We start from the raw sequence: 72,089 nt of genomic DNA on the forward strand, positions 1-72,089 counted from the left end.
TTTGACTACATCATTTATTTCTTCTACTTCAACTGAATTATTCAATCATCTGTTTTACAATATGATTGCAAAAATATGCTCTCTACTTTGCTTTGATCCTTTTATCTTATCTTATGCTTTCCTCAAAGGTGGCAGACATTCTCTCTGATTGCTTATAAAAGAGGAAGATATGAGATATTCTCATATGAACCCTTCTTCTTAAATCTACTTTTTAGGTTTAAATAGTCATAATTAATTAGGACTTTATCTTTAGTTTTTAGGTGTTTAATGATTATATCTAGTTAGTCTCATCTACATTAAAATTGTTTACTCCATTCATCCTAAACTATCGTTCACATGTACTCGTATTATTTAAAGAATTGTTTGAAAAATGTTATCATGTGCCTTTTAAAATTGAAATGCGATTCCAATAAAATATAGTCCGTATATATACTACCTTCGTTTTTCTTTTCTTTTTTCAACTTACTTGGGTACGTATATTAAACTAATGTAAAAAAAAATAATGATAAAAAAAAAAAGTTTCTTTTAATGGTGTTCATTGGTCTCGTGTTAGAAGATATGAGAATCTTGTAGGGTATCACTTAGCTAAATTAGTGCTCTTTGGTGTGGAACAGTTTGGGTTAATCACACTCCTAGCAAGATTACCCCTTATGGTAATGGATACCAAGTTTCTTGATTAATAAAGCACTAATTATCTTTCTTTAAAAAATAAAAATAAAAGTCACAAGCACGGGTGATGATAATTAATCCCAAAATGGTGTAATAAAGTGAATACATATTAAAGGTTAATATAAAGAGCATTGCCCAGTTCATTATTCGTTTATCTGAGGGTATAATCGTCTTTTCAAGTGTCATTGCAATGGTACATGCGTCATTTGTGTTGGATGACCAACTAACTACTGTAGGGCAATAATTGCATGAATGGATGAACAACTGTCCAAAATCAGTGAACTAATGGCCACGGTATTTGAACATATTTACGAAAAGTGCCACCAGATTAACGAAAAATCGTTAATATGGCATTTCAACTTGTATTTGCCGTAAAAATAAGAGGGTGAAAATTGATTGGTAAAATGTGAATAAAAAATACTACCTCCGGTTCATTTTACTTGCAACAATTTCCATTTTGGGGTGGTTCATATTGCTTGCAACAAATTTTTTTTTTTCCTTATTTAGTAACTTTTGGGCTGTAAAATGACATATATGCCTTTACTTTTTCTCTTAAACACTCTTATTAAATTACAAATCTGATTTCATTAATTAAACCTCAAGCTTAATTAATTAAACTCTCACCCCTTTAATTTTCTCTCTCCTCCTCCAACCCCCTTTTCATGGTGGCTTCGTAGTGTTAAGAGCGGTGGGGGCTACAAATCGGCGGCGTGGGTTTGGTTTCGTGGGTTGCATATCGGCGGCGTCGTGGGTTTGGTTTTGTGGGTGGGTTTCGTGGTTTCAGATCGTCGGTTTCAGCTCGGCGACGTGTGGGTTTGGTTTTGTGGGTTGGTTTCAGATCGGCGACGTGTGGGTTTCGTGGGTTTGGTTTTTGTGGGTGGGTTTCGTGGTTGCTGGGTGCGTGAGGGGCGGTGGTGGTGGGTTTCGTGGTTGAAGATCGGCGACGTGTGGGTTTCGTGGGTTTGGTTTTGTGGGTGGGTTTCGTGGTTGCTGGGTGCGTGAGGGGCGGTGGTGGTGGGTTCGTGGGGTTGCTGGGTTATTGGGTGCGTGGGGTTGATGAGTTCGGTGGGTGCTGGGTTTGTGGGGGTGGTGGTGGTGGTCGTGGTTCGTCGGCGGTGTTGGGTTCGCTCTAGGTGGTGGTGGATGGTTTCAGTGATGCTGGGTGGTGGTGGTGGATGGTTTTGGGTGATGCTTGGTGGTGTCAGTAGTGGTGGTGGTTTTAATTTAATTAAGGTTTTTTTTTTATTTTTTTTTTATTTTGGGTTGGATTAATAGTTAAGCATATATCCTTATTTTTTCATAATCATGCTTTCAATCTTTTGCCTTGGTTTGCGTAAAGTTGTCCTTTGTTGCGACTAAAATGAACCGGAGGCAGTACACAATATTGAAATGAGACTTTTATAAAGGGACAAACTTTTTGGGTGAAAAAACATTTCAATTTGGGGATAGAGGAAGTATACTCGATCATGTCACTATTTAAATCGATAATGATAAATGAGGAGAAAATAGAAATAGTATCTCTATCAGATTTCCCTTTCATAAGAGATTACAACGAGTTACACCAATACAAAAACTTGTATGAGACGTAGAGATGTCAAAAGCACACCCAACCCGACTTAACCCAAACATATCCAATTCAGATTATGACTTGTGTGGACACAATAAGTTAGCATGACTAAACTTTAAAAATTGACCCGACCAACCCGACATCACCAAACCCGATCTGGACATTCAAATTGACACCTCTAAATTAAGACGGTCTAATAGTAAGACTCAATAATTACAGAAAGACTTGCGTGAACTTGGTCCACAATAATATTATTGCGGATCCGAGAATTATACACGTGCAAGTGACATTATATTGAACATAGTGACCCTTATTTTTAACAAAGTAACCTTTATTTAAACTTGTATAACGTTTAATATTATTGTGAACTTGAATACGACATTATGACCCTAATTTTAACATACATAGTGACCTTTATTATTTATATTGACCAGTATAAAATGTTTCATTAAAAAATTAACCTCTTATAGCCTATATACTATCAAAATGACTTTTATTTCAACGTAGTGACCTTATTTTTATGATAGTGACCTTTTATTTTTTAGTAGTAAAAACATCCATAGTTTCTCTAATATTAATGGTCAACAATAAATTAGTGTGAACCAGGTTCATTTAAGAATTTGTGCAATAATTAATAGTGTTCTGTCAAAAAAAAAAATACGTAGTATAAAAATTAATAGTGGCCATAAACATAAGACTTTATTTAAAGAAGACTTTACTCGTCGGTCAGATTGAAATTACTTTGGACTAAAAGTTGGGATTATATATTAAGTGTAAGTTCATGTCATCACTATCCACTGATATAATGATGTTGAACGCAAAAGCAATTCCATGTCTTGGTGTGGAATTGTGGATAAACCATCATTGCTTATGTTATTATTTATATAAAGCGATTTCTCTCATTAATTATCCTCTTCCTCGTGTGGTTGATTGCATGAGTTGAGTTTTGACCAGATTTTATAAATCATGAGGTTTGAATTAAATTAATGGTTTACAAGATGAAATTATAATCAAGGACCTTGCTTTGGATTTTTTTTTTTTCACTTCGTGCGGGCAAGTTTATTTATTTATTTTTTTTAAAAAAATTAAATAAAGTAAAAGAAATAAAAGAGAGAACATTAGGAGACCCTACTAATGGGTGGAATACAAATACATTCGATACACGAATACGATATAAACCAGAATTATTTCAGTTTATAATATATCACTAACTAAATGGCCAACATTAGCTATCCAGTCAGTGGCTTGATTTGATGTTGTAGATAAACACCACTTTTGAATTTTTTGGTTTTTTATTTTTTGGTTTTTTATTTATTTATTTATTTATTTTTGACAACGGTCCAAAAAGGAGGCTTGCTCTCAACTGACTTAAGACTACAAAGCAAAAATTTAACTCTCTTATAGTGTGTTTGGAAAAATAAAGGGGAAGGAAAAGAAGGAGGGATGAGAAGAGGAGGGGAGGGAACAGGAGGGAAAGGGAGGGAAGGAAAGAATGATGAGTTTTCTTTCCAAATTTCTCCATTGTTAGAGGGATCAATTTCCTACAATTTTATCCTTCCATTTCTCTCCCCTCCAATTCTCTTCCATCCTTATTTGTTATCCAGATGAAAGATACTCCATCTCTCCATTTCTCTTCCCTTCCATTTCTTTCAATCCAAATTAAACACACTGTTAGTCAAGCTAATACAAGAGGTAAAGTGGAAATCGGGGGTACAAACGTTGTGAACTTGTTTGCAATGCAAAGATTGTGGAGTCATTCCAGCCATTAATTATAACCCAAAATAGGCATATAAGGATGGTTAGCATTCTGGTATAGACACCGAGAAAAAAAAAAGTGTCTCTACATTACCTAATGATGAAACTATTGAGTTTTACATTAATCTAATATGAGTGCGAAAACAAACTTATGTCTAGATCTATACGTAATTGAAAGTTTAAATTAAAACATAATCCTACTCTAAAGTATATGTTTGAAGCGTGATTGTTAGTACAGATGGAGCCAAGAATCGCCGCAAGTGCAATCTCTATATCAAAAGTTCATTCGCATGATCAAATCCACCGTGAGTGTATTAACTTAGAATAACGTTCAAATCTCTTAAGGTTGTGTGTTTAGATCTTAAGTTCTTAATCTAATATAGGCTTATATGTGTGTATCAATGACAAGAGAGGTATTTATAATAACTACACCTCCAATAGAAACCTAATGATATTAGGAAAGTCATTTATCAGGAAACGAGTTGCCAGTCAAGTCTAATGCATGGCCAACTAGCATACATGCCCACACTATGGGCCTTGTTTCCATGAGCGCCAAGTAGGCATGAGCCTCACAATTAGTAGCCTACACGTATACTAAAGCCACCTTATTGTAAGGCCTTGTGCGATTGGATGCTACTGCGAGTGAGGCTCAACTATTAGCTAGGCAAACTGCTTGTGTTTAGGGTAAATTTACCCTAAACACGTGGTCCAATCCCATAATGACATGTAGCCCAGTCAGAGGGCGACACATGTCACCATGGTAAGATGACGCGTGTCTTGTGCCCTAAAAGGGCACCTGAAATCAGCAAAGAGAAAGGCCCTTATTACATCAGGGCCCAAATCCCGAGAAATGACCTTGAAAGCCGCAAAACGTCGCTCCCAGGTGACACGTGGCGCTCCCTGATTGCGCAGCTAATCACGTCACGGGATTTTAGGGTACAAACCCTAAAGGGGCATACACTCCCACCCCTATAAATACCCCAATCATTTATGATGGGAGGGGTGGATTGTGACATAACATTAAAAAGAGCATTAAAAGAGCTCCAACTTCTCTCTACTTTCTCTCTCTAGATTTTCCGTTTCTCGATCTCTAACTTGATAAAGGAATATTCGTTGTTTTGCAGGTGTCCGAGTCTCATTGCCTGAAGAACGTGACCAGTGTCCGAGGAGATCACAAAATACCCCAAAACATTTGGCGCCGTCTGTGGAGATACTCGTCCGTTACGGCAATAGATGGTCAGACACCTGATAGCGGCCCTCGTCCAGGGGAGGACGGACATGTAGAGGACATACATACTACCATACATTCCAGCAATCCACTGACTGCCTTATTTCATGAGGCCGAACAACCTCCATTTAGTCCAACTACTCTGCTGGCCGAGCTCAACAAGCTTCGCCAAGAGTTGGACAGCCATCGTGCCTCGGCCTCTAAGCAGCCGAAAGAGGGAGGGGTTGCTTCTAAGAAAACACATATAACAAAACCAACGCGACAGATGCTGGTAATACCCCATTTCGCCGGCCGCATGGAAGATCTCCCCGGGTGCCACGGACCAATCTGTCTAATCTGTTGGCGAAAACCCAGTCGGCTGGGGGGAGGGGCAGACAGCCTAAAAGAGGGGAGCCTAAGCCGTCCCAACGCTTTAAGTACGCAAGGGACTACATTCGGCACAAACAACGGGAGCGGGCCGCATACTCTGAAACGACCTCTACCCCAACTATGCCGGATGAGTTCTCTAACCACACTCTCTCCCAACATACCAACACGGCCATCTCCAGCAGAAGCCAAGCTGTCCGCACTCTAACGCCTATTCTAGTTCAACCGCCTCAATATCAATTCCCCCAAGTTCTCAATGGTTTGATGCAGCCAAGTCCCCAATTCTTCGGACAGTATGGGCCATAAGGTCAGACGTTCGGTCAGGCTCCCAACCTGGCTGGACCGTCCGCGCAGCCTCAGCCGATTGACCGGCAGATGCGCTTGCTGACTCTAGGAGATAAGCTGCCTACGTTTTCGCAAGACATTTTAACGGCTCCTCAACCAGCAAAAGTTAAGAGCGTAATAGTGGGTGCCTATGATGGTACGGGCAACCCAGAGGAGCATATCACCTCGTACAGGAACCTGATGTATTTGCAATGCGTAGATGACGCTACTTGGTGTGGCGCAGGATTGGTTCAACAACCTTCCAAGTTCCGGCCATTCTAAAAGGTGTGGCGCAGGATTGGTTCAACAGCCTTCCGGCCGGGTGCATAAATTGTTTTACTACCCTCAGTTTGTTGTTCGTAGGAAATTTCTCTTACAACATCCCACCTAGAAAGACAAGTTTCAACTGGCAACAATCGTACAAGGAAAAAATGAAGGACTACGTTCGTATGTCCAAAGATTTAACCAAGAAAAGGCCCAGATTCATAATCTTCCGGACGAAATGGCATACTATGAGTTTCTCCGGGGATTAAGGCATAATGGTTTTGAGTTTGATTTGGTAAGAAAAAAGATTCGGTCGTACGCAGACGTTTTGCGGGAAGCCAAAGCCTAAATTGAGGCGGCGGACTTTTGTTCGCTCACCAAATCAGAAGTGCCGGCCACGGGGGCTGAGAAGAAGCAATCTTCTCAGCAAGACTCGTCCGGCCGAAAGAAAGAAGGAAACAAAAGAAAAGAAGTCTGGGTAGCTGATGACAAGCAGCCTAAGTCAAAGAAGGTCAAGACGTACGAGCCCTAGTACGAGTTCAACAAGGATTGTTACTCCATTTTGATGGAGATAAAGGATAAGTTTGAGTTTGAAAAACCTCAGCCCTTAAGAGGCTCGGCCCAGTTTAGGAACAAGAACAAGTACTGTCATTACCACAAAGATGTGGGTCATGACACGAACGATTGCATCAATTTGAAGAGGTTGTTGGACAAGTTGGCCGAGAAGGGCACGTTGAACTCTTATATGTCGAAGTCCAAGTTCACTTACACACGGACGGACAACACGTCTGAGAAGAAGTAGAAGAATGATAAGAAAAATGACAAGGAAGATGATGGAAATAGTACTGATTCGGGCTTTGTGGCTGTGATATTAGGGGGGTTTGCTTCAGGCGGCCCCACCATGAAAGGAATCAAGCAAGACGCTTGGAATTTGGGGAAAGTGATGCAGACGGATGCTGTTAAGGCTGAACCTTTTCTTGAAGTAACCATCAGTGAAGCTGACTGAGGAGAGGTCCAAGCTCTACACAATGAACCCATGGTGTGTTCATCATGAAGATAGCCAACTTGAAGGTTGGACGAATATTGATTGATACGGGTAGCTCGGCCGACATCATTAGCCTTGCCGCCTGAAGAATTTAAGCTATCCGAAAGATGCTCTTCAAGACATTACCCACCCGTTAGTAGGATTTGGGGGGAACGTCATCCATCCAGTGGGACAGATAGATCTGCCTGTCTGCTTTGGGCAGAAGGGGGAAGGCAGAGACATGGTCGCCCGCTTCCTCTTTGTCAAAGAGCTGACTGGTACGTATAATGTTATACTCGGCCGTCCCATGCTAAACGCAGCTAAGGCAGTCATCGTACCTCACTTAATGCTGCTAAAGTTTGAGAGGTCGGCCGGTAAAATTGGAACGATTCAAGGAAGTCAAAAAATGGCTAAGGAATGTGATCAGTTGGCTGTGAAGCCTACTGCGCGCGGACCAAAACTGTCCGAGAAAAAGGAGGAAGGAACCTCACTCCCAGCATACCAGGTCGGCCAGAAGCGTAAGGTGGCCAGGACAGAGCAGACATAGTAGTTAACAACTGCCGGCCAGCCAGAAGAGTTAAGGCCCCAGCCGGCCGGCAGTCACCAAGATATAGTGCTTGATCCCGATCAACTAGGTCGGACGGTCAGTGTAGGCACTATAGCTTTGGGTATGCTTGGGGATGAGTTAGTTCAGCTGTTAAGGGAATTCAAAGATGTGTTTTCATTTGAAGTTGTTGAAATGCCGGGAATATGTTCTGACCTGGCTGTGCATAAGCTGGTTGTGAATCCATTGATGAAGCTTGTCCGCCAGAAGAAGAGAAATTAATGGAAAAGAGAGGAATCAGGCGGCCGCGGCTGAGGTAAAAAAGCTGCTGGATGCTGGTTTCATTCGGCAATGCTATTACCCGAATTGGGTGACAAATGTAGTTCTTGTGAAGAAGCCAAATGGAACTTGGAGAATGTGCGTGGATTATACAGAATTGAACAAGGCATGCCCTAAGGATAGCTTTCCCCTGCCCAAAATCAACCGCCTGGTGGATTCGACGGCCGGGCATGCCCTGATGAGCTTTATGGACGCATACTCCGGATTCCATCAAATTCCCCTTTGGGAACAAGATCAAGAGAAAACAACGTTTGTGACCGAGCAGGGGTTGTACTGTTAAAAAGTTATGCCATTCGGCCTCAAGAACGCCCCTACAACTTTCAGCGACTTGTTAATACAGTCTTTAGAGATCAGCTCGGCTGGAACATGGAGGCGTACATTGATGACATGATTGTCAAATCAAAGGAGTCGGCCGACCATCTGAAGGACCTACGAGAAACTTTTACTGAACTCAGGCGGCATAAGATGATGTTAAACCCGAAGAAGTGCGTCTTTGGTGTTGAGTCCGGTAAATTTCTCGGATTTTTAATTGATCAGCGTGGAATTGAGGCCAACCCTGAAAACATTCAAGCCGTTTTGGACATGAAGTCACCAAGAACAATTAAAGAAGTGCAAAGACTGACCGGCTGTTTAGCAGCACTTGGTAGATTTCTGTCAAGATCAGGGGATAAGTGCCGTTACTTTTTTCAAACCATTAAGAAGAAAGCCCTGTTAGAGTGGACAGAGGAGGCCGAGGAAGCATTCGTACAGTTGAAAAGTCACTTGCATACATTGCCTCGGCTCGTCAGTCCACTCAAAGATGAGAAGTTAGTCATTTATCTTGCCATTCTGTGCCGTCCTACTTGCTGAGAGGGACGACCACCAGATCCCGGTCTATTTTATCAGCCATGTACTTCACAACGCTGAGCTTAAGTATCCCCCTATTGAAAATTTTGGCCTAGCACTGTATACGACATTAAAGAAGTTGCGGCCGTACTTCTTGGCGCACTCAATTGTGGTCTATACAGACCAACCCTTAAAGAAACCATTTACAACTTTAGAAGCTAGTGGCCGCATGCTCAAGTTGGCTTTGGAATTTAGAGGCTTTAACATTACGTTCGAGCCGAGAAAAGAAATCAAGGGGTAAGCCTTTGCGGATTTTTTAGCTGAAATGACTCGGCTTGATCTGCAACCGGCCGGGGACCAGATTTGGAAAGTGTTCGTGGATGGTAGTGCAACAGCTACTGGGTGTGGTGCTGGTATCTTATGTCAGTCTCCTAAGGGAGATAAGTTTGAGTACGCAATGATATTTCAGTTCCAAACATCCAACAATGAAGCTGAGTATGAAGCATTGTTGGCCGGCCTTAGAATGTGCAAGGCGGCCGGGGCAACCAAAGTTGAAGTGTGCTCGGACTCCCGCCTAATAGTCGCAAGTCAATGGTGGCTTTAAAGCTAGGGAGCCGTTCATGATGAAATACATGCAGATGGTTAAAGAAGAGGCTGAGGGCCTAGAATATTTCTCCTTGCGGCAAGTCCCCCATTCAGAAAATCATCAAGCGGACGCGCTCTCCAAGTTAGCTTTCTCGGCATCATGTGATACTCCTAGATCGGTGTTTTGGGAAGTAAAAGAGAAGCGTAGCATTGCTGCCGAGCCTGTTAGATCATAGATAGAAGTTCAACCTGGATGGACAAGATTATTTCTTACTTAAAGGACGGAATTCTCCCGGACGATCCCAAAGAGAGTTGGCTGATCCCAAAGGACGGAATTCTCCCGGACGATCCCAAAGAGAGCAAAATGGGGCATGGACAATTTGGGGCCGTACACTCCAGCGTCTGACCAGAGACGTTATGTGCTGGTAGTCGTGGACTATTTCACAAAGTGGGTCGAAGCCGAGGCCGTCTGGGGCATTAAGTGGACGGATGTGTCAGCCTTCATATGGAAGAATATAATCACTCGTTATGGACTACCTCAGTCAATGGTGTTTGATAATGAACCCCGGTTTGAGACGTGCCAGCTCAAGGAATGTTTGGGAGACCAGGGCATAACTCATTGTTTTGCTTCAGTCGGCCGGCCGCAGGCTAATGGTCAAGTTGAGGCATACAACAAGTTGACCTCAAATGGAATCAAGCGCAAGCTTGAAAAGGCAGGCGGCTTATGGGCTGATGAGTTGGTGAATGTATTATGGTCCATTAGGACTACAGCAAAAAGTTCCACAGGAGAAACTCCATTCTTTTTGGTCTATGGAGCCGAAGCAGTACTCCCAATTGAGATGTATGATCCCACTCTGCGGGTAATGTTATATGATGATTCGGCCAATTGGGAGGCCATGAAGACCACCCTGGACTTTCTTCCAGAGGCCAAGGGTACTGCGGCGCTCAGACATGAAATTTATCGCTTAAGGATGACAAGGTCATATAATAGCCAAGTGTCTAAGTGTCCACTGAAGATGGGGGATCTGGTGCTGAGAAAAATGGAAGATGTTGGCCGAGCCAATGAGGACGACAAATGGAATCCAAACAGGGAAGGGTCGTACCGAATCTAGTAAATTGCGAGAGCCTGTTAATCATGTTATTTGTGCAATGTTAATTATTGATTGTTACGTTTTATCCCGGAATATTAATTATTGGTGAACCTATAACCCTAGGCCTTCTAATTATTGATTTTCTCCTTAAACTTAATCTCCGTAGTTTAATTCCTTTTTACAACAACAAATTGGTTACCTTAATAATTTAGATTATTTTAATTAATAAGGAATAGAAAGACCAGTTTCCATGTGGATTTGACCCTACTTCCCTATCTGCTTTAGTTAGAGGATTTCGGTAATTACTTTTGATTAGGGGATACGACTTTACCCTGTCAAAATTTGGCGCCGATGCCGGGGAAATGGTTTTTTTTTTTTATTTCTAATTGTTTTTGTAGTCTAGATTATTTTTCTTTTGCCTCAAAGGACATTAGTTCTTTGAGGTAGTTCTCATATTTGTCTTTTTAGTTCTCTGTTTATGCCTAGGTGTTCCAGATCAGGTTACATTCCATTCGATCTTGAGATCGAGCGCTCTGTCCATAGACAGAAGAATTTTTATAGACAAATCCTGGCAGGTTCTGGGAGTAACGATATTCCTAACAATCCGTCATCTGATTCTAGTGATTCGGAGATTCCTTCTAATTCAGAATCAGAGATGACTGCACCTAAGAAGCTCAGCGATTATTCGTAACCGTCCCTGACGGATTTCCCACACCTTTCCCCCAGACCAGATCTCGAAGGAGTCCAGTTCGAGATCAAGCCCCAGTTCATAACAATGATAGAAAGAAAGCAATTCAGTGGAGCTAAGGGTGAAGATCCTAATCTTCACATTGCAGATTTCTGTTAATACTGCAATACTATTAGGCAGAATGGGGTAACTCAGGACCAGATCAGGGAGATTCTATTTCCCTTTTCATTATGTGGAAAATTTAAATTTTGGTTTAATGGTTTGAATAGAACTGCACTTGGTATTATTGACTGGGAGACTCTTGCTTTAAATTTTCATAATAAATATTACCCTGCAGAGAAAACAGCTTTACTAAGAAGTGCCATTCAGAACTTTGCCCAGGAGCCAGATGAATCATTATATGAGGCTTGGGAGAGATTCAAGGATCTGCAGAGGGAGTGTCCCCACCATAATTTGGCAAAGTGGCAGCTTATTCAAGCTTTTTACAATGGATTAGGGAATGCATCTAGAACGATTCTAGACTCCGCAGCTAGTGGTAGATTCATGAATCTTAATGTTGATGATGCAGGTCAGGTTATTGAAGATATGGTGATACACAATTCCCAATATGGGAATTCTAGAGGCTATGCAAATAAGGGCAAACACCACGTTGATTCAGTATCCCTGTTGCAGGCTCAGCTTACTTCTATTTGCCAGAAATTAGATAACCTTAGTACTAATACCCCTAATTCTGTTGCTAATGTTTCTGCTGTTGCTAATAATTCTAATGAAGTTTTTTGTGAAAATTGTGGAAGTGTAGGACATTGGGATCAAGATTGCAGGAGCTCGATGGAGCAAGTAAATGCTTTTCAAACTTATAAGCAAAATAACCCATACTCCAACACTTACAATCCTGGGTTCCGAAATCATCCATATCTATACTATCGGAGCACCAATGTTCAAAATCCTCCACCTCCACAACAACCACAACAAGCACCCCCTCCACAACAGAAATATTACCATCCTCACTCTAACCAGAAAGCCCCAACACAAACCCCTACTTCATCTTCAGACCTTGCCTTATCAGAAATTAGAGCGATGCTAACTAGTATGCAAAAGCATATGGAGAGTAAAGACCAACAGATTGACTCAATTATAGCCCATAATAAAGTCATTGACACCCAAATTGCCCAATTGTCATCTACAATACAAGCTTGCCAGCCCCAGCGCAAGGAATTCCGCCTACGGATCATGCAAATGCAATTACCCTGAGTGGTTCACACTACGATGGGCCGCCTATGCCCAAAGAGGATGAACCTGATTTAATTAATATTGCTAATCCTGATTCCGTTATACCTCCAGGGTAAAACTAACATTTCTGATAATGCATTTCAGGGTACAACTTCAGGGAAGGATGCTACTCAAGAGAAGAGAAGGGAAGCACAACAACCAGTTATCAAACTACCATTCCCTAATCGTCACTTGAAAACTAAATTGGATAAGCAGTTTGGTAAGTTTTTGGAGGTTGTGAAAAATTTGCAGGTAACAGTTCCTTTTATAGAGCTTATTACACAGGTTCCTGCATATGCTAAATTTATGAAGGATATTCTGACTAGGAAAAGGGCCTTTAATGAGGTAGAAACTGTAGCTTTTACAGAAGAATGTAGTGCCTTATTGCAGAATAAATCGCCCCCTAAATTAAAGGACCCCAGTAGTTTTTCTATCCCTTGTCGTATTGGAAATGTCTTCATTGATAAATCATTATGTGATTTGGGTGCTTCTGTTAGTGTTATGCCATCGTCTGTATGCTCTAAATTAAATATGGGTGTTAAAAGTTACTAATATAACTTTGCAAATGGCAGATTGTTCTACTAAATACCCCTTAGGTATTTTAGAGGATGTACCTATTAGAGTTAATAAATTTTTTACCCCTATTGATTTTGTTGTTTTAGACATGGCTGAGGATACACAAATACCCATTATATTAGGTAGACCTTTTCTCCACACTGCAGGAGTCATTATTGATGTGAAATATGGTAAACTAACCCTTTGTGTTGGCGATGATAATATCACATTTAACTTAGGGGAAGTTTTAAAAGGTCCTATGCTTGAAGAAAATTGTTATTTGATTGATGTTCTTGATATAATGGATGATATTTGTGAAGAGAGCTTACCACAGGTTCTTGCAAGGGATCCCTTGGAGGAAATTCTTTGTGGAAATTTATCTGCAGGTGACATGACCATTTGGAGCAAGGAAAAGGATGACATAGAGAGAGCTCTTTCCACCAAGGAATTTGACAATGAAGAGTGTATGAAGGTAGTAAATTTGGTTCAGGAATCAAAACCTGCAGAGGTGAAGAAACCTGAACTAAAACCTCTCCCTTTTCATTTAAAGTATATTTTTCTTGATGAGCAAGAACTGTACCCTGTGATCATTAGTACTGCACTTGATGACCCACAAACTTCCCAACTTCTAGAGGTTTTTAGAACCCACAAAAGGGCAATAGGGTATAGTATTGATGACCTCAAGGGTATAAGCCCTGATTTTTGTATGCACAGGAAACACTTAGAGGACAATTACAAGCCATGTATTCAACCCTAGAGGAGGTTGAATCCAAATATGCAGGAAGTAGATAAGAAAGAGGTTATGAAATTACTTGATGCACGTATTATATATCCTATTTCTGACTCTAAATGGGTAAGTCCTGTACAGGTGGTTCCTAAGAATGGTGGGATGATTGTTATTAAAAATGATAAAAATGAATTGATTCCCACTAAAACTGTTACAGGGTGGCGTAAGTGCATTGATTATCGTAGACTGAATTTCGCCACTAAAAAGGACCATTTCCCTCTCCCCTTTATTGATCAAATGCTTGAGAGGTTAGCTAACCATAAGTTCTTTTTCTATTTGGATGGGTATTCGGGATTTTCCAAATTCCGATCCACCCTGAAGATCAGGAAAAGACTTCATTTACACGTCCCTATGGTACTTTTGCAAATCGTAGAATTGTAGGAGTTTATAGGTACTACGCAGTGGAAATAACATGAATCATATTCATAAAGCACCTAAACCAAGGATCATTGCATAACACATAAAGAACACATAATTATACCATTGAAGCGTGATTCCACGTGCGATCGAGCAAGAACAATGGGAGATAAAGAACCTCAAGCGTGATTCCTCTACTTGGTCCACGAGCACATATTAAGACCTCCACTAATGCTAGTTAGTTGCAATTGAAACCTTCAATTGACCTTCTACGGTGAGGAGAGAGCAACGAAGCAACTATGAACCACCTCGAACCACCACACGCGCCACCTAGGGTGGCCGACTGTGAGTCCAAAGGGGGGAGGAGTGAGAGCCGTGAGTTAGAGAGAGGATTAGGGTTTTTGGGATTGGTTGCCTTGATGTCAAAATCTACTGTATGTGGATTATGAATGCTTTTTATTCAACCCTAGGCATAGATCTTATTTATAGATCTTATCTCTAAATAAGAGCCCATCTCAAAAGCCCAAAACCTAATTCCAATCTAACTATGCTAGCCCAATCCAATTCATGATTAGTTAATTGCTCATAAGGCCCATTAATGGGTCTCTTACTTGCTTAACCTAATACCCTTGTGTGTGACCTCATAGAATCCATTCTAGAGGGCTTTGGACTATTTGAGTAGTCCAAAGATCATCTCTCATAGTCTAGCAACAGAGGATGACGCCCCAAGAGAACGAACTTATTATCTCCATAATAGTGATCCTTGATATATCTAGTAATTGCACTTATCAAAGACATAACTCCTTCAATCTCCCACTTGTCTGAGACAAGTGCGCAATATTCAAATTCCTTAAGTCATTTTGTGTCGATTTGATAATATGATTGCATCTTATGTAATCATAAATAATCTACAAATCTTTTCTTTAAAACTGAGTTTGAATTACAAAACAATTGGTTACTATGTAACGCATTTGAGCACGACCATGCATTTTTAGAATTCTCCCTCTTCAAGAGGCCAAAATAACACACATTGCTAATTAAATAGGTAGACTCTATCCAATCTTGTGGCAACCAAAGCTCCCACTCAACTTCTGAAATAACCAGAAAACACCCTTTATAATCTCCAGTTACGGGAAGACGTTTGAATGTACCACAGTTATAACATCCATTGAATTAGAACAATGTCCCACTCATGTCAAAGGAATCCACTAATATATCCGGAAGCTCTATACTTGAATTTCAAAGTAGGTCTATAGTTTGATCATGCATCATTCATGCATATCCATGTGATTGACCGAGCATCACTACGCTCCTATAGCCCATGAAACTGCGCTATCCAATCAATCTTAACATGCAAGTCCAATTTAAGAAATCATTTATGTCCAGTTTAATGATTCCGAACTAGGAACTTAAATAATATATGAATTTAGTTCACCTGTGGGGTTTCATTCAAAAGGTCATTAACCTAGTGAGCCCATCAATTCACAATTATTTTGGACATTTTATTTAATCTTGAAACCACGATTAAATAAGATTGAAACTTTGTTTCAATTAATAAACATAATTATGCAAATAAATGTATTACACATGTAACTTGTTTTTCTCCAAAACACATACAACTTCTAATTACATCATTTGCCTCAATCTTGTTTCATTAGCATGTTTCTCATGCTTTGGAAATGGAAGGGGTTTAGTAAGTAGAGTTCATGAGACATTCTCATAAACATGAATTTTGTAATTTCTAAACTTTATAATAATATTCACCTCCACACACTAAGAATTTTCCTTCGCCCTTTCGCAAGGAATTTAGGAATTTCTAATTTGTATTCCAACGTCACATTGGATTTCGATTGAAATCTATCATCACTTGTTCTTTAAAACACGTGAATCAAATAGGCGAGTATAGTCCATAGCATGCATGCACTACTAGAAAAATGGTCTTTAGTATCAGAAATTAAGCGATACTAAAGGGCTGTTTTCCGATACCAAAGGTCATTAGTATCGGAAATAATTTCCGACACTCAACTGATACTAGTACCTCCGTGGCTAATAGGTTGGTATCAGGTATCCAATCCGATACTAAAAAGGGGTTCCTATAGTATCGGAAAAATCAATAGTATCAGATAAATAGTAACGGAAATTCCGATGCAATTATCATGTCCTGTGGTATCAAAATACTTCTGTTACTATATACATACTATTGTATCAGAAATATTTGATACAAAAGAGTTAGAGCTTTAGTATCAAATTGGTTTCCGATACTAAACTATCCCTATAGTGTCTGAAATTATTGTTACCATAATCATTCCCATGTTTAAAAAATCCCTTTAGTATTGGAATTTTCCGATACTAAAGATATACTTTAAAACAACAAAAGTACTCTGGTATTGGAATGTTCACATACAAGATATAAATGATTCAAAAGAATACTTATACAAAAGAATTTATATTTTATATCTCTCACAATTTCTCATAATGTAGATCTATTACAAAAAAATTGAAGTATAAATGCTAAGTGTATTTTACATCTTCACCACCACCACTATTAAAGATATACAATCGAAGCATAATGTTCTCTTAACAAAAGTCTATAGTAGCTACTTGATTTCCAAAGAACTATACACTTGCATTAACAATCTTCAAACTTGGACATCATCAGAAAGTTTAAGCTGTTACAAGGAAAGAGAAAAATCATCACATATATGAGCCTTCAACAACATAATTGAATTTAGCACATATCTCCATACAATAAGACACTGCAACTGCAATTGTACAATAGAAGATGTAGGAAAATCAAACTTTTAAGTACAGTAAGCTTACCTACCAAAAAAAAATGGGACTTTCAGGGAGCCGCAGGTCATTTGACTTGTTCTTTTGGGATCTTGTATAAGAGCCCCCAGAAGGAATGACTCCAGCCATATAAGACTCTCCATATCACATTTATTTATGATAGAAAGTAACTGAAACAGACATAGTACTACGCTTGCTGACTCTCCATAAAGGAAATGATGCAGACCTATAATTTCTGCTGAGAAAATCATGAGAAAGCATAGCCTGAAGGTTTTCGAGCAACCAATACAATGCAAATCAACCCAACTTCAAGGAATTTGAAAACAACTAACTGATACTACATTGTGATATCTTCATTGTGATTCCTTGAAATCTAACAAGGACAAGGTTCTCATGACATATTTCATATTTAGGATACAAGTGGAAATTTTTAGCTATCTTCATTGTAATATGCAACTTTTTGTTCAGTGTAGCTTATGCATTCAATTAACAAGAAATAGGCCACAAAAACTTGGCATTCGCTTGTATAATAGAGGGAGGCAGGAGGAAAGGGAGAGTGTGAACCTCAAAATTGAACCTCAAAATGCATTAAAATAAGGAAGAAGAAGATAGGGTAGGAGCATCCAAAAATTCTAGCAATTAATACTATAAAGAAATTCTCCCAAAGTAAAGTAATTAAATAAAACATAAGCATAAGAAAAAATTAGCTAGCACACAATATCAACAACCAAAACTAAATCCTAATAAAGAAAGACTGGGAGTGTGAGATTGAGAGAATATATAAGACAACTCAACTCAATTACTTAGCACAACTACAACAAAACATGCATCAATTAAACAATAATCTGGCTACGATAGAATGAAGGCAGCATAACATTAAAATTTGCAGACAGCACAACTCTTTAAACAAAATTCCAAATTGAAAAATTTTTGAGCCTAGATTGGGTATTTTTCTGAGGCTACGGGGCAGCAGCAAATTAACAATAGTAGCAATGGAACAGGCTTTTTCCTTATGCAATAGCAGCAACACTAACTCTATACTCTCAAATACAAGCCACAAATAATCTAAGATGTGAACACTAAACCTCATTTAAACAATCACTTCTAGCTGATCTCAATGACTTAAGCAAGCAGACCTCAAAAGGATGAGAATGCATATATAAACAAATTATAAATCCATTAACAGAAAAACCAATAAACATTAACCGAACAACATTGATTAAAAAAAAAAAATTCAGCTAAACAGTATCAAAAATTGTATATGACAAATATCTTGATTCAATTGCACAGAAAAATTTTCTTTCAAAAAAAAAAAAAATTGCACAGAAAATTTAATTTAGCACAAAAAATAAACACATGAAAATTTACATGTTCATATCAAAACCCAAAAGAATCCCACAGAAATCAACAAATTAATTTAATGACAAATTAGAAAACAGTTAAAACATTCATTAAATCCTAAACCGCAATTAAAAAATTACCTAGATTATAATTTTATAGAAAGTGAGAGCTCTAATGAGGTTGATTGAGACTGTCACCACGCAAAGCATTCTTCCCAGATCTACACTCAACTCGTATACTTGGATTTCTTCAGTGCTATGCTCTGAACAAAAAAAAAAAAAAAACAACAACATCAACAAAGATCTAAAATTTGCAGATATAATTAACATTAAAAGATGGATACTTGAAGAAACTCATACCCAAGAAAAATAAACCAAAACCCAAAAAATCGAAGCAAAAACGAGAGAAGAGGCGACACCAACGAAGCCAAAGAACGGAATAATTTCTTCGCCATTAAGACAGCTGTAAACATGGTAGATTGATCGAATTAACAGGGGAAGGTGATTAGATCTGAGATATAAAGGTATAACAATGGCGATAAACCCTAGAAAATGATTGATAGAGTAAACGGCGGCTAGAGGAGAGAGAACGAAAAGAAAAGGGGAGATAGAATTTGTGAGCGGCGGTGGTTGTGGTTGTGGTTGTGGCTGCGGCAGTGGTTGCCTTCATCTTTGAGGAGATCTTGAGAGGAGAGAGAGAAGAGATGAGAGTGAACAGAGGCTTGAGGAGATGAGAAGGATAGAGAACGATAATTAAATCACAAACATAATGAGGAATAAAAAAAAATTGAACTTCCCTAAAATTTTAATGTACCGCCAAGTTGCCAATTCTAAAATTTTGTTGTACCGCCAAATCTGATATGTGCTAATTAGCTTTAGTATCGGAAAGATTTGTTACAAAAAGTGTCTATTTGTAACAAATTTATTTTCGACAGTAAAAGGACTATTAGTATCGGAATGTTTCTGATACTATTATTTCATTTGTATCGGATAAAAAAATTTCCGACACTATAGTTAAGTCTAATACTTAGTTTGTGTAAATAACTAGAAAGTAGTGTCAGAAAAAAATTATCCGATACTATTGACTTTAATAGCATCAGAAATATTTTCTGATACTAAATTTTCCGATACCAAAACCTCCTTTTCTAGTAGTGATGATGCATCCTTTGCAAATTGCATAAGGATCATCACTCAAAATCTTAATTTCATCAACCTTTCTCAAAGCATTGAATCATTAAGAAATGTGCCATGTTACATGTGATTGAAACTCCTTTCAATATAATGTTGAACCTTATAAGAATCTTATCAATATAAGTTCTTAACCAAACTCAAACATCCTTTGAGACCTATCTATATAGATCTTGAATCCCAAATGTACTCATCTTCTTCTTAAAGGTTTTCATACAAAATGCATTAACCATTACTTGATCCTTCAATAATTGCTCTCTGTACTAGACCAAGAAAACTTCATAGCTCCCACTAAACATCTTGTATACACAAGGCCTTCATTTTACAAGAACATCAAACAATTTGATTAACTCACAAAATTAAGAACATTAACTTCCTGATGCTAACTTCAATCCATTATGGATATTTTATGCATCCTTAGGATTATTGGATCTTCAAACTTTTGATTGTATCATATACAAATCTTCTTTCATGAACAATTTCAAGAAAGTGTTTTGAAATCCATCTACCAAATCTCATAAGGTAGTAATCACTAAAATATCTTTAATACATCTTTGCAACATGACTAATGTAAAGGTTTCATCGTAATCATAGTCATACTATGAATTAGTTGAATCCTTTAACAAGTTTTTGCTTTAGTTAGAATACATTTTTCTTTCCTGTCTGCTTTGCTTACAATGGGTTTCACCCAATTAGGCAAATTAATCAAGTGTCATACACGTTCTTACATACTTAGAATCTATTTCAGATTTCCTTGTTTTAAACCACTTGGAGTCATAACTTGTCAAATCATCTTTATTACTTGCATAATCATCATGTTCCTAAATAAATATTTTAGAAATTTTAGTCAAGGAAATCATAATTCTTTGGCTAAGTTTTACATATGCTAGTCATCATTGTGGGTTCTTATGCAACAATTGAAACTCATACAACAACTTTGTTTAGCATTCAATGAGAAACGACAATTGAGGATGTGCACTTGGAATGTACTACCTTCACATGGTTATTAATCCCATTACATATAATAATACCACGCGTTGTCATTTGTAACATGAGGTGAATCATGCTCATATTGTTGCTTTTATTCCATTACTTCTCGAATTTTTTCAAGATTTTCGAAATCACTTTTCTTGAACTCTTTCAAGGCTCTTGAACTTTTCAAGATTCTTATACTCCCACTTGCCTTTTGAGGAGGCATATTTAGCATAGGGTGAACCAATCATGGTGTGTACCACGTTTGTTTGTTGCTTTTCTCGAACTCTTTCGAGATATATACTACTCCCACTTGATCTTTTGGAACAGTTTCCATAAGGGCACCTACTTGAGCAACAAACATTTTGTGCTAAGTATGGTTTGTGTAGTAGCACCCCTTGTTCTATATAGGAATCGAATGTGTATTAAACGATTTAATACATCTTTCATTCCTTGCTTTGTAGAAAGACTTAATAAGAACTCTTCTTATTCATATCTCATATGAAGCCTTTGCTATGTTCAGATTTGACCTATGTAGTTTTTGTTTAGTTTTGTAGCTTATCTTAAAAGTATATCCCATGGATAATGGTTGGAAGATAGTTAATTTACATCCATTATCAAAATATATCTCATATAGGTTGATAGCTCCCTTCATAAACATTTCACAAGGTTTTCTTTCGGAGTTTGTTGTAAAACGATTTTACAACTCTTGGATGTTTATCAATGTCTTGGCTTAAATTCTCATCATTACGATCATATCGCAATACTTTGAATGTGTTGCCAAGTACATGTCTCGACTTAAATTTTCACAATTACAATCATATTGTAGTGTAATTATTATCTTGTCAAGTTGATACTGAACTTCATACTAAAAATTTTGAACTTTTCAAAATTTCACTCTTATGCTTCAACTAAGAACAAGTAATGATCATATCATAAATGAAGTTTCATTGACTGTCTCTAGCCTTTGAACTTTTGGTTTTCTTACATCACATATATTCGACCTCGAGTTGACATCATCATTTCTCTAAATGGTAACTTAGTCAAAATTTCAAATTAGAATGATAATTACATATATCAATAGATTCATAATCTAATTGATATTGAAAGTCCATCCCTTTGGATCTTTCGCATTCAATGTTCATTTTCATTCGAATTAATTGACATTTTTAGGGATATATATATATATATATATATATATATATATATATATATATATATATATATATATATATATGTATGTATAGAAATAGTTTAATTAAACCTATCATATAGAATTTTAAACCTATTTAGCAATTCAAAACACATTATGACTCAATGAAGCATAGAATAACATTTATTCCACGTTTTTGAATCTTCGATGTTTAGTCATTACTAACATTGAATGGTGTTTTGATAATGGCAAGAATGAATAACATTTATTTAATTCTAGCCATTATTAGTGGTGAAATACTGGTTCTAGTTGTAAAGTTGCAACTTTTACTTCCACACTTAAAGATTCTACTTGTGAAGTAGCTACATTTGTTTCTAAACTTGTAGATTTATTCCTCCTTTAGCTAAATTCTTCCTTTAGTTCAACTAGATTGTGCAATGAGTAATCTAAACAAGACATCAGTGATCTAAACAAGACATCATATGTCCAAGAAGTAGCAATATGCTAAATCAATTTCTATAGTGTACTTCTTATATTGGAACATTTCCATTCTTTTACCTTCCAACTGTTATGAGGTAGTTTCTAATCAATTGGAATTAATCCATTTAATTTGAAACATTTGTTGTTCATAACAGCTTTTAGCAAGTAAGTAGTTCTATGTTTGAGAAGTAGCAGCTTGTTTGCATTTCTTGGCCTATTACATCTTAATGCAATCCTCATATATTCCTAAACCTTTCCCGTTTGAGCCACTTAGAACACTTCTCTTAGGTTCAAAATGATACTTTGCTTAACTTCTTTAAGCACTTTTCATGATTTTGCTAAGTCTATTCTTTCATTATTCATATAAGATTTTAATCATCTATTTAACTCTATATAAAGTGGATGAAGAATAGCGTCATTTGATCAACTTTTGATCATAGAGATTTCCAATCACTTTCTTATATTCAATCATATTAAAGATAAGAGATTTTATTGGACTTTTACACTTGTCTTTTGGAGGGTTTGTACCTCTCATCTCATTAGATCCCTTGAAACACTTTTCAAAATGAAGATGTGTTGGCGTTTTACTCAAACATTTTGAATAAAACCAACCTTAGACATGTGACATGAATTTCTAAAACTTGCCTTTAAGAACAATCTTAGCAAAATTGGAATATAGGTTTATGGATTATCTTTTAAACTTTTGAGAACGTTTCTCAACTTTATTTTCAATCGAGGAGGTTATATATAATAATAAAACTAAAACGACATGTTACTTATAAGTAAACGCAAATTTCAATTATGTTTTTTAAAATTTAAAGTACCATAAGAGAATTAAATTGGTAGCTTTAAAGCATTTATTCAATGTTAATTCGTGCAATAATTGACCGGACTTTGGCCATGCCATCAACCATTACATTTTCAAGGTGAGTAAACTCTTTACTGATCACAACTCTTTGTAATTCTTTTTTTTTTTTGATTTTTATATCAATTTTAATTAACAACTTTTGTAAATAAAATTCATGTGGTCCATGATAAATTAAAACATAATTTTGCTAATTCATCCTGTTAAAATTAAATTCACAATCTAATTTTAAAATCTAGGATTCTTCATGAAAATAATCTCCAATTTAATTTAACTTTAAAATCAAATCATTGATCATGCAAAAATTCATAATTTATACATGAAATTAATCAGATTAAAATCATGAAGCATGAAACAATCGAAATTATTCAAAACCAAAACACAAAATCAAAATTTTTGGGTTTAGGGTTTCGAAAAATTCGAATCTAGGGTTAGGGTTTTCGAAATTTTCGAGCATAATAGGGCAAAAAACGGTCCTCTTCATGGCTATTTTGAGCATTATTAAATCATATTTAATCAATTACAAGTGTTAAATCACATTTAATATAATAATTGACCCATAATTAAATTATTCTCCCTCCTAATTGAATTAAAATTGTGGACTATCAAAGAATTATAGTCAATATGCGTAAATGCAATAGGCTAACTGATACCGCTGTAGGAGTTTATAGGTACTACGCAGCGGAAATAACATGAATCATATTCATAAAGCACTAGAATTACAAATTACAATGGGTCGATTTCATCATGTAAGAATTTATCACTTATTAATACTACCCTAAATTAATTGTTTTTTTCTGTAAGAATTTCATCATCATGTATGGGATTGTTGGATTAATAGAGGAAGAAGTAGGTAGTTGTAAAGCCAAATGTAAAGAACCATACAGGGGGTGATTGGGGCTTTCGAACTCGCGGTCGAGTACCAGCAAAGCCGCCGCCGCCGCGGTAATTCTTAGGACTATGATTGTAGTCCACCAGAGGACCATCGAAAAATCGAGAAGCACGGCGTTGTTGGTGGTGCAAATTGTGATCTCGCCATTTTTATGGTGGAGAGAGAAAATATGAGTTGCAGAAAAAGGGGAGAGAGATGGTGGGTTGTTGAGGAGAGAGAAAGAGAGGAAGAAATGATGGGTTTAATATCTGACCATTATAATCTATTTTCTGATATATTTAACCTATTTTCTGACAATTATAATATAGTATATGATATTTATAATCTAATTTCTGACCATAATAATCTAATTTCTGACCATTATAATCTAAAATCTGATTATTATTATCTAATTTCTGACCATTAAGATTTTTTTTCCTCAATTTTTTTTTTCTGTTTGTATGACCGGACTCACGTGAGTCCGTTCTACACAAAACTTTTACTAAAACAATTCAATAAGAAATTATCATGCAATATCAATAATCAATAATAACAAATTATCCCTTCATATTAATTGTGGATCCCCATAAACCCTAGAATTAAACTACTCAGACATGATTAAAACTAAATTAAGCAAAGCAATTAAACAAGTCATAAGGAATTGAAGGAATAAAAATAATGAAATTAATAAAGTAGAAATCGTACCGAATCGACGGAATTACAAATGGAGTTTAAGAACAAGAGAGTAAAAGTTTAGAGAGAGAAAATCTAAGTAGAGGGAGAAAAATAGTAAGAGTGTGTAAAAAGGTGCTAAACTTGCTTAATAAAATTACATTTATACTAAGCAAGAAATCCTACGCTAAAAGGAACTAAACAAGGGCCTAATTAAGCTCCAAAAACTCGCGCACGGTCGGGCGCCGTACCGCTCGGTCGGGCCCGCCTTTTTACCTCAAAGCTTCCTCTCGCGCCCGGTCGAGCGCGACCATCGGGTGATGTTTGGGTTTCTTCTTTACTCGCCCCGCCCGGCCGGGCGCGCCTTCGGGCGAGGCCTCATGGCCCGGGCGGCTTCACTTGGGCACATGTCATGGACTTCGATTGGGCCTCGAACCTTCGGCCCAATCGGATTTCCTCTTTGGGTCTTTGAAACTTGGTCCAAACGCCTCGGGATTTCCAATACCGAGCCCTTAATCACCGATTTGATTACTCTAACCGGCCTTGGGCTTCGATAAATGGCCGTGCTTCCCCATTGCTCGTAGTCGTTTTCTCGAAAATCCGAAAAAATGCTCCAAAAGTGCTATTTCCTGGAAAATTTCAACCAAAACAACGAAAACACTAGAAAACACCAATTAGTAATAAAAGTGGCTCGAAAGAGCAAAAAACACTACTAATTATGACCAAGGGACGGGGGTAAATCACTATATAAAATAGACATATCAAATTCCCCCAAGCCAAACCTTTGCTTATCCCTAAGCAAAGAGCTCATCAATGAACATATAAAATATGCCTGACCCCATTAATCAAATTAAGCACAAACGATTCAAGGCAAATCTAATGAACATGCTTCAACATCAATCAATCTTATTCATCCAATCACCCTTCCTCCCTAACAATTGTCAAACAGAGTAAACCACATGAGCATATAGAATTCAAGACTAGTGCTCACACACTCAACTCTCATTTATGTGGCGAGTAAAAGATGTACTCGATCACTCTCCCTCCCAACCCCTTTATGTGAACAATGCCCTCCCAAACTCACAACACTCGTGTGTTTAAAAAGACATACACTCAACCTAATTGTCGACTCGGAAAATGTCAAGTCATAACTTGCATTGATAAGCAACACTTTCACATCTACACAACTCTATGCACAAGGTCGGAAGGTCTTTAAAGATTGTAATGTAAGGTTAGGGTAAAGGGTAGGATAAATGTGGGGAAATGTGAGAGAAAAGCTATGCATTAAGGGAGCCAAATCCTAATAAACCCTTGATCAAAAATAAATAATGATCAACCATCTTTAACACAACCAACTCTAACAAAAATCCACCAAATACAACTCTAAACAATATAAACAATCCCAACACTTACAATTTCACTCATAAAAATATGATAATATGGAACTATAGTGAATAAAAACTTTGAACTCATTCTTTTTTTTTTTTTTCAAACTTGAAAAATTTTTCTTTTTTTTTTTTTTTTTTCTTTGAGCAGCCTTCATATGGATACTTTGAACATATAACAATATTTTTCTTTTTGCTCTCTTTTTTTTTTTTTTTTTTTTTTCTTTAGAAGTTCACTTTCTTTTCTTTTTTCAATATATTTCTCACTTTTTTTTTCCTTTGAACTTCTTCTTTTCTTTTTTTCATCACACTTTTATTTTTTCCAAAGATATTCAACTTTTAAACTCATCAAAACAAAAATATGATCAAGAATAAATTATTTCTCAAAACCCACCCAAATTGTGCAAATAATGTGCACACTACAAACTCCCTCACCTCACTCACTAATAGCTCCCCCAAGCCAAGCTTGGGACTAATAACCAATGGGGCTAAATAAGGCTTGTAATGTGGTTTAATAAACAATAAAAGGGCACAAGCAACAACATGGGTAGCAAGAAGGGAACAAATGTATCTAAATAAATCTGAAGGCTACCTAAAAGAATGAACGCCTTCGTCCTCCTCATATGCATAATATTGAGCTATGAAACATTACTCATAGTTCCAAACCAATACTCAAATTCATTGACATACCAGGAACTAACACACATTCCTAACCAAATCAGCTAGTCAAGCACTATATTCACAAGTAGTTGGACAAAATTGACGCATGTTTAGGAATCCAAGCAATTAAACTTCAAATCATGACCTACAAATCCACAATGCTCATTATTAATAACCAAGAATCAAAACAAAATTTTAAAGTATGGGGCACAGGGAAGCATGATTTACAATTCATTGGAACGTATTTTTGGATTTTTATTTTTTAATTTTTTATTTTTCTTTTGTGTTTTTCATATAGGAAAGCAATAAAAGCTATACTAGAAAGCAATAAATTAAAACTAAGAAAACACACCAAAAATAAAAGTAAAAGAGAAGAAGAAATATATACCGAATCCAAAAATCTCCCCCAAGCCAGAATTAGACAATGTCCTCATTGGCCCGGGAGCTAGCCCAGCATGGCTAATCCTCCTCATCCTGGTCCATCCGTGTGGAACCCCCTCCTTCGCTACTACATGCACTATCTGCACCAAAAGAGCTACCACCAAAATAGTTAGCGTGATAACTCCCCCCCGCCGGTCCCCCAAAAGGAATGTCCTGGCCGTACCCATGGAAAGAGGAATAGTCAATGTAAATGCCATGGGCAATGGGATCCCTATCGTATCCTTGGGGTGGAGGCTGGAACTAGTCAGGTAAATAGCATCGTCGGGAATGTTGCCCCGACGAGCATAGTCATCATAAATAGGGTAGAGCCCTCTACCCTGGTTCCTCTCTATGTAACTCAACCTATGGTCAATGGACCCTATCATCCTCCTCATGTCAGTATGGGAGTGCTCAATACGTCCTAGGGCCTGACCTATACTCTGAAGGTCCCAAACTGGGTCAGAGTCGGCATGGGGAACTGAGTGAGACATGCGGAGTGGTGATGGTGGAATCTGTAAAGGCTCAGTCACAGGTGGAGGCTGTGAAGGTGCATCCCCACGGGCATGGGCAACTAAAAGGGCGTAGGTGTAAGAATCCTGCCGGGGGGGAAAGCGGTCAAGTCAGGGTTAGGTAGGGGAAAGATGGGCAATGGGTGCTCGTTCCCTACCTTGATACACCAATGAGTAACCTGGTGACCATCTACCCTCTACCATCCCAGCTCCTCAAGGTACCTAGCGGTCATTTAGGTATCAGGTCCACGGTTAGTCATACGGTGGGGTCTGGTCTCTACCAAGCCCGCTTTCTTGATAGTTATCCTAGTGATAAGACCACCTAGATGGATGGGGGTAGTAACGGTGTTGCTGGCGGTGGCATGTCTACTAAGGTGGCGAATGATATACCTAGCTATGTTCAACTTCCCGAACCCATACACATAATGGCCAATCACAGCAAGTTCGTTGGTCTAACAGTTATGGGGTTCGTTTCTACCTAGGAAACACACACCGGCAAATCTTTGCCACATTTTTTGGACGGGGTGGTGGATCGGTTTGGCACTAGCATGTTGTGCATTCACATTAGGCATTCTAGTTAAAACATGATACACATCTTCCATTTAATAATCGGGCATGTCATTGTCGATCCAATTCATGTTCCAATTCAAACAATTTACAAAATTCCACAAAAGACAAAGTAATATTCCTATAATTTAATCTAAAAATAAATTTTGGTCCACTTTTATGGTTTTGAACAATTAAAGACAACAAAAATTTACAAGTTAATTCACGATACGTGGCATGATGCATTTCAACAAATTTACGCATACCAATATCATTCATAAATCGCCTAACAAAATCAAAAATACCAAGAGATTCAAGAGTGGGGCGGTGTAACCACCGTGAAGGAATTACCTCACGCCCGTAGAGAACCTCAAGCTTTTCCCGTTGCTATTTATTATGCAAGTAAAACTTTGGATGAGGCTCAAGTCAATTATGCCACCACGGAGAAGGAGTTTCTTGCTGTTATTTATGCTTTAGAAAAATTTAGATCATATCTATTTGAATCTAAAGTCATCGTTTTTATTGACCATGCAGCTTTGAAGTACTTAATAGGTAAGGCGAAATCCAAGCCTAAGCTACTTCGATGGGTTCTCTTGCTTCAGGATTTCAACATTGAAATAAAGGATAAAAAGGGTGCAGAGAACGTAGTGGCAGATCACTTGTCACGAATCAGGTATGAAGAGGTTAAGGATTCTCTTCCTATTGATGATTCTTTCCCTAATGACAACTTGTATGCAGTTGTAGAGCAACACCCTTGGTATGCGGACTTTGCTAACTATTTAGTGGGTGGTACTCTACCTCCTGACTTGTCTTACCAGCAAAAAAAGAAATTCATTTATGATGTTAAACATTATTTTTGGGATGATCCTTTTTTGTTTCGTAAGTGTGCAGATGGATTATTTCGCAGGTGTGTTCCTGAATGGGAAGTTCATGGCGTTCTCACCAGTTGTCATACTTCACCTTATGGAGGACATCATGGCCCCACTAAAACGGTGGCCAAGATTAATGAGTCGGGTTTTCATTGGCCCACTATGTTTAAGGATGCTAACAATTTTGTGTAGGCTTGTGACTCTTGCCAGAGGACTGGCGACATTTCACAGAGCCCCCAAACTGGGATTGTTGAAGTAGAAATATTTGATGTTTGGGGTATTGATTATATAGGGCCGTTCCCATCTTCCAATGGGAATTGCAACATACTTGTAGCCGTCGGTTATGTGTCCAAGTGGGTCGAGGCCATAGCTTCACTAACAAATGATGCCAAGGTAGTCATCAAGCTCTTCAAGAAGACCATATTTCCGAGGTTTGGTGTTCCATGGGCTATAATTAGTGATGGAGGTACTCACTTCCATGAAAGACAATTGGATAACCTCCTAAAGAAGTATGGTGTATATCATAAAACCGGGCTTAGTTACCACCCTCAAACTAGTGGTCAAGTTGAGGTCTTTATAGGGAAATCAAGGCGATTCTTGAAAAGGTAGTAGCCAAGTCAAGGAAAGATTGGAGTATGAAGCTTGATGACACACTTTGGGCATACCAAACGGCATTTAAGACACCAATTGGCACTTTGCCTTATAGATTAGTATATGGTAAGGCATGTCATCTTCCCGTGGAGTTGGAGTACAAAGCTTTTTAGGCAATCAAGGAGCTTAATATGGATTCTATGGTAGCGGATAAGAAAAGACTTCTCCAACTCAATAAGTTGGATGAGTTTGGATTGTCGACATATGATAGTGCGCGAATCTACAAGGAGAAGACCAAGAAGTGGCATGACAAGAGGATTCTACCAAGAGAGTTTGCACTGGGTGATAAGGTTCTACGCTTCAATTCTAGATTAAAGATTTTTCCAGGAAAGTTGAAGTCTAGGTGGTCCGGTCCCTTCACTGTCACAAGGGTGAACAAATTTGGTTCGGTAGAGTTGGTCAATGATAAAGGTGAAGAGTTTAAGGTAAATGGCCAATGATTGAAGGTGTATCATGAGGGCGCTACTATTAGAGATGTGGAGGAAACCCTCCTAACCCCACTTCCATCCTGAGCTACATTATGCTGAGAGGGTCGTGCGGGATCTAGATGAACCAGCTCTTTGCGGGAGGCAACCCGTATTTTTCTTGTTTTTGAGTTTTTATGTTCTTCTTTTTCTAATGAAAGGAGAGAGGAGGAATTTAATAAGTTTTATGAGTTTTTGGTATAGATTTGAGGAAAAGAGTTAGCCAAAATTTGAAGAAAAAGGAAACGTCCATATTGCTCTCGGGCCCGACCGGGCGAGTGACCGCCCGACCGGGGGCGAGAGCAGGGGTTGGAAAAGGTTAATTTCCGCCCGACCGGGCGCGAGACTTGACGTGTACGGACTTTATTTCCGCCCGACCGGGCGGTGAGGCGCCCAATCGGGCGCGAGAGTGAAGAAGAATTAATAAAGTTGCATCGCCCGACCGGGCGGTGTGGCGCCCGATCGGGTGTGAGAAGAGGGAGGATGAGAGGGCCAGATCGCCCGGTCGGGCGAAAGGGCGCCCGACTGGGCGCCACATCACGGACCCCCCACCCGTCTTCTTTTCTTCTTCTTTCTTCTTTCTTCTTCCTCCTTCCTTCTTTCTTTCTTTCCTTTCCTCCATAGTTTCTCACTCTAAAATTCTTATTTTCTCTACCTTCTCTCTAAGATCTCTCCTCCATCTCTTAACCAAATCCAAAAAATTTTACATATTTCTTCTCCTCTCCTCATCCTCTACATTCCTATACAAAAATTTTCAAATTCCACTCAAATCAATTTTTAACCCACTATAAAAAATGGCGGCAAAGAGGGCTAGGACGTTGCTAGGAGGTAGTTCGAGCTCTTCTCAGCAGTATGATCCGGCTTTGCAGCTCCCGCAATGGCCAACGATCAAGATCACCACACCGGAGCAACGGGAAAAGCTTGAGGTTCTCTACGGGCGTGAGGTAATTCCTTCACGGTGGTAACACCGCCCCACTCTTGAATCTATTGGTATTTTTTATTTTGTTAGGCGATTTATGAATGATATTGGTATACGTAAATTTAATGAAATGCATTATGCCACATATCGTGAATTAACTTGTGAATTTTTGTCGTCTTTAATTGTTCAAAAACCATAAAAGTGGACCAAAATTGATTTTTAGATTAAATAATAGGAATATTACTTTGTCTTTTGTGGAATTTTGTAAATTGTTTGAATTGGAACATGAATTGGATCGACAACGGCATGCTGATTATAAAATGGAAGATGTGTATCATGTTTTAACTGGAATGCCTAATGTGAATGCACAATATGCTAGTGCCAAACCGATCCATCACCCCGTCCCAAAAATGTGGCAAAGATTTGTCGTGTGTGTTTCCTAGGTAGAAACGAACCCCATAACTGTTAGACCAACGAACTTATTGTGATTGGCCATTATGTGTATGGGTTCGGGAAGTTGAACATAGCTAGGTATATCATTCGCCACCTTAGTAGACATGCCACCGCCAGCAACACCGTTACTACTCCCATCCATCTAGGTGGTCTTATCACTAGGATAGCCATCAAGAAAGCGGGCTTGGTAGAGACCAGACCCCACCGTATGACTAACCGTGGACCTGATACCTAAATGACCGCTAGGTACCTAGAGGAGCTGGGATGGTAGAGGGTAGATGGTCACCAGGTTACACATTGGTGTATCAAGGTAGGGAACGAGCACCCATTGCCCATCTTTCCCCTACCTAACCCTGACTTGACCGCTTTCCCCCCGGCAGGATTCTTACACCTACACCCTTTTAGTTGCCCACGCCCGTGGGAATGCACCTCCACAGCCTCCACTTGTGACTTAGCCTTTAGAGATTCCACCATCACCACCCCGAATGTCTCACTCAGTTCTCCATGCCGACTCTGACCCTGTTTGGGAACTTCAGAGTATAGGTCAGGCCCTAGGACATATCGAGCACTTTTATACTGACATGAGGAGGATGATAGGGTCAATTGACCATATGTTGGGCTACCTAGAGAGGAACCGGGGTAGAGGGCTCTACCCTATTTATGATGACTATGCTCGTCGGGGCAACATTCCCGACGATGCTATTTACCCTAACTGGTTCCAGCCTCCACCCCAGGGATACGACATGGATCCCACTGCCCATGGCATTTACACTAACTATTCCTTTTTCCATGGGTACGGCCAGGACATTCCTTTTTAGGGACCAGCGGGGGTGAGTTATCACGCTAACTATTTTAGTGGTAGCTCTTTTGGTGTAGATGGTGCAGGTAGTAGCGGAGGAGGGAGTTCCACACGGATGGACCAGGATGAGGAGGATTAGCCATGCTGAGCTAGCTCTCGGGCCAATGAGGACATTGTCTGATTCTGGCTTGGGGGAGATTTTTGGATTCGGTATATATTTCTTCTTCTCTTATTTTTGGTGTGTTTTCTTAGTTTAGATTTATTGCTTTCTAGTATAGCTTTGATTGCTTTTCTATATGAAAAACACAAAAAAAAAAATGAAAAATTAAAAAAAAAAAATCCAAAAATACGTTCCAATGAATTGTAAATCATGCTTCCCTGTGCCCCATACTTGAAAATTTTGTTTTGATTCTTGGTTATTGATGATGAGCATTGTGGATTTGTTGGTCATGATTTGAAGTTTAATTGCTTGGATTCCTAAACATGCGTCAATTTTGTCCAACTACTTGTGAATATAGTGCTTGACTAATTGATTTGGTTAGGAATGTGTGTTAGTTCCTGGTATGTCAATGAATTTGAGTATTGGTTTGGAACTATGAGTAATGTTTCATAGCTCAATATTATGCATATGAGGAGGACGAAGGCGTTCATTCTTTTAAGTAGCCTTCAGATTTATTTAGATACATTTGTTCTCTTCTTGCTACCCATGTTGTTGCTTGTGCCCTTTTATTGTTTATTAAACCACATTACAAGCCTTATTTAGCCCCATTGGTTACTAGTCCCAAGCTTGGCTTGGGGAGCTATTAGTGAGTGAGGTGAGGGAGTTTGTAGTGTGCACATTATTTGCATAATTTTGGGCGGGTTTTGAGAAGTAATTTGTTCTTGATCATATTTTTGTTTTGATGAGTTTAAAAGTTGAATATCTTTGGAAAAATAAAAGTGTGATGAAAAAAAAAAGAAAAGAAGAAGTTCAAAGGAAAAAAAGTGCGAAATATGTTGAAAAAAGAAAAGAAAGTGAACTACTAAAGAAAAAAAAAGAAAAAAAAAGAGAGCAAAAAGAAAAAAATTGTTATATGTTCAAAGTATCTATATGAAGGTTGCTCAAGAAAAAAAAAAAAAAAAAAAAAAAAAAAAAAAAAAAAAAAAAAAAAATTCAAGTTTGAAAAGAAAAAAAAAAAAAAACAATGAGTTCAAAGTTTGTTATTCACTCTAGTTCCATATTATCATATTTTTATGAGTGAAATTGTAAGTGTTGGGATTGTTTATATTGTTTGGAGTTGTATTTGGTGGATTTTTGTTAGAGTTGGTTGTGTTGGAGATGGTTGATCATTATTTATTTTTGATCATGGGTTTATTAGGATTTGGTTCCCTCAATGCATAGCTTTTTTCTCACATTTCCCCACACTTATCCTACCCTTTACCCTAGCCTTACATTACAAGCTTTAAAGACCTTCCGACCTTGTGCATAGAGTTGTGTAGATGTGAAAATGTTGCTTATCAATGCAAGTTATGACTTGACATATTCTGAGTCGACTATTAGGTTGAGTGTATGTCTTTTTAAACACACGAGTGTTGTGAGTTTGGGAGGGCATTGTTCACATAAAGTGGTTGGGATGGAGAGCGATCGTGTACATCTTTTACTCGCCACATAAATGAGAGTTGAGTGTGTGAGCACTAGTCTTGAATTCTATATGCTCATGTGGTTTGCTCTGTTTGACAATTGTTGGGGAGGAAGGGTGATTGGATGAATGAGATTGATTGATGTTGAAGCATGTTCATTAGATTTGCCTTGAATCGTTTGTGCTTGATTTGATTATTGGGGTGAGGCATCTTTTATATGTTCATTGATGAGCTCTTTGCTTAGGGACAAGCAAAGGTTTGGCTTGGGGGAGTTTGATATGTCTATTTTATATAGTGATTTACCTCCGTCCCTTGGTCATAATTAGTAGTGTTTTTGGCTCTTTCGAGCCACTTTTATTACTAATTGGTGTTTTCTAGTGTTTTTGTAGTTTTGGTTGAGTTTTGCAGGAAATTGCACTTTTGGAGCATTTTCCTGGATTTTCGAGAATCGACTACAAGCATTGGAGGAGCACGACCATTTATTGAAGCCCAAGGCCGGTTAGAGTAATCAAATCGGTGATTAAGGGCTCGGTATTGGAAATCCCGAGGCGTTTGGACAAGTTTCAAAGACCCAAAGAGGAAATCCGAAGACTCGAGGCCCAATCGAAGTCCATGATATGTGCCCAAGTGAAGCCGCCCAGGCCATGAGGCCTTGCCCAAAGGCGCGCCCGGTCGGGCGGGACGAGTAAAGAAGAAACCCAGATAGCGCCCGGTGGTCGTGCCCGACCGGGCGCGAGAGGAAGCTTTGAGGCAAAAAGGCGGGCCCGGCCAGGCGGTACGGCGCCCGACCGTGCGCGAGTTTCTGGAGCTTAATTAGGCCCTTGTTTAGTTCGTTTTAGCGTAGAATTTCTTGCTTAGTATAAATGTAATTTTATTAAGCAAGTTTAGCACCTTTTTACACACTTACTATTTTTCTCCCTCTACTTAGATTTTCTCTCTCTAAACTTTTACTCTCTTGTTCTTAAACTCCGTTTGTAATTCCGTTGATTCGGTACGATTTCTACTTTATTAATTTCATTATTTTTATTCCTTCAACTCCTTATGACTTGTTTAATTGCTTTGCTTAGTTTAGTTTAGTTTTAATCATGTCTGAGTAGTTTAATTCTAGGGTTTATGGGGATCCATAATTAATATGAAGGGATAATTTGTTATTATTGATTATTGATATTGCATGATAATTTCTTATTGAATTGTTTTAATTCTTTGCAATTAGATTATGAATCGAGCAGATGTAATTTTATTGTGAATGTTTAGCAATATTGAATTGATGAATCGAGCAGATGCTAATTTGATATTAAAGGCTATTTTCAATAGGAACTTAGACCTAGTAAATTGCGAGAGCCTGTTAAATCTATGTTGATTAATAAATTGCGAGAGCCTGTTAATCATGTTATTTGTGCAATGTTGATTATTGATTGTTATGTTTTATCCCGGAATATTAATTATTGGTGAACCTATAACCCTAGGCCTTTTTCTGGATGAGGGAAGTTCTTCAGCGATTAAGGGGCTTTTGCCCTTGTCTTTCGCAGCGGCCGCCTGATTTTCCGAAGGAGGGGCACTGCGAATAGGTAGGGCGGACAGTTCCCTAATTGAGATTCCAGTCCTTGGTCTGTCCAACCTGCCATGTTGGAGATGGGGTTGAGAGGAAAACGGGACGGACGGACCAGAAGCGTCCGCCCCAGAAGGGGTAGGATGATCATCATGAAGTAGCAACTCGGCCTCATCCATGACCAAGTTGGCATAATGTGGGAACCTTAGATCCGGAGCTCGCCCGGACGTTCCCACTGTAGAAGAAGCGCCTTGAGCCCTTTGGCGTTCTTCGAAAGATGAAGTTACCTCCACGGCCGAATGATGAGTGCCGGTGGAGGTGGATGTACGCGTGGTAGAGCCGATCTCCACGTCCGAGCTATTCGGATCATATGGGACCCTAGGGTTAACCAGACTACTGTCTGTATTTCTGGCAGCGTGAACTTCGCACGTACGCATAATTCTTGCCATGTTCACCTGTAGGGACAGAGAAGAATAAGTGGAAGTGAGTACGTACGCACTAGACATAGACCCACTCCAAGGAGGAGACAACTCTTCTCCGTCCACTCTAGACTTCTCAGTCTCAGGCGAACGGTCGGCCTCATGAGGTAAGCGGACGAACGAGTGTTGAGCCAGAATTAAAATGAAGAAAAAGAAAGATAAGTAAAAGAGCAAGGGAAAGAAACAAGCGGCCTACCTCTGTACGTGTTGAAAACCTTGAAAAGTTCTTGAAGATTGACCGAAAAACTCAAAAAACGTCCTAAAAACTCAAAATATGCGGCGGAGCTCTTGAAGTTTCAGGGGAGATAACTTTCTCTCTCTAAAAAGCTCTGACTTCTCTCTAGAATTCTCAAGGATGTAAAGTGCCAAAATGAAGCAAATTCCTCATATTTATAGGTCGAATTTATGGGGACAAAATGGTAAAATCATCTCTCCCGCTCAAATATTCAAAGAGTAACCTTTTGAAAAATTACCCTAAATATCAGACGGTTGGGATTAGGGTTCCGTCAACGTGGATGAGAAATGAGACAGACGAGTAATGGCTTGTCAAAATAGACGGCCAAATAACAGAATCAAAAGTCTATCCCAAAGACTTGGTGTCCAGAACTTTCTCCAAAATCCTAGATGGAAAATTCCGTCCGACTAAATTCCTGATATCGTATGAGACGATATGTGGAGAAAGCTTCCAGACGGACGGAATATGGTATGAGCTCCAGGACGTACATTCCCCCAATGAGCGGACAATTTTCGTCCGCCTCATCTTGGATCTTAACGGTCCGAGGACAATTCCTTTACAAATAGGACACGATATGTGGTCCAGGGCGTTCGCCCCCTCAATGAGCGGACATGACCTGTCCGTCCCATCTTCCAGCCAGAAAACCCTGTACACTCGGGCGCATAAATACGAGTAGAAGATCAGAGGAGGCGGCCAGTAAGCGTACGAGCCACCCCCTCTGAGGGGCAAATGTTTAGGGTAAAAATTACCTAACACGTGGTCCAATCCCATAGTGACACGTGGCCCAGTCAGAGGGCGACACGTGTCATCATGGGAAGATGACGCGTGTCTTGTGCCCTAAAGGGGCACCCGAAATCAGCAAAGAGAAAGGCCTTTATTACATCAGGGCCCAAATCCTGAGAAATGACCTTGAAAGCCGCAAAACGACACCCCCAGGTGAGACGTGGCGCTCCCTGATTACGCAGCCAATCACGTCACAAAATTTTAGGGTACAAACCCTAAAGGGGCACACACTCCCACCCCTATAAATACCCCTATCATTTATGATAGGAGGGCTGGATGTGACATAATATTAAAAAGAGCATTAAAAGAGCTCCAACTTCTCTCTACTTTCTCTCTCTAGATTTTCCGTTTCCCGATCTCTAACTTGATCGTCGGAGGCGAATATTCCGATAACATAATATTCGTTGTTTTGCAGGTGTCCGAGTCTCATTGTCTGAAGAACGTGACCAGTGTCCGAAGAGATCACAAAATACCCCGAAACAACTTGCATGTGTTGGCGAGGCCTTGCCTCAACTGGCTCCCTTAGACCCATGTGCCCAACCTTAGCACGCCTAGCCTTGATTGGGCCTTATGGCCATGTGTTGTTCTGGTAGCCCATGAGCATTGCCATGGGCCATCGTTTGAGTCGTCGCTTTGCGATCTTTTAATCCATTTAACAATATGAGTTTGGACTTGGAGTGCCTAAACTACGTCCAACGCTTTGACCTAAACTATATATATTAACGATCGATAGGTGAGAAGTTGTGAGACTAATTACTGATTATTCAAACTGATTGGAAGCAACCTCCAGTAAGTATTCCTAAATAATAGACTCCATATTTATCTAACCATGGAAATTGATTTTGGCACACCATTTATTGATTTTGGCACACCCCTATGTGAGAAGAGCATAGAAAATTGTGCTCTCACATAAGGGTGTGCCAAAATCAATTGGGGGTGTGCCAAAATCATTTCCCCTAAACCATCTATTGAAATAGTACACTTGGTCGAACAACACTATTCCTTCAGTATCCCACTTTTTCTATCTTGAAAAGTGTGTGTATTGCCTATGCCTATGTCACTTTGTCTCTTCTTAAACATATAGTAAGATTCTTCTTCATCCTTATTACATTTAGAAGTGTTTGTTAAAAATGTAAGTTCAATTGTCAAGTACAAATGATTAAACTATAATCTATTTTAGCATGACCATGCATTTTCACAATTCTCTCACTTAAAGAGATTTTGCTGCCAGCAAAGACATATCCCAAATTTGAGGTATTTTGGATATTCATAAGGAGATGTGAAATTATTTAGAAGAGACAATTTAAATGCAAAATCGATGAATTTAACATAAATAAACCGAATTTCTGAATAATTTCTTTTAATGTAAGAAAAGCATAGGTTATTAATGTTGTTACTTGATGATCATTAATGTAGTTTATCTAATTAGAATAAAAAAACTTCCGTGTCTAAAGAATTGCATACTTTCATATTCACACTATGTTTGGATAGAAATTGTGGAGAAATTAGGTAGGGGAAAAGTGACGGATATACTCTCATTTAGAGAAGAGATAGGGTAAGGAAAGAGAAAAGAAATAGGACTCATTTTCCTTTCCAATTTAATTAACCAAATTCCTCCATTTTTGGAGAGATTTGGATGGGAAAATGGAAGATTACTCTCTCCCTCCCCTCACCTTCCTTTCCCTTCCCCCTTTTTCCTTCCCCTTCCTTTCCCTTCACTATTGTCATCCAAACATAGTGAACACAAATTATTTTGCTTTATACGAAAAGTGTGTCAACTAAATAAAGATGAATGCGCATCATTGATAAAGTCAATCATTTAAAAATAAATTAGCATCTTAAAGATGAAAATACAACTATGTAGTGAACTGAATTTACAAAGAAATATACTCAAATGTCAGGCATGTAGCCACTTTTCACCACCTCCTAACCAGAGAAGTAAGCAGCTGCAGCACAAAACATCACTTACTTCGTATTAGTAGCATTATATAGGCCCCAGAATAAAAAATAGAAAAAATACATGGGAATTATTTAATTGCTCTTATTTTAATTTAACACTGTTTAAAAGTTTTTATCTTGGGAAACGTGCAAGGGATTTTGTTGCTCAAAATAAGAAACGAAGGTAGTATATACTAATAACAAACTAGTATGGAGTATATACAACATACCACCCCTAAACAATAGAGAAGTTATGCTACAGTTCGTAACAAAAACGACATAAAAATTGCTGTTTCCTCAATCAACTTTACTTGAGCGATGCAAAAAAAAAAAGCTTGCTCCTTTAAGCTTTGGAATAAAACATATTCTCCTATTTACCATCCATGAAAGATAAGGGCATAGATTTCAATTGTTATCCAAAATAGCGATTTTACCCTTGCTAAAGCCACTACCTGAAGTAGTGATATTGCCACCATATTGGTCATGTAGGGCCTTGTAGGCTAAAAACCGAGGTTTAAAATCGATTGATTTATACTAGTTAAGAGACGGGCTGTGTGCAACAAGCCAACAACCAGTGTCTTTGATCGCCTTTAATGTAAATCGTAAAACAAGCAAAGACACCCCTTATAATGAATAAAAAGCAATCACTACAACAATATGTAACCAAACCAACCTCTTTGCTTCCAACTTTAAAGTGAGAAAACATAAATCACCACCTGAACTTTATGAGTTATGACTATTAGCCACATAGCCCAAGTGCCCAATCAGGTAATCATTAGCAGTTTAACATGCTTTAGTACAGAAATTTTCGTTGAAATTAATGCTCAAGGACTTTTACACTACTGGCTACTCAATTTATTGGAGTAACTTATCATGTTTATCAAATATTTAAGAGCTCAACAAGGTGTTAATTAAAACTAATGTCTGTTCAGAAGATACATGAAACTTAACATGATAGTGACATATTTTTCCATTTGAAATAGCTAACAAAGTTTATGTACGGGAAGTGTTTCATACCTCAAACAGTTCGAATGGACTTCCACGTCTGTACATATCATCTTTCTTGTTCTTGCCACTAGGAAGAATCTGGAACAAGAGTGTCCTCCAACCAATTAGCAGAACTGCAGTACTTCCTAGAGTCACCAAAATAAAATTGGTGGGAGGAAAATGTGATGAAGTTAATGCGCGTATACCCAATCCCATCTGCCAAGGGTAAAAAGAAAAAAGCAATGAGAAGCAGAGAGTGTAGAGTAAATCCATAATACTCAATGATTAAAAACTTAATTACTTAAATGTAATAAATTAATACATTCAAAATACTAGAACTCTAGAGAAAACATGAACATGCATCTTTAAATTCTAGCTACACTTTCCAACTATGATTCTCCAGGTCAATTACAGCACTTTAGCAGTCTCCAAAATCCTTCTTCAGCCAACTCTCCCCTTTTTTAGTATTTTGTATTAATTTTACTGCCTGCTTCAAGAAGGACTAAATAAATTGAAGATGTAAGGGATTCATGGTGAAACAGCAGGAGGGGTGGTGATAACTACTGTAAAATGTTGCATGTTGATTTCAATATGACTTCAACATTAAAGCAACTGCTAACAAATGAACAAAAATTAGCATCAATATTCAATACTGCGATGAACAAACTGAGCAAAAACCATAAGCTATGGGTGGTACTAACACCTCCTATTACTCAGACAGTCAGACTCAATAATAACCTTACCATATCAATGTCTGACACAAATCCAATATAATTATATGGTGCTTAAAAAATAATTGGAAAATGTAGAAAGCTTTCTAGATCCATGCTGGATACTGCTAAACAGTCCCAATACTTCTGAAGTATCTCTGTAAAATTGGTGGCACCAATGAAATGTTCCAAGGAATGCATCGAAAGATTACAGGAACCAATATAAAGCTGATCATCTTACTTTAAAGCAAATAGAACTTTTACATGCATTGCTAATAGAACAGAATACAGGCACCTCATGAATGAGTATTGATGAAAACCTAAGGATATGTTGCAGAATCTGTATTCCCTTTCTCTAAGCCACCAACACCTGATGCTCAATCAGCACCGCTACCTTCCTCACCGCCACCGCCCCACCACTGCTACACCCCAACCCATTAGTACGGTGCACCACCCACCAATCCACCACCTCTCCACCAGAAAGCCCCACTGCCCCACCACCATAGCACCTCAACCCACCCCGAAACTTCCCTCACCCATCCCCAACCAACTCAATCCGCTTGAAATCACCACCACCCACCTCTAAACCACCGTTTTGCACCCCAAAACCACCATCACTTACCCTAAATACCACCATCACCTAGCTTGAAACTCCCCCACCAACCCGGAAAGCCCCCAACCACCCCGAAAATAGCCCTTACCACCTTGAAAACTAAACTTTACCAGCTTAACAATCATCAACAACCACCCAAAACTCAACCTTAAATATTTGGTGAAAAAATTAAGAGAAAAAAAAAAAACCTTATTTTATCATCAATTGTAGCTTTAAATAGTCACATTCAACCATGAAAGGTTCAGATTTGAAGTTAATATTCAAATTTGACCTTTCAAACCTTAAACATGACCAACAATGGAGATTAAATAATAAGAGAGAGAATGCAGTAAAACATGGAGGGACAACAAGGTTGAAGAAGGTGCTGGCAGTCGCGGTGTAGAGGGGAGGGAAAGGGGTGGTGGTGCCAACGTGGAGGGCTGCAAGACGCCTAAGGGTGGTGGTGGAGGAAGTAAAGGAGAACGGGTGAGAAGAGGAGGTAATAATATTGATTCAAAACATTACTCCTCAGTATGCAAGGGTATTTCGGGTTTGTCAAATGTCTAATGTCCAAATGTACTTGAGCTACGCATGCAAGAAATAGAAGGTAAGTGTCGACCCGGGAATGTCCTTATGACACTCTAAGTCGGTGAATGGTCTTTCTAGAGAGAGAAAGTCGAGAGAGAATGAAAGATTAGAAATAGTTCCCCATCATTAATCATTGGCTGCTATTTATAGATTGTACTTTGTGGCAAAGATGTAACTAATTAGACAAATAAGGGTGAGCTCAGTATGATTAATCGATGATTAAGGATGGTGAGCTGGATTATGGAAGGTTATTTTTGTCATTTGAGTCACATTGGGCTTAGGACATGGATTATGCCCAGAAAGATATCATCCAAACAACATGTAATATCAAAGGGTGCTGCTTTCCTTCCCTCTCTATCCCTTTCTTGATTCCATTCCTTTACCCCATGTGAACCAAACGGCACTTATTAGGCTCCTTTCCTTATTCCTAACGCACACATTCCCTAAACTTCTTCCATCTAGACCTAACTATTAGGCAAGTTGGGTCAAAAAAGGGTCATTGTATATTGGGCCAAAGTAAGTCGGGCGCTTCAAGTTCAATAGTGGGTTGTGAATGGACATGCATGAAATAAGCACGGAAAAAGAATAGAGGAGAAAGACAAAAGTAATTACACGTGAATACTGAATATGAAACTATAAATGTAATTATATTTATACAATACATGTGAATATGAATGTTTTTACATTTTGCATCATTAAGGGATCCTTTTATCCTCGTATATATTAGAAGAAATAAGGGAGAGAAGTATTGGATGGAAAGACTAGGCTATGCCAAATGATCTAGGGTTTTGGTCAAGGTGAAAAGGTTTATATTAGATGGGGCATTTAATAAACATGGTCTTTATTGGACAAGGTCAATAAAAGGTCAAAAGTTTAGCCAAATATACGGTGAACCACTTTTGACCTTATACATGTAATTATTTTTACAACACCTATTTTTACAAAAGAAATTACATGTTTCTATTCACATAGTAATGCGTATTAGTGCAAATTTTGAATCAGCTTCACTGATTAAGCAAACAATTACTAGGAATGAAAATTAAAGTTTAAGGGGGCGTATTGAAAACCATAAACTTTAAATTAATTAGGGAATAACTATTATTAGATTGCTAAGGTTAGAATTTGATTAAATTAGTATGAGATTGATGATGAGAACAATTTTCATCCTCTATATCTTTTGTGAAATAGAAGTTATATGTTGTGTTTAATATCATTGAAATATGTGAAGTAAGAAAAAAGAATAAGAGATATAAGAATTTGAAGTTTTATATGTGAAGAATATATATCAAAGAGAAGTGTATTATTTATACAGGGTTATAACCTAGTTTTATACCTCCATGTTATCCTTATTATTATTTGAGTTCAATTCGTAAATTGTGTAACTCCTACATATTTAATATGTCTACTAAATCAGATTTAATTAAGTGAATAACCTGACTTATTTATTTAATATTCTTCCACCAATTAACTAACCCAATGTGATTTATCTTTCTTCATTTTCCCGATTCAACAAACCATACTTTATCTTCATCTTCCCCAAATTTTTTATCCCTTTATCTCTCTTCATCTTCTTTAAGATCTTCATTCTCTCTCTTCAACTTTCATGTAATTGAACCCGACAATAGTATACGGCTAATTTTTCGTGGTGGCTTCTATCAATTTGTGGGTTTGAATTATGAGAGTGGTGATGGGTTGGAAGGGTGTTTCGGAGAGGGTGGGGGTGGTTCCATGGTTCATACGGTAGGTTTGGGTCTTTGTATTTATGGGGGTTTTTGGAATGATTCTAATGTAGTCATATGTGTTTTGACTACCACAATTTTCAAAATGGACGGCTGAGATTATTTGTTTTTTGATTTACTTTTAATTAGTAATTTTAATTAAAAATCATTTTTAATTATTTTAAATATATTTTTAATTTCCAGAAAATTATTTTACAGTACTTTGAATTCTTTTATTTATTATTAATCAAATTAAACAATAAAACAAAATTCAAAATTACATATTGTTCATGATGTGCATCATTTCTCAACCAAAATTATAAATCCGCGATCATTAATCATGATACACATTAATTCGTTTCGTTTACAGTGTGTTTCTTCTATCAATCACTGCTCATCTGTCATAAATCTAATGGTTTTTTGAGTTTTTGAAACTTTTTGAAATAAGAGTTCCTATTCGATTACTTAACAAGTATAAGAATTCTTAGATTGACAAAAACAAAGATAAATCCACGATTGTTGACCTATAATGTTAGTCGATAGGTATAACGATGGATTTATCTTTGTTTTTGTCAACTAAGAATTCATATACTTGTTGTGTCGAATTGGAACCCTTATTGCAAAAAAAAATATAAAATAAAAAATAAAAAAAAAATAAAAAAAAAAATAAAAAAATTCTATGACATATGAGAAGCGATTATTAGAAGAAACACGTTGTAAACGAAACGATTTAATGTGATTATTATGATTATTAATCAAGAGATATAAGATGGGTGGTTAATTTTGGTTGAACAATGAAGAACAATGAAGCTTGAGAGAAAGAGAAAGCTTTGAATGAAGCTTAAGAGAAAAAGAATAAAAGCTTTGAGTGAAGCTTGAGAGAAGAGAAAGAGTAAGACTTTGAGTGAAGTCTTGAGTAAGAAGAGAGATCTTTAAGGGAAAATCTCGAGCTGCAACTATTAAAAGGAATAGTTGTTGGGAATATGAGTTCATTGAGGAATTCGTTAGGCTCTAGTTCCGTACAAGATGTAACGTTGGCCTATTTTAGTGGAATGTTTTGAGTCAAAATCCCTTGGGGTCGAGGCTTTTCACTTCCTATTTGGCCTAGAAAGTTTTCCTCGTAAAACCTCTCTTGCACAATTTCTCTATTTGCGTTAAGTTTCTTTTAATTTCGCAAAAAGTGACAAGCAAGCTCCATACTTCAATTTACCCCCCCCCCCAAGGTAGTATTTTATCTAAATAAAAACTTGGTTGGGTAGGAAAGGTGGGGTACCTTGGCAAGGTGGACAGGTGTGAAGGCAGAGGTTCGATGGCTTGGCTAGGTGGGTGGTGAAGGTGGTGGTACAGTTTTGTTTTGTTTTCTTTTAAGCGAGGATTTGGATTTGATTAATTATTAATGACATACCTTTCACTTTCTTAAACAACATTAAAGGTTTTTTGACTTAAAGTGTGTGCAAGACCCCAAAGTTGCACATAATTTTTAACGAAGGTAGTATTCACATAAAATATGCAAGTGACAATCTCTAGCAGTCACATCTTAAGAATAACTCTTGAAAGATTCACCGTAGGACTGATGTTGCTATAAATTTAATGAAAATCAAATGTAGATTTTCGCATCACTCTGATATAGTAATGATTTTCAAAATATGTGAGACTAATTAATAAATATCCATGAATATGTGACTGAAGATGATTTTCTATGTTATTCAATTGGTAATCTTTTGTCACATATGAAGGCCAACATAAATCCGTTAAGTGTTATTATATGCTAAATTCTATTGTGAGAGTTCACAAATTTGTGAATAAATCGTGTGAAAAAATTCAACTTTCAATAAATATAAGATATCATCAAAACATGGAGCTCTGAAACATACTCAATAAAATTTCATCATAAAAGAGGGGACAAGGACAATAGATTTGTATAGTTAAATGAAAGACAAAATGATATAAATTTTTACTGCGAATTTGCATGCATTTAACTAAATTATGAGAAGAAAAGAAAAAAAAAAAAAAAAAAAAAAAAAAAAAAACTAAATTATGAACAAGCAACTATCTAAACATTACACTACAACAAGATTTGATAACACTAAAATGACTAATATCACCTTCCAAAGAGCTAAAATGTTTCATATCAGCAGTATGAAGCAGAAGAAAGTATAAAGGTAAAAATCAGACTTACCGGTATACCTACGGCCCAAGACTTGGCAGCAGCAGCAACTGCCTTATTCAAACCATTCATCCCTCGACCATCCTCACTGTACCCTCCAAGGAAGTATGCACTTAGAAACCATCCTACATCACATATAAACACTCTAGTTAAAACCAAATTATCTAAACACTTCAAATGACAAATGTTATTCAAAATTTTACAAACCAGCAATAAAAGGGTCAGCAGTGCGCAATGTTTCAGCCTCGAAAACAGGGAATCCATGGCTAAACCTTCCAATTGCAGCAAACAAGAGTATTGCCAATACATCCCCACCAGCTAATAACGCAACTTTCCTGAATATAATACAGCACAAATTAAAAAATAAAAAATAATGCTGATTTTCGCAACATATTCAATACACATTAAAGGTTTAAAAGGCATAATAAAAACATGATAAAATAAAAATTGCTGAAATTTTCTCAATTAAATCAATAAAAAACAATCAAATTATAATAAGACAATGCTGCAACAAATTCAATATGAAGAGGAACCCAGTACGAATTCTGCCATTAGCAAAAAAAACCCCACCAAAATTTAAAATAAAAAAAGTAAATAACCAAATGAATTACCCCCATTTTTGAAAGGGGAAGAAGATGAAGGATTATCAAATTATAATAATACAATACTGCAACATATTCTATAAGAAGAGAAACCCAGTATGAATTCTGCCATTAACAAAAAACCCCACAAAAAATTAAACCAAAAAAGTAAGTAAATAAATGAATTACCCCCATTTTTGAAAGCGGGAAGAAGAAGAAGGCTTATCAAATTGAATAACACCTTCAAGAGGAACAGAATCAGGGCCAACAAAAACGGTGTCGTTATCAGGAAGGGATTGCTTGGTAACAGGAGAAGATGAATCGGATGATTTGGCAACAAAACGAGGAAATCGAAGGGTGTGTTTGATTGAATTTGATTTGAGAGTGCGTTTAGAGAAAAGGGTTGCAGTTGGATTAATGTGGGAAAATTTGAGAGTGTGTTTAGAGGTAACAGAAGATGATGAAGTGCAGCAGCTGCAGCATCTGCTGCTACTGTTGGGAAGGGAGGCCGGTGCTTGGCTAAGTACCAGCATTTTGGTTTTCCAGCTTCTTTTCAAGGTTGAAGCTCACCTTGTGTTTTTCAAAATTGGAGTTGGAGAAGAGGATTTAGCGGTTGGGAATTGGATTACATATGGCAATAATCAAGGGGTAATCCTGCGCCCAGCACCGTGCTTTGCACCGCATACGGGTTAAAAGCCAGGTTCACTCCACGTTAAATAATATAATTTCAATTCAGGAAAAATAAGTTCAATTCAGGAAAAATAATTTCAATTCATTAAAAATCAGTAAATGTAAAGAAAAAATATAATAGATATTCAATAAAAAAAAAATCAATTTAATGAAAATAATTTCAGTTCAATAAAATTAATTTAAGTTCAGCAAAAATAATCTAAGTTAAGTAAAAATAATTTCAGTTAAGTAAAAATAATTTCAGTTCAATAGCAAGAATCTAAAGGAAATTTTCACAAGAATAATCCAACCTTTGCCTCGTTCTCCTAAAATAATTCAACCTTTTTGATTAACCCTGAATAAAATAAATTCAGTAAAATTAATTTCAGTTCAATAAAAATAATTTAAGTTGAGCAAAAATAATCTAAGTTAAGTAAAAATAATTTCAGTTAAGTAAAAATAATTTCAGTTCAATAGGTTCTACAAGGAAGGCCGAACGATTACGTGTTACTTAAGAAGGTGGTTTGATTCTCTCTCCTCCTTTCTCTCTCCAAAACCCTAGCCTCCATTGTTGATTTTTGAAGGGGCTTCCATCGATTTTAATCGGTGAAAAGCCCCAATCCTTGTTTCTTTATTATTTTTTTAGGTTTATAATAATGCTTCCTCCTTTAGGGAGGAACTTTTCTCCCTCGAAAGAAAGGGGTTCCGATCTCCTTCGAAAGACAAGGGTTTTTCGACCTCCTTCGAAAGACAAGGTTTATCTCCTCTTTTCGAGGGAGAAATTTCTTAGGTTTGAATCCAAGGTAGCAGAACTAATGGATTGTCGTGAAATTATTTCGTTGGTGAAAAAAGTTATCAAGTTTTTGAATGCATATTGATGAATCAGAAGGAAAACATCCTCACGGCTACAAAGGATCGTTAGATTGTCTCTCCAACAAGGCTGTAATTTTCAGCGATATAAACGGGAGATGCTCCGCAGTGCAAGATCTACTCGACGATCGTAGTTTTTATAAAGGAAAATTCTATTTGATTCAATATCTTATGTATTTGTTAACGTTGAATCTCTATTGTAGATGTCGTATGACTTTTAATTAATGAAATATTTTTGCTATTAAAAAAAAATAAGGAAGGCCGAACGAGAATCTAAAGGAATTTTTCACAAGAATAATCCAACTTTTGCCTTGTTCTCCCAAAATAATTCAACCTTTTGATTAACCCTGAATAATCCTAAGTTTACTACTTATTTTCTCCTAGCAACCCTAGCAGGTTACCTAACCCTTTACTACCAGTTACCATCCACGTGGCACTTCTTTACTGGCCAATTTATTTTTTTTAAAATATTCTGAATATTGAAAAAAAAAACTTAAGATTTTTCTCTCCTTCCCCTTCCTGCTGGTTTCTCTCTCCTTTTCCAATCTCCATTATCACCCACCAACACCACTCAACACATCATCCATGAGACCATGACCACCACCAACACCACCACCTACCACAACCATAATACACAAACATCACTACTCAATATAATAACCGCTACCAACCCACGACACAACCGCAAACAATACCCACAACATCAACGACTTACAACCACCGACAACCCACGGTAGCGCGCCACACTCAACACCAACCAAAATATAACCCTACTTATTCGAGCCCATAATTGAAGACGCGTGCCCAATTTAGCCACAAATCCAATTGAAAGAGAGAGAAGAGAAGGAATATTAAGGTTGGCGGGGAGGTGTATGTAGTAAGAGGAGTTTGATAAGGGATGGGAAGGGGTGACGAGAAGGTTTAGGGAGGTGAGGTTGGAATTTCGGGCTGGGTAGGTGGAGTTGGGTTTCGGGGTATGGGTGGGGCTGGTGGTTTCAGCTAGGTGGGGTTGGTGGTTTTGAGTTTGGGTAGGAGTGGGGAAAGGGTTTAGGTTCTGGGTTTGGGTGGGGTAAGTGGAGGCGAAGATCGTGGTGGCGCCGGTCGTGGTGGTTGGACCTGTAATGGAGTTGAAGAAGAAAGAAGGAGGGAAAAAAAATTAACAATTTACCTCAAGTTCAAGTAACCAGTCAAATAGGCTTGGTGTAAAAGAATAAGTAGTAAACTTAGGATTATTCCCGGTTAATCAAAAGGTTGGATTATTTTGGGAGGACAAGACAAAGGTTGGATTATTCTTGTGAAATTATCGGAATCTAAATTATAAGTTTGACTGGTCACATGATGCAGGTGTGGTCGGGATCACCTGGGGAATCATGTGACCAGGGTCCACATGTAATAATTTATGTAAGTTTATACTCATTCGATTTTTATTAATTAGTGATTTAGTCCCATTTTCTATTTTGGACGTTTCAAAAAGTTGTACCCATATGGGATATATTCCTTATTTACTCACTACAACAAATCGTTACTTGTGCCACGAATTGTGCCACAGGTATTCAAAATTCGAGGCATAATTTTAACTAGCCACGGGAAAATTGAATTTGATACAAAACCTATATAAGAAGAATTATTTATGCCACGGGCATTTATTTTCCCGTGGAAAATGTATCACATGTGCCACGAGTAGTGCATTTCCCGTGGCAAACTTTACATTTGTGTCACGGGTAGCTATTTTTTCGTGGCAATCTCTACATTTGTGCCTGTAGACATCCATTTGTGTCTCCCCAAAACCAAACCCAGTGATGAATACCTTTCACGTCAAAACATAATCGAATGAGGTGAAAGTGTGAAAAGTCAAGTGTTGCGGTTAGTTTTTATTAAAATTCTTTCTTTCTGTTTTCGAAAACCCACTCTATTTTATAAAAACGTCCACTCCAGTTTAGTTTGGTCCATAATAAAAGTCCAATAATGGTGTAGTTGGATGGGGCTTGAAAAGACCTTTCCAACGATATATTATAAGCCCAATTCCGAAAAATAATGAGGAAGTTATGGCCAAAATACTAAACTGGGCCCAAACCGGATTTTACCTACGACCCAATGATCATGAGGAGGGCCCGAAAGTTTAATCCTAATTCTAAACTAATTAGGATTGATTAGAATCTTCTATAAGTTTCTAAAATATCTTAATTATCCTTTTTTGAAAAGATAAGATTAAGGAATTTGATTTAAATATAAACTTTCCTTCTTTATAAAAACTTTCCTTTTTTAAGTCCTAATTCTATTCGAATTTAAAGATGTTCAAAGACAGTCAGATATTATTTTCGTGCCTCATGTTTTTTATCCAAATTTTATATTGTTGGATAGATCTTGAAATTATCTTTCTAATGATATATTATAATATTAAATCCGAGCTATAACGAAAAAGATATGACATGAATACGAAACTCTATCCAAAATTGACACCCTTCCACTATTTCGGCCATATCTTTTTATCTACAAAAGATTTTAATCTGATTTTAGTTGCATTAGAAAGTAGGCTTCAAGAGCTTTCCAACGACATATTATATGTCTTATTTGGACTTCTGGATCAAAAGATATGATAAAAATAAAATACGCAAAAACTGCTGTCTACGAGTTTTATTTCGATTCGAATTTGGATTCTTTTCTTATTCTTCGACCCTCTTTTTTCCTATAAATAGAGGTCATATCTCCCCTTTTTCAAATCATCAACTCTAATCAACTCTCATCAAGAATTACCCAATTCTCTCTTGAGCATTAGCTTTCTTTCTCTCTCTCTTTCTAAACTACCTTTTCACACAATATTCTGCATACACAAAAGTTCGAAGTTGCCTTCGTCCTAGACGTGCAAGGTTTAATATTTTCTGAGGGTTTGGTCCAAATCTAGTCAAAACTTTATTTAATTTGATTTTAATTTAATTCTTTGATTATTTAATTATTCTTTATTATTTTCATTGAAGTTTACTAACGCGTGTATTTTGTTATTAGAAAGAGGTACGAGGCTTCAAAGTAAGTAGATTAGCTTACTCTCTATTTCTTTCACAATGTAGAAAGCATGTTTATTATTGTTTAATTCCTAGTATCATGTTAGGATGTTTTTAATGCTTTCTAGTATCATGTTAGGATGTCTTTATTGCTTTCTAGTATCATGTTTAGGATGCCTTTTATTATTTCTAATATCATGTTAGCATGTTAGTACCATGTTAGGTTTAAAGCTTTGATCTTTATTGTTTAGTGACATGCTAGGATTTGTTATTAATCTTGTTAGTATCATGTCTAGGATCTTGCTATTATTTGTAAGCTTTATTATACCTTAACATGATTTTGACTATTATTATTGTTATTATGATTATTTATGATTATTATTGATTATTATGTTGCTTGATATATTATTTTTATTGCTTGATCACGCCTTTTATGCTTGTTAAAGGGAATTTGTACTTGAAATCACGCTTAATAAGATAATCAATAATTTGGTTTAGGCTAATGTGATTTTAATTCAAGTGATCGCCAATTATAGTTTTATTTGTGCATTAATATTCAACCAACATAGATAAACAGGTGTAGGGTTAATATAATGTTTGCATGTTAGTCAAAAAGCGCACATAAATACGAGCAGAACAAAGTAGAGGCCTATTTTATAGAGCAGGTCCTTCTTTTGTAGATTGGATTCGTACCCTCATCCCTGAACCCTATTTGGTTCAAGACCTTATGGAGTTGACGATCTCCTGGATCGTTTTTGGTTTACAAGTTCCTAAAACTTGTTGGCGACTCTTTTGCTCTCTTTTCCTTCCCTTTGGACGCCACCATACTTTAGTGTATGATCATAGTGGCGTTCAAGCTTGGGGTTATGGTGCTTGAAATATTCCCTATAGTACCATGCGTAGTTTTTTTCTGAGGCAAACTTTGCACTAGTATCACATGTAAGAATTTTCCAATGACAAATATACACGTACTTATGCGGTTATGCCACTGTTATGACTAAAACAAAAAAAAAAAAAGAAAAATTGTATCTAGGTTAGATCTGCTCATGCAATGGAATAAAAATCATAGCATACAATAATTTTACTAAGAATATATAATTACATGAAAATTTAACTTAGATACCATGAATTAAACATGTTACTTCATTTTTTCGTTACTTCTTAACTTCTAATACCATAAGCACTTAATTTTCATGTTATATAAATGATTGGCCTTTTTTTTATTTTTTTATTTTTTATTTTAAGTGCAATGCCAATATGCACATATAACTAATTACTAGTCTGTAGTAGAAATTTTTTTAAATAAATTTTTTTGAGATAAAAATACTCTCAAGGAATGCTTGACAGGCTAAAGTCATATCACCTAATCAAAAATAATTACCTAAGTCCACTAGCTTATGCAGATAGGGAAGTAGGGTCGAATCCACAGCGAAACAAGTCTTTCTACTCCTAATTAATTATTATAATCCAAATTATCAAAGTAACCAATATTTTTGTGAATAAAATCTATGCTACGAAGATTATGAGTAAGGAAAGTAATAGGGAAGAAATCAATAATAATAAAGCCTAGGGCATAGGTTCACTAATAAACAATATTCCAGGGTAAAACATAACAATCAATTATCAATGCATTAATTAATCAGATCATAAAGGGCTTTCGCTACGTATTACAATCACCGAATTAATTTACCGGTATTAAATCTCATCTCTCGAATCTCGACCTAACCATTTATAAATTAATCTGCCTATTGAAACTAAGCCTAAAAATCTATTCTCATCTCTCGAATCTCGAATTAATATTGCTAAACTCATACAATTAAACCTGGCCAAATCTAATTGCATAGCATTTAAACAATCAATAGGAAATCAATTAAGCATTAACAATTAATAATCATAAAATTACCCCTTCATATTATTTATTAGATCCCCATAAACCCTAGAAAGAGAACTACTCAGACATAATTAAAGTTAAACAAAACATAGTAAATAAGCAAGACATAAGAAATTGAATGAATAAAATACTGAGATTAATAAGAGAGAAATCGTACTAAGACGGCGGAATTACAATGGAGTTTTAGGAACAAGAGAAAATAAGTCTAGAGAGAGAAAGTCTAAGTAGAGAGAGAAGGAATTAAAAACTAAAGTAAGGCCCTGTTTGATTCACCTTAATTTTGCTGAACTGAAATTATTTTTACTGAACTGAACTTATTTTTACTGAACTGAACTTAATTTTACAGAATTGAAATTATTTTTACTGAACTGAAATTATTTTTATTGATTTTCTATTATAATTCTTCTTTAAGAAAACTGAATTTTACTGATCTGAACTTAATTTTACTGAACTGAAATTATTTTTACTGAACTGAAATTAATTTTACTGAACTGAAATTATTTTTACTTAATATTATTTTTTTAAGGTGAATCAAACAGGGTCTAAGAGAAGTGAAAAAAGGTAAGTAATCTTGCCTAATAATAATCACATTAATACTAAGCAAGGGAGTTTACGCTAAACAAAACTGATCAGAAGTAAAACGTCCTAAAATATCCACGCGCCCGGTCGGGCAAAGGGCTGCCCGACCGGGCCCGCCTTTTTCTTCTCATATTGCTCTCTCGCGCCCGGCCGGGCGCGTGCTCCGGGCGCGGGCTTCCTCAAGTGATGTCTCGCCCCGCCCGGCCGGGCGCGCCTTCGGGTGGCCCCTGGTGGATCCGGGCGTGGCTTTTTAGCCTTGGGCTTCTTCCTTTGGGCCTCCGAACTTGGCCCAAGTGCCTTGTAACTCCAAAACTGAGCCCTTAGTCACCGATTTGCTACCTCCAATCGGTCTTTGGCTATCGAAAGTGGTCGCGGTCATCCAACACTTGTAGACGCTCCTCGAAAACCCGGGAAAGTGCTCCAAGTACGCAAATTCCTACAAAACTCAAGCAAAACTACAAAACCACTGGAAAACACAAATTAGTAATAAAAGTGGCTCGAAGGAGCCAAAAACACTACTAATTACGCCCAAGGGACGAGGGTAAATATATATATAAAATGAACACATCAATGCTCTAGTATTTTATTTTTATTTTTTATTTTTATTTTTTTATTTTAACAATCGTAATCATTTTAGTAATCAAGCAATAAGGCTTTGGTCAGCCAACACAAATTCGATTATATCATTTGGGCATTCTTCCATCCAACCTCTAAACTCAGAAAAAGTACTACTTAATTTTTTTTTTTTTTTTTGAGAGAAAGTTAGTGCGCTTTATTAATCAAGGTTTATGGACAAAGAGTCCATAAGTACATACGGGGCAATTTCACTAGGACAATGGTTTTCCCAAATCTGCTCCACCCCAAATGGCACTAACCTCGCGAGATGGTGAGCAACAAAGTTACCGTCGCGTTTAACATGTAACCAACTAATAAAATCAAAATGCATACTAGAAACAAGAATATCATCGAGAATTTTGTCAAGGTCGGAGAAGTAAGTTGACGTAGCTTGGAGTCTTGAGATTATGCCTTGGCAATATGATTCCAGAACAAGATTCTTCAGCCCATGCCTCACCCCCAAATTGACAGCAAACCAGACTGCCATAGCCTCTGCAACCACAGCAAGCCACTTCCCTCTCATTCCCCTACACACCGCGAACAGAACAGCCCCTGTCTCGTCCCTTGCCACAGCACCGAGACCAACCCAACCTTTAGTCGAGAGAGAAGCGTCACAGTTCACTTTGATAACTCCACTGCTAGAGCTGGCAATTTCACCCGAACCCGCGGATAACCGATCCATTCGACCCGAAAATATGGATAAAAACCCGATCAAAGGCGGATTATAAATGGATGACGGATGGATCGGGTGACGGATCGGGTCGGATTCGGGTGGACCTTCATCCAACCCATCACCCGATCCACCCATCCATCCATATATATATATATATATATATATATATATATATAATATTATTTACTACATCTTAACATCTAGAAGTTACTGATAGAATCATAGAATAGAAAATCATTTCTATGAGTTTGTTTCTCTCTCATCTAAAGTTCAAACCCTAGATCTAATTTCCGACTAGCCGCATCTTCAGAGCTACACCATTTCGACGAGTTTCGCTGTCATCAACCGCTCTAATTTCATCGGCAAACTGGTTAGAACACTTTATTATTACTCTTCTCTTTATTTTTCATTATTTTTGTTCATTAGTTAAATAATTCTCATGAATTTTCAGTAAATTAATTTTCGTTTCTTAGTTAAATCAGAAGGAACAAACATTATGTAATTTATAAAACAAGAAATTAAATCAAGAAAAACTTGCAGATCAAAGATGATAAAGTCATACTAATTAATTTCATGTTTTGCAAGTGGTTTAGGTAGTATACTTGTACGAAAAATCTGGAAATTAGATAAGAAAATATCTAGCTTTTGAGTTTTGACTTTAATTATAATTAGAATTTGAGATTGTAATGTATATAAGTTAGGTTTTTTAGAATAATTTGGACATTTGCGTGTGGCAATTTGCCAATTTCATATTCTTATAGTTAGATCTTGTTATAGTTGCATGTAAACTTTAATAATTTATGGTTGTGGAAGCCTTGAGAGGTTTGTTTTGTTAATTAATACTAATCTTTCACTTATATAACAACAGATTTCATGGACGTGTATTTGGAGCAAGTGTTCAGTACTTGAGATGTACTGTCTTTTTTTTTTCATGTACTGTCTTTTTTTTTATGAGGCTTTAGACAAATGTTGTAATTTGTGTGAGACTTTTTAAATTGTATTATGTGGTATTACTATCATTTTCTTTCACTGATGGTGTATTAGACTATTGAAGTATTGATGTTAGTGGACTACTTTTCTAAATCTGATTTTTTTTTTTTTAAATTAGAATGCAAATAGAACTTCACCCATTTATCACCCGATCCACCCGATTCATCCGTGGATGATGGATGGATCGGATATGGATGGAGTCTGGAACGGGTGACGGATGGTTCGGGTGATGGATGGGCATAGGCGGATGGATGCGGATGGAGCATAATCCGACCCGTATCCGATCCATTGCCAGCCCTATCCACTGCTAGGAGCAATCCATCTCTTAGAGCTGCTGCCTTTTGCCTTGGATATGCTCCCATAAATCTTGGAATAATATTTGTTATAGTCAGTCACGAGTCTCTGAACTCTGCCAATGATAGCCAAGTGCGAGATCTCTACCCTATGAAAGATTTTATCATTCCTCCTGCACCATATTTTCCACATCAAAGCAACTCCAGTTTGGCACTTTCTACTCTCCACCTTGTCCCACGAAGCAATTAAGTCAGGGAGACTAATCGCAGAGTAATTAAGCCACATCTCTTCGCACTCACACTCTTCCCAGAGGTTCCTGACTGTGTGACACTCAAACAAAGCGTGCTGAACAGTCTCTTCACAATTACACCACGGGCAGCAATCGTTCTCAGTCATATGTCTTCTCTTGAGTAAGGCTCGAACAGGAAGAGAAGCTGTGCAAAGCCTCCAAAGAAATTGGCGAACTTTCGGGGTCGTATCAAGCTTCCAAATCATAACCCAAGCATGGTGGAAGTCATCTAAATTACACGACTTGCCAAGGAGATATGCTGTTTTGACGGAGTAAATTCCATCCATGGAGAAAGCCCAGGTCAAAGCATCTCCGGTCTCACGGGAGCTAAGAGGAATAGACATAATGCAGTCTACATCCCTCTCATTAAAGACAGCAGTAAGTAGCTCATAGTCCCACTCATCACCATTGTTGTTAATCAAGTCATAAACCTTATTGACATTGCTAGCTCTGTCACTAGTAATGTATCGACCTTGTTCATCCGCCACCCAAGGGTCAGTCCAAATATCAATGTCAACCCCCGTTCCCACTCTCCAAATCAGACCTTCCATCACTAGGGACTTCGACCCCCAATTACTCTTCCAAGAATGACTACCAAGCAAACCCAACGAAGACTCAAGGAAAGATGAATTTGGGTAGTACTTACTTTTTAAGACCTGAGCTAGAAGAGAGTTGGGGTTCTTAATGAGACGCCATGCTTGTCGACCAAGTAAATCCTGGTTAAATACTGCCATGTCCCAAAAGCCGAGGCCCCCGAGGCATTTGGGAGAGCACATAGAGTCCTAATTTTGCCAGTGAACGTGACTCTTGCCATTCGAACTCCCCCACCAGAATTTTGACGTAAGTGATCGAATCTCATCAATAATTCCAGTGGGAATTCTATAGACGCTCATTAAATAAGTTGGAATTTCTTGAATGACTGATTTAATGAGCACCTCTTTCCCGGCCCTTGACAAGAGCTTCTCCTTCCACCCTTGGAGTTTCTTCCATATGCGATCCTTCAAAGCTGCAAAAACGGATTTTTTAGACCTCCCAATAATAGTAGGAATCCCCAAATACTTCTCATGAGCATCCACAATTCTCATTCCCAATAAATCAGTCAACTCTTTTTGCTTCGACACACACACACCTCTGCTAAAAGAGACCTCCGACTTATCATAGTTAATTTTCTGTCCAGAAGCTGCTTCATACAAGTTGAGAATATCAACAATTTTTGAGCATTCCACTCGGTTGGCTCTAGCAAAGAGTAAACTATCATCCGCAAAAAAAAGATGAGAAACCACCGGTCCATTCCTACTAGCACGAACACCATGTAAGGATCTATCCTCTACAGCCTTATGAATCATCCCTGAAAGGGCATCTGCAATCAGAATAAAAAGATATGGAGAGAGCAGGTCGCCCTGTGTAAGCCCTCGGGAAGGAGTCAAATCACCATAAACCGCCCCATTGATTATGTAAGAGTACGACACATTAGACACACATTGCATAACCATAATAACCCAATCCCGGGCAAACCCCATTTTTAGAAGCAAACTCTCCAGAATAAACCATTCCACCCTATCATATGCCTTGCTCATGTCTAACTTCAACGATATCGACCCCTTTCTGCTTTTGCTCCGTTTTTACATAGTGTGGAAAATTTCCAGGGCTATAAGAGCGTTGTCAGTAATCAAACGACTAGGAACAAAAGCACTCTGATTTTCTGAGATAACCCCAGGGAGGATATTCTTCAATTGGAGAACAACTGCTTTCGAAGCAATTTTATATAAGACATTACATAAAGCAATCGGCCGAAACTGAGACATCGATGTGGGTGAATTGACCTTCGGAATAAGAGCAATATTAGTTTTATTGATCGGCTTCGGGGAGCGGGCACCATGCAAAATCCCACACACTTGATTAGTCACATCATTCCCGACTATGTGCCAAAATTTTTGATAAAATATGGCATGAATCCCATCTGGTCCTGGAGCTTTGCAGGGATGCATCGAGCTAAGGGCAGCAAATATTATGTCTTTAGTAAATGGTCGGAGTAGCTCGATGTTTTGTTCATGGGAGACGACTTCAGTCACAAACTCAAGCACCTTTTCACACCCCTCGGGAGTAGGCATCGACGAGGAGAAGAGATCCTCATAAAAATCAGTCACAATGTGCTCTAAATCTTCTTCATCTTTGCACCAAACACCATCTTCATTGAATAAACCTTTGATCTCATTTTTCTTTCTTCTCTAAGAGGCTTTATGGTGAAAATACTTGGTGTTCCTATCGCCGTCTTTAATTTCAGAAACACGTGATCGGAGGTACCAATACGCTTCCTGCTTATTGAACAAATCATCAAGCTTAGCCATTAAAGAAGAGCATAATTTCAAATTTTCATCGCTCAAGTTTCTCCCCTGCACCTCCTTCAAAAGCAACTCCGTGTCATGGATTTGTTTATCCATGTTCTCGAATTTTTTGCTACTCCATCTTCTCAAAGCTCCCATTAATAACTCTAACCTCTGTTCCATCATCAACCCATCAGACTCTTCCCAAACCTGCTTCACAGTTGTCTCACAAGTACCATCTAAAAGCCATGCGGTCTCGAATTTGAACTACTTTTGCCCCTTTTCCTCTTACTCTTAGGCCTCTTAAGACGAGCTAAAATCGGGGTATGATCCGACTTGAATCTAACCAAGTGTTCAACATAAGCATCCGGGAATAAAGAAAACCAATCAGAATTACCACAAAATCGGTCTAATCTCTCACGGACTATCCTCCCTTCCTCCTTGCCTCTTTCCCAAGTATACCAAGTCTCACCACAACCCAGGTCACGCAGATTGCAGGCTTCAAGAGTATCACGGAAAGATGAGATATCCCTCTTGGAAATATCAGCCCCTCCTTGAATTTCATCGGAGCTTAATGTTTCATTATAATCACCTCCAATGAGGATAGGTCCCTGGTACTGCTCACACAACTCACGAATCAAGAGCCAAGTCTTATGCTTATTAGAGCACTCCGGCCAGCCATATAGGCCAATAAACCTCCATCTACCCAACTCCACCGAATTCACATCACCACAGATATGATTATTAGAAAAGGACACTAAAGAAAAATTAGTTTTATTACTACTCCAGAAGAGACACAAACCACTAGCAAGACCAACGCTGCCAACACAAATGCACAATCAAAACCAAGGGAAACTTTTTTATTTTCACACGCAAACTTACTGATCTTTGTCTCTGAAAGAAAGACAATGTCCGGAGCAATGGTATCGCACCACTTACGTAGTGCACGAAAAGCTCGAGGGTTACCAAATCCCCGAACGTTCCAACATAAAATACTCATTGTTGTTCGCAGGGTTGGGTAACACCAACTCCCGCTACTGTCATAAAGTTCGGATCAGTGATCATGCTTGAATAAATTCTAGCCCTCTTCTCTTGTTCTGGTGCTTGCTTGTCAACAGTACTATTAGAATCGTGAGATCTCTTTCGTGTGCTAGCTTCATTAGTGGCTTCAATAGAAGAGCTGTGCTCCTTTTTTCGGGTGAGTTTCTCCACTTTTTCGAACCAGACGCAGCAATGTGTTGCGCATCATGCTCCATATTCTCATGTTTATCTTCACTTATTATATCAGACGGATGCTGCTCTCCACCAGCTATTTTCAGAGGCAAACTACATACCCCCATTCTCATTGCTCTGAGTTGTTTGCGGGGATTCAAACAAGAGCTTCTTGGCCACCCCTGGAGGACCTAACTTAATTATCCCAGGATCATTATAACTAGGCCTTTTCTTCACTTGTTTTTCCTTGATCTTCCTCAGGAGAGAAGCCTCTCTGGCTCGTTCAGATTCTGAGATACGTGATCTTTTGTGGGGTGAACCACGAAGAAAAGGACCATACTGGAAAACAATTTCCTCCTTTGAGGCTTCGGTACAGTCAAGGAATTGGCAATCCTTTTCAGTATGATCTAATCTACCACAAAAGTAGCAATAATCTGCCAATCTCTCATACTTCAATCCCACCCACTTCGAGGAACCACGGCCTGTAGCAATCTTGAAACCACGCCTCAAAGGTTTATTAATGTCGAGAAGAACCTTTATCCTCATAGCTTTCTCCCAGCCAATGGGGTCTGTATTATCAAATTCAAGGAAACCTCCTAGACAATCACCAACCTCCTTCGCAATAGCAGCAGTACGTTTGTTAAAAGGAACATCCTCAAGGTGCACCCAGAAGGGGGAGTGTGTGAAAGAAACCTCCGAAGGCTGCTTATCTCCAGAAATCTCTTTAAGGACAAAAAGTTTGTCATCAAAGAACCACGGGCTGCCCTGCTTAACACGCTCCTTTGCTTCCACATTGAAGAATTAGAAAGCAAAAAGGTTAGATTCAACCATTCGAATTGCTACATCGTCCTTTGCTCTCCACACTGAGATTAGGGTTCGTTTCAGGGCATCAACATTGAACGGTTTATTTGTTAATAATTTCCCGACCAGAGTTAGGAAAATTTGGGAATCCACATCAGTCTCAATCGAATCATCAATCGCACAACCTACCACTACATTATCTTCGTCTGTCAATTTTAATTTGTCCCATTCCTTAAGCAAATCCGACTCCATACTATGGCGAAAGGGAAAGGAAATCAGAAGACGAACGGAAAACACAACCTTACCAACAGAAAACAGAGCCCTAATCAGGGACGAGGCACCAAGTCAACGAGGAACCTTAAGCGAGGGACAGAATCCTTTTTCGTTTTCTCTCGGCCTTTTAATCACCTAAGTACTACTTAATTTTGCAAGGCCATGAGCTACTTAATTTCCATTTCTCCTCACAATAGAGAAGAAATGTGATAGGCAAGAGTGAGTGAGCTGTAGTTATACTATACGCAAATCTCAATTCCTATATTTAAAATTATATTTTTATTGACGGGAATATAAAATTATACTATTATTAAAACCATATGATTAGAGATAAATTAATGATTTTTTTGGTCTAATTTTATTTTCCAAGTCTTTCCTCTTTCTTAGTATGACCATGTAATGCTTTCAAAAAAAAAAAAGTTAATGAAAATTAAAAAAACCCATTTCTATTATAAGTTTCTAACTACTCATCCACCACGTACAACCGCTCACTCCACTCCACTGCCCACTCCACTGCGCCGTCTATTCCACTGATGTTCCCTCTACCAAGGCTGACTCTATGTTGTCTCATTTCAAACCGATGAAGGATCGAAGTGAAGTTCGATAATCTGAGTCAAAATTGGGAAATTAGGGTCTATATATCAGGATGAATTTGGGGAAATTGGGAAAAAGAGGTTCATAGCTCTGCCCACACGGCCTGACGACCTTTTCTTAGTTTGTCAGTTTCACGCTTCACGATAAGTTCTAGTTTTATACTTTTCAAATCTTTTCATTTATTCAATGTTTCATCCATATCCTTTATTTTCAAGTTTCAATTTAAAATTTGTATCATGATATCATCTACTCGTTGGATTAGGGATTATATAGCTAATTTATGGTTGAATTAGTTTTAGATTTTTCAAGTGTTAGATTTATTGAATTTTTTTTGGGTTTCAATTACTTTGGTAACATTTTGCAACAATGTGGAGTATTATGTATGTTTGTTGGTCCAAATTTGATTTTGAAAATCATAAAACTCATTGTAAATGGAGGGGTATGTACTGTAAGGTCTGAATTTGTTATAGCTAATTGAAATTATGCATGTTGTTTAGTAGAAAATACATGCATGTAAACTGTTAATTTATTTGACAAGTAAGATATTGTATATATAAGTGTTATAACGGATGTAAGAAAGAACGAATTAATGAATGCAAAACAAATAAATAACACACACATTTACGTGGTTCACCAATAGTATGTTGGCTACGTCCCCGGCAGGCGAGAGTAATAGTTTTATTGATCTTGGGGAATACAGATTACATATTCAGAATAGATTTGAGACCAATCACAGAAACAGATTGATTGTCTCTCAGATTTCTTATGTTATCTTCTTAGATCTCACAGATAAGAAATACACAATGACTCACAGATTTCTAAATAATCACTCAACTTATGATTGTCACGACTAGGAAATAACCCTAAGGAGTATATATAGAACTCTAAAAATAGAAACTGATTTGGGCCAACACGAACCAAACCACACGACTGTGTACCTTGATCCACACGGCCGTGTATATCGCGCAGTCAAATAGTGTGCCCATCTACACGGTCGTGTACCCTAAATCACACGACCGTGTGACAAGTCTTGTAGTAGTGGAACTACACGACCATGTACCATGAACCACATGGCCGTGTATATTGAAGAGTACATATATAATAACACTTACTACACGATCATGTACAATGGACTACATGATCATGTACCTACTCGGTCACCGATTCAAGGCATATTTCTTAACATTCTCCACCTTGACTTGAATCCCCTCACAATAAAACTGATGTACAAACGCATTGATCATTACAATGCTAGATGTACTTGATGCATCAAACACGAAGCTAGACGGATATAACAGAAGATAAATAACCAAAAAGAGACTTTCCTTGCTCAGATTTGCCTCCGTTAGGCACCCAATTTGCTCCGTCAGCACCAGACTAGATTTGCCCCGTCGGGCACCAATTAGCCCCTAAGGGCTACTAACGGCTTCGAATAATTTGTAAGTCCAAGCAACCTTGGGACTTATTCCGCGGAACTAGATTTGAACACATGGCTTGCCAATGCTTCTTCCTAGCATGAGCAACACCTCCCTTGGACGGCTCTGATACACTACCACAAACTGATGATGTGACAACACCAGACTCAGACCAGTGTAAAAAAAAGCGCAAGGCGCACTAAGGCGATAGGGGCTCTAGAGCCTAGGCGCAAGCGCAAGGCGCGCGCCTTATCGAAGTAACGCACACTTTCCTACATTTAAAGGTTTTTTCACTTATAAATATATATATGTGTTTGAAACATAATATTAAAACACACATATATAAAAGTAAAAACTGATTTCCCATTCCACATGCTTCTCCAAAAACATAGCATACAAAATAATGTATATCAGCAATAGGCTACTAGCTAAAAGGAAACCAAATATAGTAGTTTCAAAAGGATATGTAAATCTTTCCTCCTATGCTCCTAGTGTTTTGTTTAATCATCTTCCTCAGAAAAAGCATCGACATCTCCCATATCATCTTCAAGTGACAAGTAGCCTTCATCATCATCTTCTTCTTCTTCATCATTTGCTTGTCCTAATGGCTGACTTTGTGTGGTTACTTTGCTTGAACTATCAATATTTTCTCGAAGTCTACCTCCTCTTGATCTCAAGTTGATTCTTTCTTCATAAACTCCGGACGCACTAGCAACTTGGTCCCATGTATGATCATCATCATCATCAAACACATGATCATTTTCTGTTAACCACTCATTACTATCATCAATATCTTTCAAGGCTATGAGATCAATCTTATCACGCAACTTGTAATTTTAAATCAATGCCCGATTGTACTTAACATACACCAAGTCATTTAAACGAGATTGTGTGAGTCGATTCCTCTTCTTAGAATGAATCTATCAAAATAGAAAATATTTAGTTATAATCACCAAGAAATTGACATTAGTTTAACAAAGAATCAGTAGGAAACACCACTTACATTTTCAAAGGTACTCCAATTTCTCTCACAGCCTGATGAATTACATGTAAGACTTAAAATATTTATGGAAAATTGTTGTAAAGTAGGTGTAGAAGAACCATAACAAGACCACCACTCAGCTACAAAATTAAAATTTACAGTGCAGAGATTAGTGTGTAATTAGGTGAATAGTTACAATTAATTGAATTGATATAAGTTGATTACCTGGAGCTTTAGTTTTCCTATGCCTTATAGCCATTTGATTTCCAAAGAGACCATTTGCTTGCTTGCAAGAAGTGAGCTCAGTCATAATCTTGTCTTGCTTGTCAAGTTGTGGGACCAACCTTTGCATGCACTCATATAATCCATTTACTACCTCTTCACATTGCTCAATTTGGGGATTGTCATAATAGTACTCAGGGTTTAGAAAGTGTCCAGCAGCATGTAAAGGATGGTGTAGTTGTGTAGACACCTAAAAATGTCTCCCCAAAACCAAACCCGATGATGAACAACCTTTTACCGTCATTATTGGTCGGGTTGAGTATGTAATCTTTAGAGTGCTTAAATCCATGTTCATTCCCAATAAATTTCATAAACCAACCCAATTCTTAACCCATTTTCACAAACCATAACTTATTTTCCTCATTTCGTGCCTATAAACCCAAAATAATTCATTTCGTGTCCATTAAAATCATTCATTTCGTGTCCTTTTTATAAAAATGTTTATATCAGTTTATTTTGGTCCATAATATAGGTCCAATGATTAAATATTTGGATAGGGCTTTAAAAGAACTTTCCAACGATATATTATAAGCCCAAATCCGAGTTATAACGAATAAGTTATGGCAAAAATACTAAACTGAGTTTAAATCGAGCCTAAGCCCACCTTACCTACGACCCAATGATCATGTGGAGGGTCCAAAGGATTTAATCCCACTCCTAATCCAATTAGGATTTATTGGAATCTTCTATAAGCTTCTAAAAGATCCTAATTATCCTTTTTGAAAAGATAACATTAAAGCATTTGAAATTGATTAAAACTTTTCTTTTTGAAAGTCCTAATTCTATTCGAATTGAAAGACGTTCAAAGATAGTCAGTAATTATTTTCGTGCCTCACTGTTTTTATCTAATTCTTATATGGTTGGATAACTCTTGAAATTATCTTTCCAATGATATATTATAATATTAATTCCGAGCTATAACGAAAAAGATATAAAAGAAATACGAAACTCTATCCAAAACTGACACCGTCCCACTATTTCGGCAATATCTTTTATTCTACAAAATATTTTAATCTAATTCTAACTGGGTTAGAAAGTAGACTTCAAGAGCTTTCCAACGATATCTTATTCATCTTATTCCGATTTCTGGATCAAAAGATATGATAAAAACAAAAACCGTAAAAACTGCTGTCTATCGCAAGAGTTTTATCCGATTCGAATTCTTATCTTTTCTTGATTCGACCCCTCTTTTTTCCCTATAAATAGAGGTCATATCTCCCCTTTTTCAATCATCAACAAGCTTGATCACCTAATCATTCTCTCTTCCTCTCTTTTCCACCAAAAAAAAAAAATCATTCTCTTCTTTTTCTCTTATATTCTAAGCCTCAAACCTATATTCTTAAATCCTATTATTCCCTTAAGCACTCTAAGGAGTCCATACGATACCCGAAGTTCTATACTTAAACCAAGGCGTGAAAGGTAGAATTAACTGAGGGTTTGGACCAAATCAACTCTACTTTTATTTAATTTAATTTCCATTTGATTTATTTTTATTGAAGTTACTAACAGTTTATTCATGATGTAGCAATTCAAGGAAATGCGGAAAGTGAGTAGTTAATCACTTAATTACTCTTATTATTATTTCTTATTGCTAGTATCATGATTTATTTGATTTGACTAACGCTATTATTGTTAAATTGCTTCCAATATTAATATTGATTCTATTATTATTTATGATCACCATATTGCATGTTTAAAGGGAATATGTAATTGAAAAATCATGCATAATAAGATAATTTGGACAACCGGTTTAGGTTCCTTTAATCTTGTTATTTAATCAAGTGGTCACCAAATTTTTAGAATTATGTGTGCATTTATATTCAACCAATTTAGCATAATAATAGTTTGGAGCGAATTGAATATTTTGTTTGTATGCCTTTGAGATCACAGGAATACTTTTCACTATAAGAATCGAGTAGAGGCCAATACGGGCGAATGTGACTCCATGACTCACTTCGTACCATCATCCCCGATCCTCCTTTCGTGGTTCCGAACCATATGGAGTTAGTAATCTCATGGATTATGAATGGGGTGTAACCGTCGCAAATCAATTGATTGATTGATTTGCTGCCCTGGCGTTTGCTGCCATCCCAAAAACGCAGCAAATTAATACTTTTTAACCGCTGCAAATAAATGTTTTTCTACTAGTGTTTACAAGTTCCTTAAAAACTTGTTGGCGGCTCCCTACTTTCCTTGTCCCTAATCGTGTCCCTAATCGTATATGTCAATTCCCACTTCCTATGAGTGCCAAGCATATTCACAACTTGCTTTAACGTAGGCGCACTTCGAACGACGCCTACAATTTGGCGACTCCACTGGGGAGGATTCTTGATTATTTATCGATTTGAGTGATCGGTATTTAATTGAGATGAGTGGATGAGACTTGAAAGATTCTTGAATTGTATTCCTGCGATTTAATTGGCATTGTCAAATATGCATATGTATATTAGGTTACCTATTTTTCCACAATAGTACGTGTTCTACGTACGTGGCTAGCCCGGGGAATTTAAGCTCTATCAACCCAAAAACGCTCATGGCAATAAGGGTTCATCCGAGTTTTTAAATTCACCCAAACCATGGAGTCGAGTTCGATTTCATCACGAACTCGCGGAGCCGCCCGTTGGCATACACCCTCAAGGGAGGCTGCCTTGCTAACGCGTCCAAACTCTTAACCATGGTACCCTTTGACACCCAAAAACTTGACCATAGTGGAACATAGAACTTGACTTTTAGGTTGCGAACTTCATTGCATCATGCGTGACAATGTGCTTATGTGTGCATATTTTTATTTTATTTTTTTTTCTCTTGTTTTTTTTTCTCTTATCAAACTTTTTTTTTTTATTAGAGTCGAGTCATAGATTTTTTTATTTATTTTGAGTCAACCCGGATTCCGTATCCTGCATAAGAGTCAACTTGTTTTGGTCATAGCCGGAGTTCTAGAAAGAGTTACGTGTCGTGCCACCTATGGATCTGTAGCCCCGAGTTTTTTATTTCATGTCGCGTTGGTTTCGTTCCAGGCAGAGTCACAGAACAAAAGTTATAACCGATATACTACAGCCTGTCCAGTTTTAGGTGTCTTTTTAGCGTCAACTTTCTTTCTTTTTAATTTTTTTTTTTTCGTGTCAAGCTAGTCTTAGCTAAGTCCTTTTATCCGTGTCAACTCGTATAACATAGGATTATAGTTTTTTATTTTTATTTATTTATTTATACCCATGAGTCCTAACTCTTCTAGAATTCTACTCGTATTCCTAGTTTCTTGTGATTTATTGTGCTAATCTTAACATGTTGTTGATCTTTATTTATGACTAACGATTGCCAATGGACCGTTTTCACCTAGTAAATAGCATAAACATTAAAATTGGACAAAATTAATCAAGTTAGTTTGGCTTTTAGCCTTTCGTGCTATTTGGTCCCTGGGTCCTTTGTTTTTCACAACGTCCTCATATCTAGCCATGCGATCATACCATGAGTCTTAATAAACTCACCTAATCATACATGTTGAGTCGTTGCACACACTTTGTCTTCGAGTAATGCACTATATTGTTTATGATCGTATACTAGGACTATGCATGCGTCGTTTTCCGTCGTAATAGGAATGAGTGGAGTATTTCACATTGGTTTTGAAATTTTTTCATACACTCTTCCTTTCCAATCCGAGTATTGAGTCAATGCATTAAGTGAGCTCATTTTGTTCCATAGTACTCGAGTTCAAGATTCATTAGCTAGGCAAGAGTTGGAAGAATAAGGGGAACGTCATTCCTTCCTTCTTTTCTTTTAATCAAAGCATCAGTAATAACAAATTTCTTGTCCCTCTTGGCGGTAACAAGAATTCATAAGCATCCATGAAGACGAAGCATAAGACAAGTTTCCATACAAGATTTCATTTTTTTTCTTCTTTCGTTCCAACCCTTTTTCCCTAATAAGTCTAGCATAGGTTCTCCTTATCCTTATGTCTCTATGCCATTTTCCATCAATAAGCATCTATTTCCTTTGCATTCGATCATGTCAGTCACAAAAAAAAAATAAATAAAAAAATAAAAAAAAAATAAAATAACGTAAAATTGCTGAACTAAACACAAGGTACACCAATGATTTGAGGCACCTTTGCAACCCTGTCATTCCCTTTAAACCATTTCAATCACATATCCATTTCTTCATCAACCACTTTGAGCCTCGTTTAACGTTTGGCCTTTATTTCTTCAACCCACATTCACATAACCCCGGGGATGGGAAGGTGTGCAATTTGTGTAACAGTAAGAAAGCAAGTTCAAAATAAAATAAAAAAAGAATAAGTAAATAAAAAAACAATGTCTAAAGGCAAGTGTTCCAATGTCTTTGATATGAACACGTCTCGAATTGCGTCTCTCATCGACTGCTTGGTACCGTGCCTGAGAAACATGAATGCTAAGTGAGTGATGAACCGCATGATCCGGGATTGCCTACATTGATTCAAAAGACCAAAAAAAAATAAAATAAAAAAAGACGAAGTTCAAAGCAAAAAAAAAAAAGTGAAAAATAAAACTTGCAAAGTTTTCAAATACACAATTACACATCTCGGGGGGATTCTCTCGGGTCTTGAGCCTTTTTACCCCTTTCTTCCTTAAACCATCAGCTTAACCACATTACAACCCTCAAAAGACCTCTTTGAGATGTACATGTACTTGTGCGAAGTTCGGTTAGAGCTACGTTCGGCCTAATTCCTAACGGATACGTAGGCAACCTCACATTGAGGTGCGGCCACATTCATATTCATATCCATGCATGATCGAGTCAAAGAATATCCAATGCTTACCCCTACCCATTTAGAGCTAGACTTGGGGCTTGAACCCACATCATTTAGCCTAAATAGCCTAAAGAGTCATCATCTTTGACTCTTCTCACATCTATTTCCATCACCACAACCTTTGCAGCCAACCTTAGTATCACTTTCACACACTTCACTCACACATACATAGCCATACCATCCTTTCCTTTAAGAACCCTTTTTCATGAAGTCTTGTTTCAACACTGTGCATGTTATCATCTTTCAAGACAACATTCATTAGAAAAAACATTGTATACTTGCTTAGCTTCCTGACCTGAGCAATATTCATTGTTTCATGCATCGCATAATGTGCTGAGTTATATTTATATATTTGTGATTTTTAATCATACAAAGCATATCGTGCTTAGCTCCTTGACTTAAGCAACGTTCATTATGCAATAATCACTTCGTCTATATACGTTCTTAGCTTCTAGACCTAAGTGACGTTCAAGATCGTTTCTTACAACATATATGATGCTTAGCTCCATAACCTAAGTTCATTCATCTATCGTGTCACATGATGTAATTGTCCTTAACCTCCTGGCCAAAGAGCATGCATCGTGCATAAACTGTTTTCAAGACAAGCAATTCAATTCATACGATTCATTTCGTCTTGCTTAAGGAGGAAGTTCAAAACTTCTTCCCCTTTGTCATTATTTTCTTTTGGGGAAGTTCAAAAACTTTTTCAAAATTTTCTCATCGAGGGAAGTTCGAAAATAAAATCTTTTTCATGTCTTTCGGGAGAAAGTCGGTACCCTCCACTCATGACAAAAATGACGGAATTTTTTTTGCTTTTGCATCTTCGTTTGTTTGTGTCTGCACACACACTCAAGTCATACATATACACACACACACAATCACAAGTCATACATATGTCATGTCAAGTCGTGTCAAGTCAAACTTGGTCAAGTCAGTTGGTCGAGGCAATCATGGTCTATACGAGTCCCTTGGCAAATTTTATTTTGCAGGTCTCAATTACAGCCCACGTCCGGGGACAAGCGGACCATATATCTACAGCCCACGTCCGGGGACAAGTGGACCAACTACAGCCCACGTCCGGGGACAAGCGGATCATCTACAGCCCACATCCGGGGACAAGCGGATCATCTATAGCCCACGTTCGGGGACAAGCGGACCAACTACAGCCCACGTCCGGGGACAAGCGAACCAACTACAGCCCATGTTCGGGGACAATCGAACCATCATCATTTTAGTGATCATCTCCCAAGCGAAGACGATTCACGGCGCAAGGTTCTCGATACACAGAGACTTGCAATATCATCATCAGACAAGTTTTTCCTCAAGCATGGAAAATTGTCATCTCTCGACTTTGCTCAAGCATGGAAAGTATCTCAACCGGTGGGTTTCTTCAAGCATAGAAAACTGCCAACATTCATCAGTCAACTTTCCTCAAGCATGGAAAGTATCATCCGGTGGATTCCTTCAAGCATAGGAAGCTACCAAACTCATTTGTCACCGATACACTGGTGTCAGATATGCATTCTATCCCTTTACTGTTTTATCTGTGGAACTAACATTTTTCCACAGGTATCGGCGTATACATAGTGATTTAGGATCGCAGAACGTCTTAAATCATTCTCCGTCCCTATCGACTACTTTGACTATCGTTTTCGAAACTGACATTTCTACAAACTCAGTCAAAGTGGGGGCTTCTGTAGACACCTAAAAATGTCTCCCCAAAACCAAACCCGATGATGAACAACCTTTTACCGCCATTATTGGTCGGGTTGAGTATGTAATCTTTAGAGTGCTTAAATCCATGTTCATTCCCAATACATTTCATAAACCAACCCAATTCTTAACCCATTTTCACAAACAATAACTTATTTTCCTCATTTCGTGCCTATAAACCCAAAATAATTCATTTCGTGTCCATTAAAATCATTCATTTCGTGTCCTTTTTATAAAAACGTTTATATCAGTTTATTTTGGTCCATAATCTGGGTCCAATGATTAAATATTTGGATAGGGCTTTAAAAGAGCTTTCCAACGATATATTATAAGCCCAAATTCGAGTTATAACGAATAAGTTATGGCAAAAATACTAAACTGAGTTTAAATCGAGCTTAAGCCCACCTTACCTACGACCCAATGATCATGTGGAGGGTCCAAAGGATTTAATCACACTCCTAATCCAATTAGGATTTATTGGAAGCTTCTATAAGCTTCTAAAAGATCCTAATTATCCTTTTTGAAAAGATAACATTAAGGGGGCGTTTGGTTCACATAGTGGTATGAGTTTGGAATCAGGAATGGGGTTAAGGTGGTATGGGGTTGGAACTTGATACTTAATACCATGTGTTTGGTTCAATTTTGGAATGGGATCTCATTCCCTTACATGTTGTTTGGTTAGAAATTAATTGGAATGAGGAATCAACTCCATTTTTTTCAATAATCTTTATTTTAATCAACTAGCAAAATCAATTCTCTAAGAGCAATAACTACAAAGCTTCTGTTAAATTTTAAACAATCATATTAATATTTGAGATAATTATTTAATATTAAAACTAATACTCAAAAACCCTGTTTAAAATTCCAAGTTAACATTTATTCAAAGAAAACAAATTCATAATCCATCACATTTGGCAATTTGTCATGAAAATAGACAAATTATTTCAAGCATTACGACTCAAAAGGTCAAGCACCACCTCCTTTTTCCATTCATCATTAGGACTTGAAAAGAAAATCTCCATTTGGCTAGGATTTGATGAAAACAAACTAGCAGCTCTTATAACTTCAGCTTGGGTAATTCCAGGCAAACTTCCAATCTCAGATAATAGCCTTCTCTTTTGTTCAACAATCTCTTTTTCACGCTCTTGTGTTGTACTCATGGCAGACGCAATAGTAGCAAGATGATTATTCATATCTTTCATAAAACCAACTGCCATATTGTCAACAGATGATACATTTTCAAATCGAGTAGCTCTCTTTTTCTTATTGGTCTTTGGAGTCTTTTCCTTTTTCATTCTCTTAGCAGGAGGAGGTTGGGGTTGAGTGTAATCTGTAGCTAAACCAGGTGAACAAGTAACAGATAACTCTTCATCGTCACTATCATTATCAAGGTGAACAACGTCCTTTTCAAGGTTATGGATAGAGTCCTCAGGCAACTCAGCCGCAAGACCATTAGCTCTATCAACACCAAATATATCATCTAGCTTGCTAAGGTAAGGAAAAGGAGTCTTCCATAATCCTCCAGCTTTAGGATGAGTCTAAACATTAGTTATATATTATATTAGATTAAGTAAAATGCAAGATTTTAAAAAATATATAAAGAAAAAAAAAAAGAAATCAGTTACCTTGCAAAAATCATCATAAGCTTGTC

The 72,089-nt window shown here is 37.6% G+C and overlaps 2 protein-coding genes, 1 long non-coding RNA gene and 1 other non-coding gene across 5 annotated transcripts in view; all 4 read right to left on the reverse strand.

The window, feature by feature from the left end:
• Positions 1-11,617: 11,617 nt before the first annotated feature.
• LOC145615828 (small nucleolar RNA R71) lies at positions 11,618-11,724 on the reverse strand. Its single transcript, XR_014107414.1, has one exon. It is a non-coding gene; the product is annotated as a small nucleolar RNA R71 (small nucleolar RNA).
• A 4,973-nt stretch (positions 11,725-16,697) lies between these two features.
• LOC145615335 (uncharacterized) lies at positions 16,698-19,150 on the reverse strand. 2 transcript variants are annotated; one of them, XR_014107260.1, is made up of 4 exons: positions 18,728-19,150; positions 18,509-18,630; positions 17,062-17,262; positions 16,698-16,906 (listed from the first exon to the last, which is right to left on the reverse strand). It is a non-coding gene; the product is annotated as an uncharacterized LOC145615335 (long non-coding RNA). The 2 variants fall into 2 exon arrangements; XR_014107259.1 differs by having other exon boundaries at positions 17,058-17,262.
• A 19,561-nt stretch (positions 19,151-38,711) lies between these two features.
• LOC145614590 (uncharacterized) lies at positions 38,712-46,832 on the reverse strand. The gene is made up of 5 exons (XM_081669649.1): positions 46,380-46,832; positions 45,817-45,944; positions 45,622-45,734; positions 39,865-40,050; positions 38,712-38,855 (listed from the first exon to the last, which is right to left on the reverse strand). The coding sequence occupies exons 1-5, from the start codon at positions 46,721-46,723 to the stop codon at positions 38,826-38,828; spliced, it is 801 nt and encodes a 266-aa protein (XP_081525775.1). The 5' UTR covers positions 46,724-46,832; the 3' UTR covers positions 38,712-38,825.
• Positions 46,833-71,382: 24,550 nt separating this feature from the next.
• The window catches only part of LOC145613918 (uncharacterized), a 1,035-nt gene continuing 328 nt past the window's right edge, over positions 71,383-72,089 (reverse strand). The window contains exons 1-2 of the mRNA XM_081668952.1: positions 72,064-72,089; positions 71,383-71,976 (exon numbers count right to left, since the gene is read on the reverse strand). The exon at positions 72,064-72,089 is cut by the window's right edge and continues 328 nt beyond it. Coding sequence (XP_081525078.1) covers positions 71,383-71,976; positions 72,064-72,089 — 620 coding nt within the window. The remainder of the gene's footprint in view (positions 71,977-72,063) is intronic.

The sequence above is a fragment of the Chenopodium album genome, chromosome 25, assembly GCF_948465745.1.
Source record: "Chenopodium album chromosome 25, dcCheAlbu1.1, whole genome shotgun sequence".
Taxonomy (NCBI): Eukaryota; Viridiplantae; Streptophyta; class Magnoliopsida; order Caryophyllales; family Amaranthaceae; genus Chenopodium; species Chenopodium album.

Excerpts from the sequence above, each read along its gene's own strand:
- LOC145614590 (XM_081669649.1), bottom strand. The coding sequence starts at position 46,723 with ATGCTGGTACTTAGCCAAGCACCGGCCTCCCTTCCCAACAGTAGCAGC. Across the intron at positions 45,735-45,816 it reads TGCTGACCCTTTTATTGCTG|GATGGTTTCTAAGTGCATAC; the intron begins GTTTGTAAAATT and ends TATGTGATGTAG. Across the intron at positions 40,051-45,621 it reads CTTGGGCCGTAGGTATACCG|ATGGGATTGGGTATACGCGC; the intron begins GTAAGTCTGATT and ends TACCCTTGGCAG.